At 45.4% G+C, this 60,948-nt stretch overlaps 1 protein-coding gene across 1 annotated transcript; it reads left to right on the forward strand.

Moving 5' to 3' along the window:
• The first annotated feature begins 13,678 nt into the window (after nt 1-13,678).
• Nucleotides 13,679-49,825, forward strand: RNF32 (ring finger protein 32). Its single transcript, XM_040432828.1, has 9 exons — nt 13,679-13,700; nt 15,449-15,544; nt 21,332-21,599; nt 32,514-32,656; nt 34,931-34,963; nt 35,266-35,390; nt 37,684-37,792; nt 48,867-49,034; nt 49,596-49,825. The coding sequence occupies exons 2-9, from the start codon at nt 15,473-15,475 to the stop codon at nt 49,815-49,817; spliced, it is 1,140 nt and encodes a 379-aa protein (XP_040288762.1). The 5' UTR covers nt 13,679-13,700; nt 15,449-15,472; the 3' UTR covers nt 49,818-49,825.
• The last annotated feature ends 11,123 nt before the right edge of the window (nt 49,826-60,948 follow it).

A 60,948-nucleotide genomic window follows, 5' to 3' on the forward strand; every position in this document is an offset into this window, starting at 1 on the left:
CGCAGTCATACACGCACTCTCCACATACATGGACGCAGTCATACACGCACTCTCCACATACATGGACGCAGTCATACACGCACTCTCCACATACATGGACGCAGTCATACACGCACTCTCCACATACATGGACGCAGTCATACACACACTCTCCACATACATGGACGCAGTCATACACGCACTCTCCACATACATGGACGCAGTCATACACGCACTCTCCACATACATGGATGCAGTCATACACGCACTCTCCACATACATGGACGCAGTCATACACACACTCTCCACATACATGGACGCAGTCATACACACACTCTCCACATACATGGACGCAGTCATACACGCACTCTCCACATACATGGACGCAGTCATACACGCACTCTCCACATACATGGACGCAGTCATACACGCACTCTCCACATACATGGACGCAGTCATACACGCACTCTCCACATACATGGACGCAGTCATACACGCACTCTCCACATACATGGATGCAGTCATACACGCACTCTCCACATACATGGACGCAGTCACACACACACTCTCCACATACATGGACGCAGTCATACACACACTCTCCACATACATGGACGCAGTCATACACGCACTCTCCACATACATGGACGCAGTCATACACGCACTCTCCACATACATGGATGCAGTCATACACGCACTCTCCACATACATGGACGCAGTCAAACACGCACTCTCCACATACATGGACGCACTCACACACACACTCTCCACATACATGGACGCACTCACACACACACACACTCTCCACATACATGGACGCAGTCATACACGCACTCTCCACATACATGGACGCAGTCAAACACGCACTCTCCACATACATGGACGCAGTCAAACACACACTCTCCACATACATGGACGCAGTCAAACACGCACTCTCCACATACATGGACGCAGTCATACACGCACTCTCCACATACATGGACGCAGTCAAACACGCACTCTCCAGATACATGGACGCAGTCATACACGCACTCTCCACATACATGGACGCAGTCAAACACGCACTCTCCACATACATGGACGCACTCACACACACACTCTCCACATACATGGACGCAGTCATACACGCACTCTCCACATACATGGACGCAGTCAAACACGCACTCTCCACATACATGGACGCACTCACACACACACTCTCCACATACATGGACGCAGTCATACACGCACTCTCCACATACATGGACGCAGTCAAACACGCACTCTCCACATACATGGACGCAGTCAAACACGCACTCTCCACATACATGGACGCAGTCATACACGCACTCTCCACATACATGGACGCACTCACACACACACTCTCCACATACATGGACGCAGTCATACACGCACTCTCCACATACATGGACGCAGTCAAACACACACTCTCCACATACATGGACGCAGTCAAACACGCACTCTCCACATACATGGACGCACTCACACACACACTCTCCACATACATGGACGCAGTCATACACGCACTCTCCACATACATGGACGCAGTCAAACACGCACTCTCCACATACATGGACGCACTCACACACACACTCTCCACATACATGGACGCAGTCATACACGCACTCTCCACATACATGGACGCAGTCAAACACGCACTCTCCACATACATGGACGCAGTCAAACACGCACTCTCCACATACATGGACGCAGTCATACACGCACTCTCCACATACATGGACGCACTCACACACACACTCTCCACATACATGGACGCAGTCATACACGCACTCTCCACATACATGGACGCAGTCAAACACACACTCTCCACATACATGGACGCAGTCAAACACGCACTCTCCACATACATGGACGCACTCACACACACACTCTCCACATACATGGACGCAGTCATACACGCACTCTCCACATACATGGACGCAGTCAAACACGCACTCTCCACATACATGGACGCACTCACACACACACTCTCCACATACATGGACGCAGTCATACACGCACTCTCCACATACATGGACGCAGTCAAACACGCACTCTCCACATACATGGACGCAGTCATACACGCACTCTCCACATACATGGACGCAGTCAAACACGCAGTCTCCACATACATGGACGCAGTCATACACGCACTCTCCACATACAGGGGGGCACTCACACACACACTCTCCACATACATGGACGCAGTCATACACGCACTCTCCACATACATGGATGCAGTCATACACGCACTCTCCACATACATGGACGCAGTCAAACACGCACTCTCCACATACATGGACGCACTCACACACGCACTCTCCACATACATGGACGCAGTCATACATGCACTCTCCACATACATGGACGCACTCACACACACACTCTCCACATACATGGACGCAGTCATACACGCACTCTCCACATACATGGACGCAGTCATACACGCACTCTCCACATACATGGATGCAGTCATACACGCACTCTCCACATACATGGACGCAGTCATACACGCACTCTCCACATACATGGACGCAGTCATACACGCACTCTCCACATACATGGACGCAGTCATACACGCACTCTCCACATACATGGACGCAGTCATACACGCACTCTCCACATACATGGATGCAGTCATACACGCACTCTCCACATACATGGACGCAGTCAAACACGCACTCTCCACATACATGGACGCACTCACACACGCACTCTCCACATACATGGACGCACTCACACACGCACTCTCCACATACATGGACGCAGTCAAACACGCACTCTCCACATACATGGACGCACTCACACACACACTCTCCACATACATGGACGCACTCACACACACACTCTCCACATACATGGACGCAGTCATACACGCACTCTCCACATACATGGACGCAGTCAAACACACACTCTCCACATACATGGACGCAGTCAAACACGCACTCTCCACATACATGGACGCAGTCATACACGCACTCTCCACATACATGGACGCAGTCAAACACGCACTCTCCACATACATGGACGCAGTCAAACACGCACTCTCCACATACATGGACGCAGTCATACACGCACTCTCCACATACATGGACGCACTCACACACACACTCTCCACATACATGGACGCAGTCATACACGCACTCTCCACATACATGGACGCAGTCAAACACGCACTCTCCACATACATGGACGCACTCACACACACACTCTCCACATACATGGACGCAGTCATACACGCACTCTCCACATACATGGACGCAGTCATACACGCACTCTCCACATACATGGATGCAGTCATACACGCACTCTCCACATACATGGACGCAGTCATACACGCACTCTCCACATACATGGACGCAGTCATACACGCACTCTCCACATACCTGGAAGCAGTCATACATGCACTCTCCACATACATGGACACAGTCATACACGCACTCTCCACATACATGGACGCAGTCATACACACACTCTCCACATACATGGACACAGTCATACACGCACTCTCCACATACATGGACGCAGTTATAAACGCACTCTCCACATACATGGATGCAGTCATACACACACTCTCCACATACATGGACGCACTCATACACACACTCTTCACATACAGGGGCGCAGTCATACACACACTCTTCACATACAGGGGTGCACTCATACACACAGTCACCACATACATGGACGCACACATATACAATACACATATATAGACACCCAGCTTTCCTGCTGTGCCTCTCCCCCATACTCTAATGCCTCTGCACTTGTGCCATGCAGGATAGCAGGGAAGCTGCATGACATTTCATGATATAATTCACCCAGCTTTCCTACTGTACTGCAGGTCACATGTGCACAGTCTGGGAAAGCTGAATATAACCGCAGTAGTTCCCCTGCTACTCACATCACTGGTGCAGTTGTGGCAATCCAACTGATGTTCAGCTTGCTGGGCATGGAAGGTTCAGGCTGCAGGAATCGCGGGTAGAAAAGGGGGCGGGGCTATTATAGCCCTGCCCACATCGGGCCGTCCTGTTGCTGGTCACTGTCCATCATAAGAACTGAGGAGGGGGAGAGGCGGAACAATGCCACTGATGTCAGGTCAGTGACAGAGGTGCAAGTGCAGGACTCTGGACCCGGTGCAGGAGCAACACGTCCCACAGGCAAGATTCCCAAATGCGTCCCACAGGCAAGATTCCTCTGTAGTGCAGGATGGGTTGGTTTCGCCGTGGGAGCCCGCACCAAAGAGCCGCATTGAAGGGTCTAAAGAGCCGCTTGTGGCTCGCGAGCCGCACTTTACCGACCACTGGTTTAGGGGGAATATAATTATATTGTGGTCACTATTACTTAGTGTTTTTCGAACAGTAACATTTCCAATAACATTTCAGATCACTTACTAGCTTATCTGTCCGGCGCTCTCCGTTCCCCCGCTGTGCCCCCCTTTTACTTTTCCCGCCTGGTATGGAAATGAATATCATTGGTACAGGGAGGAGGAGACTGCCCTGTTTCTCAATGGGCGTCTCCTTCTCCCTGGCTGTAGCGCGGTCCAATCACAGTGGAGAGTGTCACAGCCAGGGAGAAGGTGAGCTTTTTTTTTTTCCATGGAGGTACAAAAATACCAAACTTCAAAAACGCTAAATTTGACCATCTAAGAGAGACCATTGGCCTAACTAACTAGGACAATGTCCTCAAAAATAACAATGTAGCCACAAAATGGGATATTTTTAGAAGCATCCTAAACTCTCATTGTGAGAGGTACATACCTGATGGGAATAAAACGGTAAGGAAAAAGAAAAAAACAATGTGGATAAACAGAAATCTCTCCCATCATCTATTTATCCCCAGGACTGTGACTGTGACGAGGGGACATCCTCTGTGTCTGGAGGAAAGAAGGTTTGTACACAAACATAGAAGAGGATTCTTTACGGTAAGAGCAGTGAGACTATGGAACTCTCTGCCTGAGGAGGTGGTGATGGTGAGTACAATAAAGGAATTCAAGAGGAGCCTGGATGTATTTCTGGAGCATAATAATATTACAGGCTATAGCTACTAGAGATGGGTTGGTGTTCCACGGACGTGTGCTCTACGTGTTCTCCACGGACAGCACACGTCCCCATTCATTTTAATGTGTGTATTCAGACATCAGTGTTTTAGCATGGTCCGTGGGTCCGTGTTTTCAGCACGGATGCTTGCTCTATTTTGTCAGTGTTCACGGATCCATCACGTCCATTATAGTCTAGGGGTCCGTGAAAGCCACGGATGCAACCCGTGTTGCATCCGTGTTTCATGGATCATTAGGAAGACATGCTTTGAAAATTATTTTTCAGCTGTCAATGAAACAAAGATGCAACACAGACAGCAAAAAACGGACACACGGACCCAACACGGATCTTTCACGGACAGCTTCACGGATGCATCACTGACCACCTGCTCACGGATTTGAGCACGGACGTGTGAATGAGGCTTTATTCTGATTGCCTGATTGGAGTCGGGAAGGAATTTTCCCCCCTAAAGTGAGTAAAATTGCCTTCCTCTTGATCAACCTGCAGGATAACAGGCTGGACTGGATGGACAGAGGGCTTTTTTCAGCCTTACAAACTATGTTACCATGTTACTATGATATGTATATTGTTTGAATCTGATTAAGGCATGACAGTACAGAAATTGTATTACCATTGGAACCAGGGGCCAACAACAGAGTCCCCCTGAGCAAGAACAGTACATTGACTTATAATGTCACAGGAGTCTGTCTGATGGAAACACCCTTGTGATGTTACAAAGCCTTGAAGAGGAGCTGTCACCTCTCCTGACATGTCTGTTTTAGTGACTGCTTGCATTCCCCATGTAATAACAGTTCTAGAGCATCTATTCTTATGACTCCATGTTGTGCCATTTACATTATTCCTTCTAGAAGGTATGAATTAATTGATGGACCTTTATTGCAGACCGCTGGCAATGCACCCATACCTTCTAGAAGTAATGGCACAACATGGAGTCATAAGAATAGATGCTCCAGAATTGTTCTCACATGAGGAATGCAAGTAGTCACTAAAACGGACATGTCAGGAGAGGTGACAGCTCCTGTCTAACAATGATTTTCTTATAACATAGTAACATAGAAACACAGTTTATTACGCTGAAAAAATAAATCTGTCCATCGAGTTCGCCCTGTCATCCTGCAAAGCTGAGATAGAGGAAGGCAAAAATAAACCATGAAGTAGAAGCCAATTTTCCTCATTTTAGGGGGAAAAATTCCTTCCCGACTCCAATCAGGCAATCAGAATAACTCCCTGGATCTACGACCCCTCTCTAGTAGCTATAGCCTGTAATATTATTACACTCCAGAAATACATCCAGGCCCCTCTTGAACTCTTTTAGTGTACTCACCATCACCACCTCCTCAGGCAGAGAGTTCCATAGTCTCACTGCTCTTAGGGTACTTTCACACTAGCGTTAGTGTGATCCGGAAGGCAGTTCCGTCGTCGGAGCTGCCTGCCGGATCCGCTGATCAGTGTGACAACTGACAGCATTTGTAGACAGATCCGGGTGCATTGCAAGAACAGATCCGTCTCTCCGCTTGTCATGCGGATGGACGGATCCGTCTTGCAGTCTTTTTTACAGTTTTCCCGGTCTGCACATGCACAGACCGGAAGGACGGATCCGTCCTTCAGTTGTTTTGCAATGCCAGATCCAGCACTAATGCAAGTCAATGGGAATTCCGGCGACTGATCAGGCATTTTGGACGGACATAATACGACAGCATGCTGCGGTATTATGTCCGGCCAAAACGACTGACAGTGACTGAACGGAAGGCATACTGATGCAAACTGAACGGATTTCTATCCATTCAGAATGCATTGGGATAAATTATTTTCCAGCATAGAGCCCTTTTAACGGAACTCTATGCCGGAAAAGAATAACGCTAGTGTGAAAGTACCCTTACCGTAAAGAATCCTCTTCTATGTTTGTGTACAAACCTTCTTTCCGCCAGACGCAGAGGATGTCCCCTCGTCACAGTCACAGTCCTGGGGATAAATAGATGATGGGAGAGATCTCTGTACTGACCCCTGATACATTTATACATAGGTATTACATCTCCCCTCAGTCATCTTTGTTCTAAACTGAATAAACCTAATTTTGATAATCTTTCAGGGTACTGTAGTTGCCCCATTCCAGTCATTACTTTAGTTGCCCTCCTCTGAACCCTCTCCAGCTCTGCTATGTCTGCCTTGTTCACAGGAGCCCAGAACTGTACACAGTACTCTATGTGTGGTCTGACTAGTGATTTGTAAAGTGGTAGGACTATGTTCTCATCACGGGCATCTATGCCCCTTTTGATGCAACCCATTATCTTATTGGCCTTGGCAGCAGCTGCCTGGCACTGGTTTCTGCAGCTTAGTTTGCTGTTTATTAAAATTCCTAGATCCTTTTCCATGTCAGTGTTACCCAGTCTTTTATCATTTAGTATGTACAGGTGACTTGCATTATTCCTTCCCATGTGCCTAACTTTACATTTGTCAGTGTTAAACCTCATCTGCCACTTATCTGCCCAAGCCTCCAATCTATCCAGATCCCTCTGTAGTAGTATACTGTCCGCTTCAATGTTAATTACTTTACACAGTTTAGTGTCATCTGAAAAAATGTATATTTGACTGTGCAAGCCTTCTACAAGATCATTAATAAATATATTGAAGAGGATAGGGTCCAATACTGACCCCTGAGGTACTCCACTAGTGACAGTGACCCAATCTGAATGTGTACCGTTAATAACCACCCTCTGTTTTCTATCATTGAGCCAGTTACTTATCCACATACAGACGTTTTCTCCCAGTCCGAGCATTCTCATTTTATATACTAACCTTTTATGTGGTACAGTGTCAAATGCTTTGGAGAAGGGAAGATATATGACATCCATTGACTCACCACTCTCAAGTCTAGAACTTACCTCCTCATAGCAACTAAATAGATTAGTTAGACATGGCCGATCTCTAATAAACCTATGCTTGTTATATCAGAACTATTTACCTGACTAAAAGACATTAGTGATGTCACAACAACTTATGTGCCAGAAACACTTGTGATGTCACTGTAGCTTACTTGATGGAAACATACTTATGATGTCATAGCAGCTCACCTGACTGAAATCCAGTTATGATGTCACAGTAGCTTAACTGATGGGAACCCACCTGTGATACCACAGTAGCTTACCTGACTGAAGCTCACCTGTGATGTCATAATAGTGTACTTCACAGAAATCTAATTGTGATGTCACAGCAGCTCAACTGACTAAAAGCTACTCATGATGTCACAGTAGCTTAACTGATAAAAATCCATTTGTGTTGTCACAGTAGCTGAACGTCACAGCCAGGGAGGTGAGTTTTTTTTTCTCCCTGGCTGTGACGTTCGGCGCTGCGATTGGACACTACAGGGAGAAGGAACGCCCAGAGAGAAAAGCTGATGTCTCCTCCCTGGTGCTCCGATACTGTTACTTAGCATACAGCGCGGGAGAATGTAACGGGGACCACAGCGGCGCAACGGAGCGCACTCAGAAATAATAGTAAGTGCAGGGACATCCCCCATGTATGCCCTACATGTCCTGCTACTTAGTTAATAAAGTATGGACCCTTGAATGCAGCAGCGGCACTTGTGTTCTCCCTCTTGCCCAGGGTACAATCAATATTAAAGACGGCCCTGCCATCAACACCTTGTATCTTCATTAGTGTGCAGGACACATCTGCATTGAGAACAAGTACAGTATACAGGCTCCTTGATTTCCAACTCCTAGTGATGGCTCCCCCAAGACAGAGAGGACTGCTCCAGAGCAAAGGGGTCTACAGCCAAGTGCCCAGGACACTTCAACGCCTGCTGGACTCTTAGCATCTCATTATCATATCAAGTTTAACATATTAAAACTTTGTTTCCTGAGTTATGCTGCTACTTGACAACCTGGGAATGTTTAATCTACTTACCTAGTCACCTACATGGTTGTAATAACAGTATAAGGGAGGTAAGTGGGTAGGGGGAGGGTTTCACAGGGGATGACAAATTTTCTTTAAGTGGCTATGTGACCAGGAATAATATATAGCAACACATTAATAGGCGACTTTTGCATTTCACCGAGTCAATCAAACAAATGCCTCTTTGGTTAAAATCTCCAATTGTTGGGTGGTAAAAGTTGGTACGATTTTATTAAAGGCTGGACAAAGCACTGTTGTAGCGCGGAACGGCTGTTGCCTTTCTTTCTGCTTTATGTGACCCGCACCCGCTATGTTTGAAACCGAATAAAGCCACGATTTAACGAAGATTCGGTGAGTGCCGCCTTGTTTTTCTCTTTTTCTTCTACCGTTGATGACATTCAGCTATTTATCTAGGCAGAGCACCACTCGATTTTTTGCATGGACGCTGAGAGATAGTCATCTACACCATACCGCATAGTAGTGCCGACCGTGTTTTTTCTCTTTTGGGATTTTATTAAAGGGGTTGTTCCAAAACGTAAACCCATTCACAGCATAAGGGGAAAGTGTCCTTTTGGTGGACGATCAACCACTAGGATCCTCACCCATATGAGAATAGGGGTTGGGTCCTCCCTAACCCCTGGAGTGGCAGTCAAGCATGCACTGTGCCCCCCTGTATGGGACTGCCAGGGTAGTCAAGCACTGTAGTCAGGGGTGCACGGCCAATGAGGCCACTTAAGGCGATCGCCTCAGGCAGAACCTGGTAGGGGCAAGAGGGGGGCAGCCGAAGGGCCATGTGCTGAAGGGAAGGGGTTAGGTTAAGAAATTGGCATTGGGGAGGGGGGGGGGGGGGGCGTCCTTTCAGTTTTCGCCTCAGGCAGCAGAAAGGGTAGGTGCACCCCTGACTGTAGTCATCTTCTCATCGGCAGTCCCACAGAGATGGAGGGAGCGGCAGTGGTCCTGCTCAACGTCTACTTCATAGATATGTTCTGATACCACCACCAATCACAGTCATCCCCCATGGGAGTTAGGGCTGCAGTAAACAATTTTAGAAATCGAGTATTCTATTGATTATTTTTTACGATTAATCGAGTAATCTAATAAGAAAACATGAATTAATAGGCTGTTTTCCTTTATAAAAACTCATCAGACCCCAACACCCTTTGTTCCCCCCAGTGCCTTCAGCTCTTCCTCACCCCAGTGCCATCAGCTGCCCCCCAGTGCCACCAGCTTGCGCCCCCAACTGCTCCCCAGTGCCACCAGCTTGCTCCCAGGTGCCACCACCTCGCCCCCCAGTGCCATCAACCGCCCCCCAGTGCCACAAGCATGCGCCATTAACTGCCCCCCAGTGCCACCATCTCCCCCTCCTAGCCATGTCCCCAGCGACAGTACTTACCTTTCCTGTATGGGGGCCGCTCCACCTTCTTCTCTGTGCGCTGCACTGATGTCCTGACGTCACACAGCGTCGGGGCATAGCGCGCGCTTACGTGCACTATGACCTGACAAAGTGTCAGGAAGAAAGTGCAGCGCGGTGCAGGCCGGCGGGTGAGTTAATAGCAAGCGCTTCACTCCCGCTCCGTGGTCACATGACACAAACGAATCCTCAATGCAAAAAAATTGCATGGAGCATTTTTTTGTGTCTAATTAGTAATCGTTTCAGCCCTAATGGGAGTTATGGAAGCTGCGGGAGTTATCTGTGGATTTCACCCTTTTCCATTGAAGGGTGAGATCTGCGGCAAAACCATATCTGATCCACACCAAAATCTGCAATATTTGCAGATATGGTGCAGAAACGCACATAAATCTGCACTGAAATCGGATCTTATGTGCGTGGGTCTCGTGTGTAGGCGGCCTAAGGGTACGGCTACACGGCGACGTGTGCGAAGCGACATTTCATGTAATGTTTGTCAATGGTGATACCAAAATGATATCAGTAAAAACTACAGATCATCCTGCAACACATGAGCCCCTACACAGCTCGGTATGGCAATGAAAAATTACTTTTTTTTTTTTTTTTAAAGTATATATTTTTTTTTTCAGTATTAAAGCACAAGAAAAAGTGTATAAGTATGTTATTGTTGTAATTGTACTAAAAGGTCACAGGTAAGTTTTACAATATAGGGATCGCCGACAAAAGTTATAAAACTGGAGGAATTGCATTATTTTTTTTCCCCAATTCCACCCCATTTGGAATTTTTTCCAGCTTCCCACTACATTGTATGCAACAGCAAATGGAGCCATTAGAAAGTACAACTTGTCCCGCAAAAAAAAGGAGCTTTCATACGGCTATGTGAACAGAAAAATAAAAAAAGTTATGGCTTTGGGAAGGCAGGTAGTAAAAAAAGAAAAACGCAAAGATAGAAAATGAATGGGTTAATGGAAGTTGTGCATGATACGTCAGTTCATAAATTGGGCTTCAGTCTTGGAAATTTATTTTCAGAAATAATGAGAATTTAGAAAACAAGATTTATTCACATATGTTAAGTAAATGCAGAAAGCAGGATAAAGCCGAGGAACAGCAGCACAGAGGAATGTGACACAGCAGCTGAGCCTGAGGTAGAGCCCATGCAGCAGCTATGTGCCCGTGCCGCCGGACAGAACAGAAAAGGCGGGAACAGGCAGTGAGGAGAGCAGGCTCGGTTATGGGCGGGGCTACCGAGGTTTAGCCAATGTCAATGTTTGGAGCCCGCCTTTTCCTGCTGGGGGTCGGTTGCTTAGCAATCAGTGTTTGGAGCCCGCCTTTTCCGTTTCGGTTGCCTAGCGACGGCGACGCGACGCTGCCTGGAAAAGAGGTGGGTTTTGGGAAAAACCGCTTAGTGTGTCCTTTCCCGTCATAGTCAGTGTAGTGTACCGAAATATCAGCTGTAAGCTCCGCGGCTCTCGGCGCCGTCCATACTCCCCCTCCAGCTGCTGTCTTCCAGTCTCTATGATAATTATGCATAGAGTGCGCTGAAGCTACAACTCTCCCAAAAGGCAGGTAGAATTTGAGGTGATGTCCACTTCTGAAGTAGGGCGAGTCTGATCCTGAGCGGCACTCATTATCCTGCTGGCTTCAGAGCTGGAATCTCCCATTTCTTAGTGTCTGCGCAGATTATTCAGTACATTTGTCATTTACATGTAAAATCTCCGACCTCCCCCCAAATGGTTCCTGCTCATGTCAGTCCAACAGTATATATTACTTAGGAGAGAGGGGGATAAGCAGCCGCCAGATCTCTTCCTGACAGCCGCTTATCTCCGGAAAGAACAGAAGATCCAACATGCCTGCTCCCCATTTCTGGCAGATATCCCCCACAGGGGGTAGTCGGGAGGCCCCCACATATCGTACAATATGTACAAACATCTTATCGCTACAAGGGGATCCCGCGTCCTGTGTCACATTTGACCTGGAAGGACTAGAATATATCATGAAGGTGAAGCGACACCCAGCATTCCCGGCGTGAAATGCGTCATCTACACAAAATAAGGTTCCGTTCACCCCACCGTGTGGATCACATTCCATATGTCATCCGTTTTTTTTTTTTGTGTGGATCCATTGTAACCATGCCTGTCCTTGTCAGCAAAACGGACAAGAATAGGACATGTTCTATCTTTTTTGGCGGGGCTACGGAACGGACATACGGATGCGGACAGCACACGGCGTGCAGTCCGCATTTTTTGCAGACCTATTGAAAAGAATGGGTCCGCATCCTATCCGCAAAAAAAACGGAACTGACACGGAAACAAAATACGTTCATGTGAATGTAGCCTAAGGCTAGGTCTACACGACATTTGTCGCGCGACAATTTTTATAATAATAGTCTGTGGTGTCGCGACATACTGCGACGCGACAGTCGCAAAAAATCTATTCGAGATGGATTTTTCTGCGACGGTCGCGTCGCAGTCACAGCATGTCGCATGTTGCGGTGCGACACCACAGACTATCATTATAAAAATTGTCGCACGACATTGGTGCGACAAATGTTGCCGTGTAGTTGTGCCCTATCTGTAGACCTAGCCTAACAGCAAGAGGGGTTTTAACCCCTTTATGGGACTGTGTCACAAAACATATTCTACATTTTTCCAAACCAGCACCTGGATCGGAATACTGTTGTAGTTGCATGTAGTACAGCCGCTGAGCTATTCACTACAATCTATCTGTACAGCGCCACCTGCTGTTGGTTCTTTTCCTTAGTTTTTTTTAGGTTACTTTCACACTGGCGTTTTGTTTTCCGTTTGTGAGATCCGTTTCAAGGATCTCACAAGCGGCCCAAAACGGATCAGTTCAGCCCCAATGCATTCTGAATGGATGCGGATCCGCTCAGAATGCATCAGTTTGGCTCTGTTCAGCCTCTATTCCGCTCTGGAGGCGGACACCAAAACGCTGCCAAACGGATCCGTCCTGACTTACAATGTAAGTCAATGGGGGCGGATCCGTTTTCATTGACACAATATGGTGCAATTGAAAACGGATCCGTCCCCCATTGACTTTTAATGTAAGTCAGGACGGATCCGTTTTGACTTTGTTCTTCATAATGCAAACGGATCCGTTCTTAACGGATCCCATCGTTTGCATTATAGGTGCGGATCCGTCTGTGCAGATACCAGACGGATCCGCTCCGAACGCAGGTGTGAAAGTAGCCTAATCTGTCTTGAGCGTGCTCAGTTTAAATCGTCCACTGCCTCCAGCCATATGTTCTGCTAGAAGCTGTGGCAGTTAGGGCTCATGCACACGACCGTTGAAAATTGCGGATCCGCAAAAAACGGATGCCTTCAGGTGTGGATACCTAATACGTAAGTGTCGTTGTTTTTTGTTTTTTTTCACATTTATGTCATGTATGTGCAATAAAAGGTATGAAAATGTAACTTTTTTTTAATTTTTTGCGCTTTTTTTCCATCTAAACTGTTTTTATGACTTTTTTTTTTATCCCATTAAGGAATTCCTGTCTTACAGAATTGATGTATTAGCATACCCCTGCATCTCTATGGCCCAGGCTTTGGTTAGGACGACACCAGTGTGCTCTAACAGCAGGATTACCGAATTTACAGTCTAGGTCCCCAGGGCTTACCCAGCCTCCGATCAGATCACTGGGACCCAATCAGAGGGGGAAATCCTCTTTGATCATGTGGTATTCAAAGAGTTAACGGTTGGGATTGGAGCTACCTCCGATGCTGGCTGTAGAAGACCCATCTGCAGGTAGTAAGTAGGGCAGAAGATAAATGGGGATAAAGTAAGGCGGGTGGAGGAGGGTTTAATGTCCGCAGGTTCTTACCGTACTGGGATGGAGAGAGTGATTGGACTACACTGGACCCTTTTTATATGTACAGGGGCTGTCAGCAGCTCTCTGGTTCCGGTGCCATGCTCCCTTCTCCACCACTTCCAGTCCCCGCTGGACTGGAAAAGCGACATGCCGGCCAGTCAGAGGCCTCAGAGGTGGCATGTGCAGGCATGGTACGTGACCACTGCCACCGCTGAGGCCACTTTGGATCCAGTGGAGTCTGGAAGCAGAGGAGAAGAGACTGGAAACACTGGTGAATTTGTTTTTTAAACCCCTGCACCTATGAAAAGGGGTTCCAGCAGAACCCTTTAATATTATGGAGCAGGGCCAAACATTTTGGAGGTGTTGCAGGTCATGGAGCACGAGCTGCTCTCCCAAATTACTATTCGAGATGGCCAAGAAGACATGTCCGTTTCCTTTTTTGCTAGATCTCATTGCCTGGATAGAGGATCCGCTTAGAATAAGTGACGTTTGTACTGATTTCATTAAGGCCCTTACTGTTTGATCGGTGAGGGTCTGATTGGACCACCTAATGATCAGAAGAACAAGTGCCACTGTTCATATATTGGTGGTCTATCCTAAGGGTACGACCACACATTCGGCTTTCCTGATGCAGTTTTGGAAGGCAAAACCAGGAGTGAATAAAAAAAAAAAGGAGGAAGTCGTATCTGTCCTTTATACGTTCTCTCCTTTAATGATCCACTCCTAATTTTGGCTTCCAAATCTGCGTTCAGAAACCGTTTGGCCGTACCCTAAGGATAATCCAGGATTTGAAAATCCCTAATGACAGGTTATTTAGGAAATTACTGCCTTAACCATCCCCTAATATATCCTTTCAACGGCATATCTGTATCAATGTTTTGCCACAGCCTGTTCTGTATCTTGCAATGGCATATCTACTATAGTGGCATGACATGCGACTACTGTGGGGGCCAGCACTGAACTGCTTTCCTAACACTGTCCTAGTCCTGCATCCACTGCTGCTTACATACAGTGAGGACAATACAAGCTGGATAAATCCATATGTAGTTAGCTCCCCCTAGTGGTGGCTGCATGTAGCCAGAATTATGTAACTTATAGCAGAATTCCCAGTAGTCAGCAGGGCTCGTTTTCTGCTGGGCCCTATGAGTTCTTTGGCCAAGCCTGTCATCTTGTTTTATGTATTTTAGCGCTCTCGGGTTTTATAGCATGGGAAACATATTGTTAATGATTGACTGCAGTACAAAAGAAGTTTGCATTGGGTAATGTTGTCTTTTGCTGCAGGTCTTCTTCTCCTTTGGACACAGAATGGCTCATCATTTAAGTTCAAGGCCGAGCAGAGCATCTGTTTCAGTTTCCAATGTAACAAAAGCTTCAAAGGTATATTCCACAATAAAATCGCTCCCACACACGTCACTATTCATTTACAACGATGACACTGCGCGCCGCTTTCTGTCTGCTAGTTTTTTTTACAAGGGTTGAAGAGTTTCTGACTTCTTCTTTAGAGATAATAATCAGTATGATGCTATTTGACCTCCATACTCGACTTTATTTGAATAACGTGTCCAGATCCCGGGGCCTCCCAGCAAATCGTTCCTTAAAGGGGTGATCTACTTTTAGTTATTTTCTTAAGTTTGATACTGTGTCAGCTTTTAAAGAAGAACTATCAAAATATGAAATATGAAAAAATAAAATAAATATCCCATATTTTCCCCTTCATCCTCCATGACGGCATACCATGAGAGATGACCTGCCTCCAACCAGGTAGGGACAGGAAGATAAATTTGACCCTCCGCCGGCTCCTCCTCAGTGTCTTCCTGTCCCTCCAGGTGGAGACAGATTATCCTCATGGCGCTTGCAGTGAGGCCGCGCTCTGTTTAAAGCAGGGCACAGGCGGATAAGAAGGAAAAAATGCCTTCCACATGAGGGAAGCAGGCAGCACCCATGCCCTAGTTGGGTATTTGAGGTGCTGATAACCATGGACATCCCTGCTCCTTACCTTCCGCTCTGCGCGTCGGGCGTGGAGGTCCATGTGTGGATCGGACACTCAAGGAGTCCCTCCGGTCATGTTCAAGCTCCGCATCGCAGCCCGATAGCTTCGGCGCTTGCGATGATGTCACCAGAAGTCGGGTGCACTCCACGTGCGTTCCAAGAGGTACTTCCAGTCTGTGGAACGCATGCTGAGGGGGCGGAGCTAGAATTGGCGCGCAGGATCATGGCGGATGTCACCCTCTAATCTGAGGTCTGCAGGTAAGATTATTTAAAGGGGTCAGAGGTAGAAAAACGACAAACATGTCTGAGCCAGGTATAGTCCAAATGGAGACCTCACGGGGCCAACTATTGTAAGTTCATGAAAGTCTCTTGGGGAGAATGCTGTATATTTTTACTTTTGCTTGTACCTCCTTCTCTTCCTGTATGCGTGCAGAGTGATAAGGATGGGGCTCAGAGAGCTAAGCCTAGTAAAAAAAAACAAAAAAATGTGTTATATGTTCAGTAAAATTACCTGATTCATATACTAAAAAACTCTGCAAGGAAATGTACTTCAAATATGGCAAAAGATTTGGTTCCGTCTATTAGAGAGAAATTAAGAGACGTAATCAGGGAAGAAATGCGGGCAGCCCTGTCTGAAAATCCTATGCCTACCCCTGGTGCATCCACCTCAAAACATAGGGAACCAAAAATAAGTTACTCTAGTTTATCATCTTCAGAGTCAGATCAGGAATCGGATTCAGAAGGTCTTGTTTCCTCTGATTCTTCTGGGTCTGATTCAGAATTTAAAAGGTTTTTGTTCTCCTCTGAGGATACTAAGGAGTTAATTAAGGCCGTCAGGGCGACCATGGATCTCTCAGACAAAAATATCCAGAGGTCTGTGCAAGATCAAATGTTTAGTGGACTAGAACAAAAGAAAAGGAGAGTTTTTCCAGTCCACAAAAATATGCAGTAGCTAATAAACAGAGAATGGAAGGCTCCAGATAGAAAGTTATTTGTTCCAAAAATGATGAGACGTCGCCTTCCAGCCAGGAGGATGAGGCGTTGTTTTCATCTTGTCCAAAGGTAGATGTTTTCCTATCAAAATTAGTCAAAGAGGCAAATGCCCTTCCTTTTGAGGACATGGGGTCCCTTAAAGATCCCATGGACAAAAAAAACGATTCAAGTTTAAAGAAAACCTGGGAGGCCTCAACAGCTTTATTCAAACCAAATTTAGCTGTCAAAACAAAAAGTAGAGTCCAGCTCAATCTTGTAACAAAGAGAAATACTTTATTGAAGCGATAAAAACTTCCTGTACAGGACAGTCTCGTCTACGCGTTTCAGACCTTTAGTTTTCGGTCCTTACTCATGACACCCATGGTCATGTACAGGAAGTTTTTATCGCTTTAATAAAGTATTCCTCTTTGCTACAAGATTGAGCTGGACTCTACTTTTTATTTTGGAATATAAAAGTCAGCCGTGTCCAGGAGCTGGTTCCGTGCTCATGGCAAAGGGGAGTAAGTGAGAGCTGCCTGTTCTCTTCTATGTGAAATTTATCTGCCACATCCGTTTCTAGATCCCTAAAAAGATGGTTATCACAGTTGGAGTCACTTCTGAAAGAAGGGGCAACTTATGACTCCCTAAAAGATTCCTTTACCCTCTTACTAAAAGCGGTGGACTTTCTGTCTGATTCCACAGCAGAATCGGTCAGAATAGCAGCAAGAACCTCGGTTCTAGCAGTAGTGGCCAGTTGGTTGAAATCGAGTGACATCAGCTCCAAGATGAAACTATGTAGTTTGCCCTTTCACGGGAAATTTATGTTTGGCCAGGATTTAGAAAATATTTTAGAGAAGGCTTCGGACTTCCTAATGATACAAATAAAAGAAAATTTCCCTTTCGGAGGGTCAAAAAAGGTAGTTCCTTCCAGTCCAAAAGATCCAATAGAGAAGGACAGTGGTCCATATGCAAATTAGGCTGTGAAGGTGCCCAGGGGCGGCGTTACAATGGCCGCTGCCCAGGCCCCTGGGTCATTTTCATACGAATCCAGTCCCCCTCTGCCGCGTCTGCCCGCCCTTAGTCTCTGCTCTAACCTCCCTCCTCCTGTCCGTAATCCCGAGCATGCGGCGATAACCGCGATATCGGCGTGTGCGCATTGAATGACCACAGTCTGGCCGGGGCATCACAGTTTACCGTGCGCATGTGCCAGCCCCGGCCTAACTTACGTTCTTGCCGTGATGCGCTGTGATCACGGCAAGAACGTAAGTTAGGCCGGCGCATGCGCACGGTAAACTGTGATGCCCCGGCCAGACTGTGGTCATTCAGTGCGCACATGCCGATATCGCGGTTATCGGCGCATGCTCGGGATTACGGACGGGAGGAGGGAGGTTAGAGCAGAGACCAAGGGCGGGCAGACGCGGCAGAGGGGGACTGGATTCGTATGAAAATGACCCAGGGGCCTGGGCAGCGGCCATTGTAACGCCGCCCCTGGGCACCTTCACAGCCTAATTTGCATATGGATTAAAAGTGTTTTTCGGCAGAACGATGATAGCAAGCAACATACGGTAAGCACAGTTTTAATAGGGGGGATGCCGTGGACATAAGTCTGTTATTAGGTTAATACAGTGAATCGGCGTGAAAGACTCCCTTTAAGCAGAAATTATCTAAGGTCAACAGAATGGAGCCTAAAAAAGGAAGTGTTTTTCCAGATAACAGAATTATGGGGTACTCCCCTAGTGGATCTGTTTGCTTCAGCAGAAAACACAAAACTAACAAAATAATTTTCCCTAAATTCCTCAGATGGGAATATAGGAGTAGACGCGCTGTCGCAAAAATGGGACTTTCAGCTGGCGTACGCCTTTCCTCTCTTCAGTTGATTTCCAAGGTGCTAAAAAAGATCCGCATAGACAAGGCACATGTGAATTTAATAGCTCCTCTGTGGCCAAAAAAGCTGTGGTTCCCTCTGCTGAAGCTCTTGTCAATCCAGAGCCCGTGGGTTCTTCCATGGAGTCAAGATCTGTTGTCACAGGGTCCAGTCTATCATCCCAAAGCGGAAAGACTACATCTTGCAGCTTGGAACCTGAGAGGGTAACATTGAGGTCCAAAGGCTTATCGGACGCCATAATTGACACCATGTCAGCCAGCAGGAAGGAAGTTACTTCCAAGATTTATTCCAAAATCTGGAAAAGATTCTGTGGTTGGTGTAATCAGTCGGGGAACTCCTCTCAGAGATTCTCCATTCAGGCAATTTTTGGATTCTTGCAAACAGGATTTGAAAAAGGGTTGCGTCCAAATACCCTAAAGGTACATGTGTAGGCATTGAGTTCAGTGTTTGATGAAAATATTGCGGACCATCCATGGGTTATCCGTTTTTTGAAAGGGGCAGATAGATTAAGGCCCTTCTTAAGACCTACTGTTCCTCCCTGGGATCTTAATTCAGTTCTGTCAGGCCTGACGAATTTCCCCTTTGAACCCTTTTCAGAGACCTCACTAAAATATGTTGTCCTAAAAACCCTATTTTTAGTAGCAATTACCTCAGCACGTAGAGTAAGTGAGATCCAGGCTCTCAAAATAGTGGAACCATTTTCCATGGTCTTTCCAGACACGATTGTTTTTAGAATGGACAATTCTTTCCTTCCTAAGGTGGTATCTAATTTTCACAGACAGGAGGAGATTGTTGTTCCATCTTATTGTCCAGATCCAAAATCAGATGGAGAGGAGAAATTTCACAGATTGGATGTACGTAGAGCTATCTTGTACTACTTAGAGACCATGAAGTCCTTTAGGAAAACTGATTACTTGTTTGTGCAGTTCAGTGGGGCACACAAAGCCACAAAGAATTCTTTGTCCAGATGGATAAAAATGGCCATATTGGAATCCTATAAGCCTTTAGGGGTATCTCCTCCATAGTCGTTCACAGCTCACTCTACAAAATCTGTCGCAACATCCTAGGCCGAAAGAGCAAGCGCTTCGTTAGAGCAGATCTGTAGGGCAGTGACATGGTCAAGCCCTTATACGTTTACTAAACACTACTAGGGCTAGTCAGGAGCTTTCCTTTGGTTGGAAGGTATTGTAGGCCATAGTCCCTCCCTGAACAAGATTAATCTGTTATATCTCATGGTATGCCGTCATGGAGGATGAAAGGGAAAAACCATATTACTTACAGTACCGGTAATTTACTTTTCATGCATCCTCCATGACGGCATAGGTCCCCCTTCCCCAAAAAAAAAATTATATATTTTTTTTATAGATATATAAGTGTAGGATAGTATATAGGTGGAGGTATGTGTTGGTGTGAATGAAAAAAAGAAAAGACACTGAGGAGGAGCCGGAGGAGGGTCAAATTTATCTTCCTGTCCGTACCTGGTTGGAGGCAGGTCATCTCTCATGGTATGCCGTCATGGAGGATTCATGAAAAGGAAATTACGGGTAAGTAATATGGTTTTGTTTCAAGTAATCAAAGATTGAAGTTACTGGACTCGTGTAAGGAAGAGCATCTATGTCTGTATGACAATGACAACGCTTCCTAGCTCTTGTTATCATAGGGCTACTGAGCCAGGTGGCACTGGAAAAATATGGAGCACCATAGAAACATAGAATGTGTCGGCAGATAAGAACCATTTGGCCCATCTAACCTGTCCATGGGCTGTGTCTGGTACTGCAGCTCAACTACATTGAAGGGTATGGCGCTGAGCTGCAATACTATTCAGAAGCTGTGTTGTGTCTGGCATCGGCACCGTTTTTAAAAAAAAGCAGCCATGTCTTTAATAACCTTGTATATCCTCTTTAGGTCCCATTCACACAACCGTATTTTTGGTCTACATCCAATTTTTGCAGATAGGATGGGGATCCATTCATTTCAATGGGTCCGCCAAAAATGCGGACAGCACACCGTTTGCTCTCCTCATCCGTATGTCCGTTCCTCAGCCCTGCAAAAAAGATAGAACATGCAAAATTGTGCCAATGCCAGACACTACGTGGCCTTAAAATGCAACTTCTGGTACATTTTTACAAATCTCTATGGTAGTTCTGTGTAGGAAAAGTGGAGCACTCTTAGTCGTTGCTATGTGCTTGCGAGACTCGACATTTAGGACAATCTTTTACTATCTGTTATGCAGAGCCACTCTCAAGGAGAGGATTTTACCGTTAGGGCTACTCTTGTCTTCTTATATTAATTTATCACATTAAATTTTTTTCTTTTAGAATCAAGATAGTGGACAGCCTATCATTCTGACTGCCGTAGCTTTACAAGATCACATTTTAAAAACTCTCCAACTTCAGCATCTCTCATTGGCTGATCCTTGTAAAGGAATCAAGAGTGCGAAGACGTCCGGGTTCCGAGGCGTGGACAGAAAAATGGTCAGACCTGTTGTTGATACTGGGATTAATAGGAAACAAAAAGAAAAAGTCACCGTCAGTCCTACAGAGGAGGAATACGTTCTTGACCCACTTGGTCCAAAACTCACATTGGGTAAGTCACTGTTAACTGTTCTATATGGGTGTATAATATTACTTTAGGCCAGAAGTGCACAACCTTTTCTGGCCCATTGCAAGATTATAGTACTCAAATAAAGTGTTGTCCTATCTGGGACATTTATGTAAGCCATGTGTGTTTAAAACGTGCAGATTCAGGGGAATGCTTCCCCATTTAGCCCGCTAAAGAGGAGAAGTGGCAGTGAAATGTTTGTGGCTGTCTCCATTGTACTGTAGTATAACTACTTACAAACGTCTAGTGGGTCCGCATATAGCTCTGAATGTCCTTGCTCAGTACGCATCTGCAGGATTGGACAGCTGGTTGTAAGAGACAGATGGACGCCAGGTAGTAAAGGCAAGACGTCCCTCCCTTCCTGATTGTTGAACGTCATGTATACAGTCCAGGAAGAAGCTATAACGCTTCCTGCTCCTGTCCCGGCAATCACTTGATCCATAAGTAACTGGAGGAGCTGCTGGGTCTTAGCAGACCGGCTCTGCAGTGGCTGTAATTGGGGTGACCTATTAACTCCAGTTAGGCCACCTGCGCATGTTGCGGAATATGTGCGTTTTTCCCCCGCATAGGTTCTTGTGCAGAAAAACCGCAGGTAACACAGTACCAGTAAGTGTATGAGATAATACTAATCTCATGTACACTTAGATGCTTTTTTCTGTATAGAAATTGACCTGCATTGCAGTTTTCAAATTTAATAGCATGTCAATTATGTTTGTGGTTTTACCTGCGGATTTTACTCTTTTCAATGCAACATAGATAGATACAGATATGTATACAGATATATATATCTATTTTGTATAATTTTTCCTGTTAAAAAAGGGCAATAAAAAGATGCTAAAATAAAGCCCTCAAAAATAATTTGAATAACCAAACTAGGGTTGGGTGATTAATCAAATTAATATGATTAATTCGCCCTTTTAGAGTCTGCCAATTTTTTTTTCTTCCGGTGTGCTGTATCAGCACCCCCTCTATATACAGTGTACCCTCCTATACAAAGGATACCCCCTCTATATGCAGTGCACCCCTCTACATACAGTACACCCCTCTACATACAGTGCACCCCTCTATATACAGTGTACCCTCCTATACAAAGGATACCCCCTCTATATACAGTTCACCCCTCTATATACAGTACACCCCTCTACATACAGTGCACCCCTCTATATACAGTGCACCCCTCTATATACAGTGCACCCTCCTATACAAAGGATACCCCCTCTATATGCAGTACACCCCTCTATATACAGTGCACCCTCCTATACAAAGGATACCCCCTCTATATGCAGTACACCCCTCTATATACAGTGTACCCTCCTATACACAGGATACCCCCTCTATATGCAGTACACCCCTCTATATACAGTGTACCCTCCTATACACAGGATACCCCCTCTATATGCAGTGCACCCCTCTATATACAGTGCACCCCTCTATATACAGTGCACCCCTCTATATACAGTGCACCCCTCTATATACAGTGCACCCCTCTATATACAGTGCACCATTCTATATACAGTGCACCCCTCTATATACAGTGCACCCCTCTATATACAGTGCACCATTTTATATACAGTGCACCATTCTATATACAGTGCACCCCTCTATATACAGTGCACCCCTCTATATACAGTGCACCCCTCTATATACAGTGCACCATTCTATATACAGTGCACCCCTCTATATGCAGTGCACCCCTCTATATGCAGTACACATCTCTATACGCAGTGCACCCCTCTATACGCAGTACACACCCCTCTATAGACAGTGCACCCCTCTATAGACAGTTCACCCCTCTACATACAGTGCACCCCTCTATATACAGTGCCCCCCCTATATATACAGTGTACCCTCCTATACAAAGGATACCCCCTCTATATGCAGTGCACCCCTCTATATGCAGTACACATCTCTATACGCAGTACACCCCCCTCTATACGCAGTACACCCCCCTCTATACGCAGTACACCCCTCTATAGACAGTACACCCCTCTATAGGCAGTGCACCCCTCTATAGGCAGTGCACCCCTCTATAGACAGTGCACCCCTCTATAGACAGTGCACCCCTCTATATGCAGTGCACCCCTCTATACGCAGTGCACCCCTCTATACGCAGTGCACCCCTCTATACGCAGTGCACCCCTCTATACGCAGTGCACCCCTCTATACGCAGTGCACCCCTCTATACGCAGTGCACCCCTCTATACGCAGTGCACCCCTCTATACGCAGTGCACCCCTCTATACGCAGTGCACCCCTCTATACGCAGTACACACCCCTCTATACACAGTGCACCCCTCTATATACAGTTCACCCCTCTACATACAGTGCACCCCTCTATATACAGTGCCCCCCCTATATATACAGTGTACCCTCCTATACACAGGATACCCCCTCTATACGCAGTACACCCCATCTATATACAGTGTACCCTCCTATACACAGGATACCCCCTCTATATGCAGTACACCCCTCTATATACAGTGTACCCTCCTATACACAGGATACCCCCTCTATATACAGTGCACCATTCTATATACAGTGCACCCCTCTATATACAGTGCACCCCTCTATATACAGTGCACCCCTCTATATACAGTGCACCATTCTATATACAGTGCACCATTCTATATACAGTGCACCATTCTATATACAGTGCACCCCTCTATATACAGTACACCCCTCTATATACAGTACACCCCTCTATATACAGTACACCCCTCTATATACAGTGCACCATTCTATATACAGTGCACCATTCTATATACAGTGCACCCCTCTATACGCAGTGCACCCCTCTATACGCAGTACACCCCCCTCTATACGCAGTACACCCCCCTCTATACGCAGTACACCCCCCTCTATACGCAGTACACCCCTCTATAGACAGTACACCCCTCTATATACAGTGCACCCCTCTATACGCAGTACACACCCCTCTATAGACAGTACACCCCTCTATAGACAGTACACCCCTCTATATACAGTGCACCCCTCTATACGCAGTGCACCCCTCTATACGCAGTACACACCCCTCTATACACAGTACACCCCTCTTTACAGTGCAACCTCCTATTGACAGAAAAAGAAAAAAGTTATTGCCAGAAAAAAATGAATCAAGAAAATTAGATAATTGTCTTTACAAAGGTTTTCCAAGACTTCAGAACTGATGAGTTATCTTCAAGATAGGTCACCAGTATCTGATCGGTGGGGGTCTGACATCCTGTGACTGCCGCAGCCTTCTCTCAGCTCACCGAGCACAGCACTGTACATAGTATAGCGGCAGTGCTTGGTATCCCGCTCAGTCCCATTCACATCAATGGGGCTGAGCTGCTCCTAGGCCATGTGACCGATGAATGTGACATCACTTGGCCTAGGAAAAGCGCCGCTGCCTTCTGGGACAGCTGATCTGCGGGGGTCCTGGATATTGGACCTCCACCGATCCGATACTGATGACCTATCCTGATGATAGGTCATCAGTTCTAAAATCTCAGAAAAACCCATTAAAATAAAAATTAAGTAAAATTGATCAGTATTGAAGTGTATAAACAGTTCAGCACCAGGGTCATTTTGGTATTCAGAACGAGAGACCGTTTAGCGGTTCACGCACATTCGTTTAATGGCTTTAACATTTTTTTTTTGGCGGGGGGGCTAGTGAGATGATGATTTTTTTCTGTGTTGTATCAGGAATAAGATTACTTTTTGGGTTCCTTCTCTTTTTTATACATGTAATTTTAATGAGGTTTTTTTTTTAGCATTTTTAGACCTAGCACCGAAGGTAATCTGCCGGGTTCCAGTCCAAGTCTCACTGTCAGGGCTGTGCTGGGTCTAGGTAGACCCAGCATCAGCATCCCAGAACCACAATTCTGGCAATCATGTTTCCAGCCCTAAATCCACTCAGAATATACAATGCCCAGGTTTTAAGGACTAGGACCACCCACCTCAACTTACAAGGAGAGCCGCAGGGATGCAAAGCTACAGCATCTTTTACTCCCTGCAGTGCTGGGATTAGAGGACCCAGAGGACCCCCATACTGGAATCTCAGAGATGAAACCTCAATCTATTAGACATTCATGGCATTAATATATGGGGATACTCATTAAAGTGGAGGCACTGTGTTATGTCTAGTGCCCCCATAACACTGAAAGTCACACAGTGCTCCCCTAGAGCAGTGTTTCCCAACAAGTGCGCCTCCAGCTGTTGCAAAACTCCAACTCCCAGCATGCCCGCACAGCCAAAGGCTGTCCGGGCATGCTGGGAGTTGTAGTTTTGCAACAGCTGGAGGCACATTGGTTGGGAAACACTGCTCTAGAGCATCGCCCTCGATTACTGCCAGCCATAATCTGTAAGTATATACTTGTCCTAGAGGGAGGATTTATCAGCTTTGCTATCAAATACTATCTTATGACAATCGGGTATTTCTGTATTATGACAGACAACCATGTCCGAGTCCTGAAGGCTGTAATAATAACTCACTGGGCATAATAAGTGCTAGTTCCATATAGCTTTGCGAGTGTCATGTCAAATGACAGCTCAGCATTTATGGCTTATCTACAGATCCTGTGGAATGTCAAGAACGGAATACCCCGTTAAGAAAGCCAAATCAGCAATAAAAAATGTATTTAAAAAAGAAAAAAGAAAGAAATTTCTCAGTTTAGATAGATAGATATATAGATAGAGATAGATATGAGATGGATATTACATAAATAGATATGAGATACATAGATAGCCTGGCAAAGGGGGAATGCTGGTATACTGTCAGCGTTTGTGATGTTCTTATGTCATTCCTCCAGACACTGATATACTCATCTTTACTCTTGTGTTCTGGATGATACACAAGAGCAAACATGAGTATATCAGTGTCTGGAGGAATGACATAAGAACATCACAAACACTGACAGTATACCAGAGCCTGCAGAAGGAGTACAAACTGGCCCCATATCTGGAGAAACTCCCCAACCCCAGAGACTGACAGATCCTGAGCCGATACAATGTGAGCGCCTACAGCCTGCTCATCGAATCCGGGCGGCACCGACAGAGGTACATGTCCAGCAGTGCGACCAGGAGGTCGTGGAGGATGAGGCTCACTTCCCGCTGTGGTGCCCCAAATACTCAGCAGTGAGGGATACTACTCCAGGAGACTGTCTGATCTCTGCCCAGAGAAAGAGAGACTCAACATACTGCTGGGGGAAGAGGAGAACACAGCGACCATAGAAGCACAATATATTACTGCCTGCCATAGACTGAGAGGAGCCTTATATGACATGGACTCTTATATCCCCCCCCCCCCCTGGATGTGTCCCCATCCCCCAACCCTACCCAATTATTTTCCACTTGCTTTGGCAATGCTAATATGTATTTAGTCCTGGTAATAAATCTGATTTGAATTTGATATGAGATAAAGATATATATGAGATAGATAATAGATAGATAGGCAGACAGATAGGCCAGGATTAGGACAGCACTGTCGGTGTAATCATCCACGGAGTGCCAGCAGTTAAGGCCTCTTTCACACTTGCGTTGTCCGGATCCGGCGTGTACTCCACTTGCCGGAATTACACGTCGGACCCGGAAAAACGCAAGTGAACTGAAAGCATTTGAAGACGCATCCGTCTTCAAAATGCTTTCAGTGTTACTATGGCAGCCAGGACGCTATTAAAGTCCTGGTTGCCTTAGTAGTAGTGGGGAGCGGGGGAGCAGTATACTTACCGTCCGTGCGGCTCCCGGGGCGCTCCAGAATGACGTCAGAGCGCCCCATGCGCATGGATGACGTGCCATGTGATCACATGATCCATGCGCTTGGGGCGCCCTGACGTCACTCTGGAGCGCCCCGGGAGCCGCACGGACGGTAAGTATACTGCTCCCCCGCTCCCCACTACACTTTACCATGGCTGCCAGGACTTTAGCGTCCCGGCAGCCATGGTAACCATTCAGAAAAAGCTAAACGTCGGATCCGGCAATGCGCCGAAACGACGTTTAGCTTAAGACCGGATCCGGATCAATGCCTTTCAATGGGCATTCATTCTGGATCCGGCCTTGCGGCAAGTGTTCCGGATTTTTGGCCGGAGCAAAAAGTGCAGCATGCTGCGGTATTTTCTCCGGCCAAAAAACGTTCCGTTCCGGAACTGAAGACATCCTGAAGCATCCTGAACGGATTTCTCTCCATTCAGAATGCATTAGGATAATCAGGATTCTTCCGGCATAGAGCCCCGACGACGGAACTCTATGCCGGAAGAAAAGAACGCAAGTGTGAAAGAGCCCTAAGATGTGACCAACCAAGATGTATATTCAGTTGCTTTAGAACAGTCCCAGCAAGAGGACTGAAACGTCGCTATATAGGTGAATAAAGGACACTTCTTTTTTCACTGAAGTTTGGAAGTGCTGCGGTCTTTTCCGTGTTGATAGACAGACAGATATATATAGATACATGCCATGTACATATACTTCCCCTCCATCCCTGTAGTTAGCTCCTGGTCAGTGTAGCAGACAGGTTTTTCTACCACAGACCTCTCTATTATTGCTATTGACGCTGGTAAATCCTCCATAGTGAGCGAGAGACAACCTCTTCCGTAATCGGGTGTTATTGTCGCTAATTACTTACAGATCCAATCATCCTTGACGTAAACGTCTCACTTGTCCCTCATAGAAATACTTTGTTAGTAAAGTTTCTCTTTCCTGTAACTTTCTGAATAATGATGACAACTTAATTACTTCTAACAAAAGAGAATCAGGCGCTGAACCCGTGCCTGCCGGGGCAGATGTGTGCGGGAAGTGGCGGCCGTGCCCAGGTTTTCCTCTATTGTAACTAGGTGAGCTCAGGAGATATTTTGAGGGGTTTGTTATCTCTACAGTTGGAAAGAAGGGACCTGAAGTCTTTTAGCGGTCATATGTATGGAACAAATAATATTGATACCAGACCAATATGAATAGTGCTTAAGATTTTCAGCAAATCCCTGTAAAAATAGCCATGATTTACAGACATTACAGGGGAAATTTATCTTAAAGGCATCTGTCGGCAGATTTGTACCTATGACCCTGGCTGACCTGTTACATGTGCACTTTCCAGCTGACGACATCTGTGTTGGTCCCATGTACATATGTGCCCGCATTGCTGAGAAAATTATGTTTTAATATATGCAAATGAGCCTCTAGGAGCAACGGGGGCGTTGCCATTACTCCTAGAGGCTCTGCTCTCTCTGCAACTGCTGCACCCTCTGCACTTTGATTGACAGGACCAGGCAGTGAAAATATCATCATGCCTTGTCCTGTGAATCAAAGTGCAGAGGACGCGGCAGTTTCAGAGAGAGCAGAGCCTCTAGGTGTAATGGCAACACCCCCATTGCACTAGAGCAGTGGTTCTCAACCTTTCTAAAGCCGTGACCCCTTAATACAGTTCCTCATGTTGTGGTGACCCCCAACCATTAAATTTTTTTCCTTGCTACGTCATAACTAATTTTGCTACTGTTATGAATTGTAATGTAAATATCTGATATGCAGGATGTATTTTTATTGCTACAAATTGAACATTATTAAAGCAGAGTAATTAATCACAAAGACATCCACAGATCCCCCCTAAACAGTGCCATCCACAGATCCCCCCCTAAACAGTGCCATCCACAGATCCCCCCCTAAACAGTGCCATCCACAGATCCGCCTACAGTGCCATCCACAGATCCCCCCTCCCCTAAACAGTGCCATGCACAGATCCCCCCCTAAACAGTGCCATCCACAGATCCCCCCCTAAACAGTGCCATCCACAGATCCCCCCTAAACAGTGCCATCCACAGATCCCCCCCCCCCTAAACAGTGCCATCCACAGATCCCCCCCCCTAAACAGTGCCATCCACAGATCCCCCCCTAAACAGTGCCATCCACAGATCCCCCCCCCTAAACAGTGCCATCCACAGATCCCCCCCTAAACAGTGCCATCCACAGATCCCCCCTCCCCTAAACAGTGCCATGATGGCACTGTTTAGGGGAGGGGGGATCTGTGGATGGCACTGTTTAGGGGGGATCTGTGGATGGCACTGTTTAGGGGGGAGATCTGTGGATGGCACTGTTTAGGGGGGGGATCTGTGGATGGCACTGTTTAGGGGGGATCTGTGGATGGCACTGTTTAGGGGGGGATCTGTGGATGGCACTGTTTAGGGGAGGGGGGATCTGTGGATGGCACTGTAGGCGGGGGGGGATCTGTGGATGGCACTGTAGGCGGATCTGTGGATGGCACTGCCATCCACAGATCCCTCTACAGTGCCATCCACAGATCTCCCTCCCCGACGCTCACAGCAGTATATTTATAAAGTAATCAGTAACTACGGTACTTTAACTTTAATCATTGCTCATTGCTGAGCTCTTTACTTGGATTATAATTTATTTGGATATGGGATATCTTACTTTGTCTTAGCTCCGGTAATAGCAGGCAGTGCGGGGGGCGGCGCTCACTCACTGACGTCACGCGCCTGCGCCGCCTAGTGGGAGGAGCAGGCGCGTGACGTCAGTGAGTGAGCGCCGCCCCCACACTGCCTGCTGTTACCGGAGCTAAAACAGAGTAAGATATCCCATATCCAAATAAATTATAATCCAAGTAAAGAGCTCAGCAATGAGCAATGATTAAAGTTAAAGTAGTTACTGATTAGTTTATAAATATACTGCTGTGAGCGGCGTGGCCCTGTATATTCTAACCCCCAGGCAAGCTTCCCTGTCACCTTGGGAACGCCTGGGGGTTAGAATATACCATCGGATCTTCTGAGTTACTCAGCCGCAAAACAAGCACCGGCTCTGCTTGGCCCCGGGCCAGCTCGGGGCCCCAACCAGCTCGGGGCCCCAAGCAATTGCTTGTTTTGCCTGTCTGTTAGCGACGGGCCTGGACCCACAATAGGAAGCCTCAGGCGACCCCCCGGAAAGGGCCGATCGACCCCCAAAGGGGTCGCGACCCCTAGGTTGAGAACCGCTGCACTCGAGGCTCATGTGTATATATTAAAACCTCATTTTTCTCAGCTGCCAAGCGCACATGTAACAGGTCAGCCAGTGTCATAGGTACAAATCCGCTGACAGATTAAGATTAAAGATTTGCGGCAGATTTTGGTAAGAGCCAAAGTCAGAACTGGATCCAGCAGGATGGAGAACTATAAGTCTCTCCTTTATATTTCCCATCCCTTTTTGAATCCATTCCTGGCTTTGGCTCCAAATGCTGCATTATAAACTGCCTATGTGATTCCAGCTTATAGAAAAAGCCGAGGGCTGACATTACATCAATCTCTTGCTTTCTTGTCACATTGCCTTTTAACTTGTCTGCTTGCATTAAAGGGGTTGTGCACGTTTGGGAGGGGCAGGGAGTTTGGAAACCCTCTCCCCTCCTGAGCAGACCTGTATACGGTAATTACCTGCTTCCTGGCGCTGGTTCCCCGCTCTTCCGCTCTTCAACCTCGGCTGCTCCGTTGTGCCCCCTGGATTTAAACTTCCTGTTTAGTGCCGCTGCAGCCAATCACTGCTCCCCTTGTGTCACCTGATCATTTGTCATGACACAAGGGGAGCAGGTAACTGCTGTGACCAGCGATTGGCTGCAGTGGTGGTAAACAGGAACTTTAAATCCAGGGAGCCCGATCGGAGCTGCCAAGGCTGGGGAGCAGAGGAGTCAGCGCCAGGAAATAGGTATACTCCCTTGACAGGTCTGCCCAGGAGGGGTGCACAGTCCCTTTAAACCTTTAGTAAATGTTAGCTTCTCCATAATGATAGCATAGTTGTGCATGGTGAATATCATAGGGATGTGATCCCAATTTTCTGATTGTTGTTTATTTTTTATCTTATATCCTATATATGATTATGGCGGCTGCCATGTTGCCTGAGCTGTTGTTAAGCAGAATGGGGTTTGTAGACAAGCTGTGGCATCACCTATTGTCAATATAGGATCCAGTGTTAAATATGTATAGGTGACATCTGTTGCTGTAAACCTACCTGTGATGATAATGAGATGACTGCTGAAAAGTAATCTCTACAGGGCAGGAAGTGCTTACTGCTCATTGTGAAAACTGCAGGATTTTAGGATTTTCGAATAGAAACAGTGACCTAGAATATTTAAAGATAACATCCTTAACGATTCTAAAAATCACGTTTGACCTAAAACGTCATTGAAACAATAGGTCCTTTTGTCCATTTAAGGTGGACCTTTAAATGTAGGTAAATTGAGTCTTTCCTGTAATTGTTTTTGACACGCGGCTGAATGATGATAAAACCACGCTGGCTCAGCCATCACTCCGGGTCCTCCATATGAGACCCTTCTAATCCCCTAACATGGCAGAGCAGTGAGATAGAGCCTGCTGGTCTTCAGTCATCATCCGCGCGCTCTCGCTTTCATCTATATAATTCAGCACAGTAACAGGCAGCCTTTGACATTGATTAATGTCATACAGTGGCTTAAGTTAGTCCTCAGATTTGTTCGGAGCTCAAGGAGCAATGGTTTCTTTCCCTGAATGACTCAATTCATAACGCTCTCCATGTGACTGATTGATTACGGGTATGATGTCTCTCCCCATTGTAATGATTGACAGGACAAAAGAGGACTCGGGAGAATTGCCCTCTAGATGTATTCTCTACACCGTGTAGCTGTCATTACTAGTCAGTCACTAAAGGTGTCAGTGGTAAAGGCAGGAAAATAATTAGTACAATGTCGGCTCCACACGCGAGGTTAGCCAAGACAAATACAGTTCAGACTGCGATCAGATCACCAATTAGGCGTCGGGGCCATGTCTGAACACATTGGGGGTTATGGAAGGCAGGGCAACAAACAGTCAGAAGCTCTCTTTATAGGTTTTATTAGCGAGAGCATGTATTGGGGTAACGATGCTAATAAGCCCCAAAAGTTGCCTTCTCATCTCGCCAATCGTTTTGTCATTTATGGTTAAAGCACAGAGACTTGGGATTGTCGAGGCTCCTGCGACGGCCCTAACCAGCGATGAGTGGTCCAAAGTGAAACAGCGGTCCGTTCAGCAAGGCGACTCTGTGCAGCCGTGTGTCATCTGTAAGGAAGAGTTTAAACTTCACCCACAGGTACAGTAGGTAATCTGGGCTTTCAGCGCCACGTTTCAGGTCAGGTGTATGGATGTCGTAGAGGGGGTCCCTTGTTTGGAAGACCTTTTACATCGGTGGGTTACACAGGGGGAATGTGTGTCGGCCGTGGCTCTCCGCGGCAATAACAGCTGATTGTACATGAGTAGTGCTGCAGATATGGAGTAAAGATTGCTACTCTTTCTGTTCCTACTGCCCCCAGTTCCCCTGCTGTCACCTTTCATAACTGCCCTGAAAAACACTGTCTGCACTTCTGTGCCTTGGTAACATGATGGAGAGGACTCCTGTGTACGTGCACAGGAGTCCTGACAATGTATTGAAGAGCAGCTTTAAACCCTGACAGCGGAGTAATGGGGGGGATAGAGCTCCTTATCTATAGTACTTCTCGTGTATTACTGTAGATAATAGACCAATATCGTGGCAACAGATTTTCTTTAAGACCAGCCCTTCAAAGGTGTTTTCTGAGACTTATATACCGATGACCTATCCTCTAGATAGGTCATTGGTATTTGATCTGTGGTGGTCCGACACCTGGGACCCGCGCTAATCATCTGTTTGAGAAGACACCAGCACTTGCAGTAGAGTCACAGCCTTCTCTCAGCTTTCTCTAGACCAAGTGACGTCACGTGCAATGGTCACATGGCCTAGGGGGAGCTCAGCCCCACTGAAGTGAATGGGGCTGAACTGCCACACCAAGCACAGCGCTATAAAATGTACAGCACTGTTCTTGGGTAGCAGGGAGAAAGCTGCCGTAGCAGGTACCTTCTCATCGCGGTGTTCACCACAGCAGGTACCTTCTCACCGCGGTGCTCACCACAGCAGGTACCTTCTCACCGCGGTGCTCACCACAGCAGGTACCTTCTCACCGCGGTGCTCACCACAGCAGGTACCTTCTCACCGCGGTGCTCACCACAGCAGGTACCTTCTCACCGCGGTGCTCACCACAGCAGGTACCTTCTCACAGCGGTGCTCACCACAGCAGGTACCTTCTTACTTCAGAACGCACCGCAGCTGGAGCCTTCTCAAACAGCTGATCGGCGAGGGTCCCAGGTACAAGAGGATCGGTCATCAGTATTAGTGTTGAGCGAAGTGAGCTTTGGATGTTACATCCGAAGTAACTTCATTCAAAACTTCAGATTCATACGGTACAGATATCCGACTCCGTACAGTATTACAATTAGGGGTGAGCGAATCGAGCGTTACCTTGGAACCGAACCCGAGTTCGGGAAATGTTTTTTTTTACCATTCGGCTTCGGCTCATCGGAGCCAATACATTCTAGTACTGTACCGAGCTCCTGCTCCGTACAGTATTAGAACAAAGTTTTATGCGAATCGACTTCAGATGTTTCATCCGAAGTCGATTCGCTCATCCCTAATTACAATGTATGGGTTCCGATGAGCCAAAGTAAGTTATTTGTGAAGTCGCGTGTGATTTCTTTGAAAACTTTGGTAGTTAATTTTTAAAGTGTAAAACCACTTTAAAACTTGAAACCGAACCCTGCTTCTGTTTTGAGGCACCAGTTGGAACTGATCCCGAGTTCGGTTTCAAATTTTAAAGTGGTTTTAAACTTTGAAAATCAACTACCGAAGTTATTCAACAAAGTCACACGCGACTTTGCGAATAACTTGGGCTCCTCGGAGCCCATCCATTTTAATACTGTACAGTATGAATCCGAAGTTTTGAACAAAGCAACTTCGGATGTAACATCCAAAGCTCTCTTTGCTCAACACTAATACTGATGACCGATCCTCTTGGACCCGGGACCCCCGACCCTCAGCTGTTTAACTCCGATTGCGGTGAGCACCACGGTGAGAAGGTACCTGCTGGGGTGAGCACGGCAGCTTTCTCCCTGCTACCTAAGCACAGCGCTGCACATTTTATAATGGCTGTACCTTGCATGGGTAATTATCTTTTGGGTTCACACTGGGATAGTATGTGTCGGCATACTTTTTTTTTTTTTACTGTAACCCACCATATTGGAAAGCACAGTAGACTACACGTTTCTTATACAGTGGGTTTGAATGGGCACCATATGCCACTGTACACTTCTCATACGTCACAGCCTTTTGTCAGCGGTAGTCGATGGTGAATACTACAAAGGCATACCTTCGATAGAAGGAAAAAAGTGATATGTGAACAGAGACTAAGACACCGTTGAAATGCTGATAGTATTGTATCATTTTACTGTTTCACCGTTGCACATTTTTTTCCATGTAAATTTACATTGATAAGTGTCCGCCTCGCTTGTTTTACAGGTTCTGCTTTCATGTTCTCACGTATTTCACAGGGTAAGTGGAATATCTGCACATGATATATTGCATTTCGGATATTTCTGCCTGTGTAAACACCGCTGTACATTTAGCAGGGCAGTAATGACAGTCAAGTATTTTTATGGTCAGTCGGCTCATGACCTGTTATTTCCACATCTGAGTGCGTCATGAACCAGCTAGATTTCTGGACTGTCAGGGTACGGCCAGTCAAATTGGCCCCCGAGTGGTGTCCGATAAAGTACCTACCATACCTCGCCATAGGAATACGCTTTCATCTTTAGGCAGAAGAAAATGACATCAAAATCCTATTTCCCCTCCAGGTGTGTTTAGAAGCATATGAGAAATTCACTGGAAGAAAAGCCTGCCCAATGTGCAGAAGGAATCAGTATCAGACCAGAGTGATACACGACGCGGCTCAGCTGTTCAGAGCAAGATGTGCCACCAGGTGATGCTGCGTCCACATAAGTCTCATCACTTACTGTATGTTACATGGATTTAGTATAACTTTTTTTTTTGACAGATTCGTTAAAGAATGCCCTTGAGTTTAAAATTCACATTGGTCCTAATTTTTTTTCCAATTTTGCCTCTGATATCTACATTTTCTTGTAGGGGATATGGACAGTACTAATGGGGGCTTCTGTCCTGCATTTTAATTTCTTAAAGGGGAATTCCCATCTAGGACATTGGTGGCTTAATGCTAGGATATGCCATCAGTGTGAGATAGGTTCGGGTCCCAACTCTTGGGATAGTCCAGAATGGGGCCCCCAAAGAGAATGAGAGCACACAGTGTTCACTGCTATGGGACTCGCTCGGCTATTTTCAGAAGTCCCATAGTGGTGAATGGAGAGCAAGCTGTGGAAATAGGTGAGCCAGAAACTCACATAGCAGTGAATGGAGGGTGGCCACGCATGGACTACTGCCCTCCCTTTACTTCGGAGGTCCCATCCTGGCAATCAGAGCAGGTCCCAATGCATCAATGCACCTATCTGACATTGATGGCATATCCTGGATCGTATATTACATCTGTATATGTAAGCCAAAACCAGGAGTAGAATTTACACAGAAAAAGTATAACAGAAAGACTTCTGTGTTTTGGACTCACTCCTGGTTCCAGCTTACAAATACTGATGAAAAATACTGGTCAGATACTGACTGTGAAAAATAGATTTTTGGTGGCAATTTTCTGCACTTTTGTGCTTTCAGTGGCGTTTTTAAAAAAAAAAGAAGAAAAGAAACCATGATTTTTCAGGTTAGCTTCTTCTGTTTGGTTGCCGGTTCTTAGAACCTACCCAATGGTTTTCTAGGTTCTCAGGAAAAAAGAACAAAACTTATGGTGTTTGGAATATCAGATTTAGGCCTCATGCACACGGCTCGGTTCCGCGGCCGAGAGCGGTCCGTGGAAACCCGGCCGGGATTCCTGCTGACAGCAGGAGCGCACGGTGTCATTGGTTGTTATGACGCCGTGCGCTTCATGCCGCCGCTACACTATAGTAATACACTGGTATGATCTATACGAGTGTATTACTGTACAGCAGCGGCGGCATGAAGCGCACGGCGTCATAGCAACCAATGACACCGTGCGCTCCTGCTGTCAGCAGGAATCCCGGCCGGGTTTCCACGGACCGCTCTCGGCCATGGAACACGGCCGTGTGCATGAGGCTTTAGGCTGCATTCACATCACCGCTATTAATCTCCATTGTTCTGCTTCATTCTGGGAGCATAAAAAACAAAAATAACAAGATCTCCCCTCAGTCGTCTTTTTTCTAAAGTAAAATTACTTTAATTCAGCATTATTGGGGTCTGTAGGTTGCCAGATTATCAAATATTGTGGATTATTAGTCATAGAAAAGTACCTAAAATCTACTTGTAAGGTATGACGTTGCTTTTTAATCAGAGGGTTCTCTTTCCAAAAAGTCTCTTCTTAGTTTTCTGGAAGAAGAAGACGCCTTCACAAGTATCATATATTTCTCTGCTGAAAACCAATGGCAGATTATCAAACGTTCGGTATTATTGGATGCTGGATTAAAAGAATGTCTCCGTATCAGGCTACTTTCACACTTGCGTTCAGAGAGGAGCCGTCTGGTGTCTGCACAGACGGATCCGCTCCTATAATGCAGACGTTTGGATCCGTTCAGAACGGATCCGTCTGCATTATAGTTTAGAAAAAATTCTAAGTGTGAAAGTAGTTCAGACGGATCCGTCCAGACTTTACATTGAAAGTCAATGGGGGACGGATCTGTTTGAAAATTGAGCCATATTGTGTCAACTTCAAACGGATCCGTCCCCATTGACTTACATTGTAAGTCTGGACGGATCCGTTTGCCTCCGCACGGCCAGGCGGACACCCGAACGCTGCAAGCTGCGTTCGGGTGTCCGCCTGCTGAGCGGAGCGGAGGCTGAACGCTGCCAGACTGAGGCATTCTGAGCGGATCCGCGTCCACTCAGAATGCATTAGGGCTGGACGGATCCGTTCGGGGCCGCTTGTGAGCCCCTTCAAACGGAACTCACAAGCGGAGCCCCGAACGCTAGTGTGAAAGTAGCCTTAGTATAAAGGAGTGGGATGTTTTTTTCTGGCTCTTTGTTGTTTTTCCTTTGTGAGATTATAAAGATGCACAAAATGGCAATAATAGAAATATATGATAACATTTGGTAACATTGTATCTAGTAATAGTAATAGTAATGTGCCCCTTTGTAGAGAATCAGGCCTCGTCCTTCAGGTTTCTCCTTTTACTCCTCAGGATACAAGCTTGTTGGAGGGGATACAGAGTGCGGAAATGGTACAAACATTTACGACAAACAACACCTCCCAAAGACCCCAAGTTACGGAAGAAGTTCTTTGAGGAGAAGGTGCCTGTTCATTTTATGTTGTAAGGAATGATTGACTTGTAGTGTCACATTATTCTGGACCTTCTCATGGTGCATTCAGCAGCATGGCCGCATGGTACAGCACGGGGTGAGCTGAGCAGAGACATTCATGGAAAATGACCTGAAGCCACAGTGACATGTTAAATGCTTGTAAACGTCACCACTTGTTTGTAAAAGGTACAGATGTGATATACAGGAAATATGTATATATATTATAGATAGATGTGTGTAAAAAAACTCACCGCGTCCACATGGGTGAGTAAACTTTTTCTATTTTTTCAATTATTTTAGAGCGCTGCCTGTTTACATTATTTAAAAACACAGGCGTGCACCTTTTTATTTTTTTTGTTTTACTCTGGTGCTGCCATTTTACAGCTTTTTAAAAAAAAATTTTTTAGATGTGTATATAGATAGATAGAAAAAAGAAATGGAAGGAGAACAGCACTATGGTCCATAAATGATGGTTTGAAATAGTGCAAAAGAATTGCAATACTCCCAAGTCAAGGATTTTCTTTATTCACCCATACTGTACAATGGGGCAACTTTTCACCTCAATCAGTGGAGCTTTTCTTACTAGAGTAAAGCTCCATTCAGTAAGCTGAAACCTCGCTTTGATTAGGCTACTTTCACACTGCCGTTTCTGGGTCCGCCTGTGAGACTCTCACAAGCGGCCCCAAACGGATCAGTTCAGCCCCAATGCATTCTGAATGGATGCGGATCCGTTCAGAATGCATCAGTTTGGCTCCGTTCTGCCTCCATTCTGCTTGTAGTGTTTTGGTGTCCGCCTGGCGGTGCAGAGCCATACGGATCCGTCCTGATTTACAATGTAAGTCAATGGGGACGGATCCGTTTAAATTGACACAATATTGGTGCAATTGTAAACGGATCCGTCCCCCATTGACTGTCAATGTAAAGTCAGGACGGATCCGTTTGACTTACACTTAGACTTTTTTTGACTAAGTGTATGCAGACGGATCCGTACTGAACGGATACCATTGTTTGCATTTATAGGAGCGGATCCGTCTGTGCAGACACCAGACGGATCTGCACCTAACGCAGGTGTGAAAGTAGCCTTACATAGATATTAGATTTTAGATAGATAGTCAAAATATTCTTACTGAAAAGTATTTTTTCAAAGGCAGCACATATATCCCTTTGTGTATGCTGCCTGAAGGACGATAAGGAAAGATAGATAATAGATACATACAGTAGATATATAAATAGGTAGATATTAGATGGATAGATTGATAATAGGTAGATATTATGTAGATTACATGCATATTAGATAGAGATGAAGAAATAAATGATAGATAGATATAGATGGATAAATATATAGATATAGATGGATATAGATAGATAGATAGATAGATAGATAGATAGACAGATAGACAGATAGATAGATTGATAGATATAGAGATAGATAATAGATAGATAGATAATAGATAGATAGTAGATAGATAGATAGATATAGATGATAGATATAGAGAGATAGATAGAGAGATAGATAGATAGATATAGATGATAGATATAGAGAGATAGATAGAGAGATAGATAGATAATAGATAGATAGATAATAGATAGATAGATAGATAGATATTAGATAGATAGATAGATAATAGATAGATAGATAGAGAGATAGATAGATATAGATGATAGATATAGACAGAAAGATAGATATTAGACGGATAGATGAAGATGACAGTGAGGTCTCCAGCAAATGTAAGGACACTGATTACAGGATTTCTCAACTCCTTTAATTAAATGGCAGAGAACAATGTGCCGTAAAGCCATGTCATCCATCATGCGGATCCTAAAACATTCTGTCCTTTCTGGAGCTGGGGACACGGGAGGTGAATCCTGGTCCTGCCCTGGTTTCTGGGTTACCTCCATGTTCCTGTTGATTGTGTCCAGGACATGAACTGAGAATGAGAAGTTTATGACAGGTCTGACAGAGCCACAGTAGTTTTACTGAGATCTAAGAGCCCCTGAAAGGTCACGGCAACTATCTCATTTATGTCAGTATCCACAATCTGTGTGTACAGAAGGCAAACTGCTCCCCACAACGCAGCCGGCGCGCTCACAAGCCGCTTTGATCCTTACCTATAAACCCAGCTTGCATAAGCCACTTAATTGAAGCAGCTCATTTTACGGGGCCAGTAAATCTTTCTCATATGCATTACATTATCTGGAGCAGGATTTAATGCCAGCCCCGCTCTTTAGAAGGAACTCGTTGGGGCGTCTGTAGGATTTGTCTCTCCCGCTATGAGATTTCCCCAAATGTCTCACCAAACACTGGGCCGGTGGCGGGGTTCACTTGTTGGCTTGACCAGGACAGGACAAACATTCTGCTGTCAGCTAGCACCGGCGGCTCCGAGGTATTAACCCCGTAAAGTCTTATCACTGACTCATTGATGTGCAGTAAATTCCAGGCCTTTTCATTTTACTTTTCAAGATTGCAATAAGTCAACACATTAGTAAGCAATTTGCTGACATTAAGATGGATTACTTGGAAAGAAAAAATAAAAGCCTCCTGGGAGTGCAGAGTTCACCTGAGCATTCTTCTCAGACCCTTTTTTATCTTTGTATATACTTTTTCCAGACATTTGTATTCTCCTCGCTCTACATTAGCTAATTTCAGCATTGTGCATCTGTTAACACGTCTTTGTGGCCTCGTTGGTCGTGTGGGGAATAAAAAGCAGTTACAGGTGATTACTTCTTTGTTGCATTTTTGTGTAGACTGTGCTTTTTGAAGGGAGGGATTTAAACATTGGCACGGGAGCATTTAACCTTTCTGCTGCCGCTGGACTGGACATGCACTGACATCACTTCAGATGGAAGTGAAAATGACTTCGGAGAGAAAGTGCTTCTGATCAATCAAAGTAATGAGATCTATGCAGAGTAATGCTTTATACCCCCACAAGGCATTAGTGCCCCCTTTATACCTCCACACGGTAATAGTTCCCCCTTTATACCTCCACATGGTATTAGTGCCCCCTTTATACCTCTACACAGAATTAGTGCCCCCTTTATATCTCTACACGGAATTAGTGCCCACTTTTATACCTCTACACGGTATTAGTGCCCACTTTTATACCTCTACACGGTATTAGTGCCCCCTTTTATACCTCTACACGGTAGTGCCCCCTTTATACCTCCACATGGTATTAGTGCCCCCTTTATACCTCTACACGGTATTAGTGCCCCCTTTTATACCTCTACACGGTAGTGCCCCCTTTATACCTCCACATGGTATTAGTGCCCCCTTTATACCTCTACACAGTAGTGCCCCCTTTATACCTCCACATGGTATTAGTGCCCCCTTTATACCTCCACACAGTATTAGTGCCCCCTTTATACCTCTACACGGAATTAGTGCCCCCTTTATACCTCTACACGGAATTAGTGCCCCCTTTATACCTCTATACGGAATTAGTGTCCCCTTTATATCTGTACACGGAATTAGTGCCCCCTTTATACCTCTACACGGAATTAGTGCCCCCTTTATACCTCCACATGGTATTAGTGCCCCCTTTATACCTCCACATGGTATTAGTGCCCCCTTTATACCTCCACATGGTATTAGTGCCCCCTTTTATACCTCCACACGGTATTAGTGCCCCCTTTATACCTCCACATGGTATTAGTGCCCCCTTTATACCTCCACACAGTATTAGTGCCCCCTTTATACCTCTACACGGAATTAGTGCCCCCTTTATATCTGTACACGGAATTAGTGCCCCCTTTATACCTCTATACGGAATTAGTGTCCCCTTTATATCTGTACACGGAATTAGTGCCCCCTTTATACCTCTACACGGAATTAGTGCCCCCTTTATACCTCCACATGGTATTAGTGCCCCCTTTATACCTCCACATGGTATTAGTGCCCCCTTTTTACCTCCACATGGTATTAGTGCCCCCTTTTATACCTCCACACGGTATTAGTGCCCCCTTTATACCTCCACATGGTATTAGTGCCCCCTTTATACCTCTACACAGTAATGCCCCCTTTATACCTCCACATGGTATTAGTGCCCCCTTTATACCTCCACACAGTATTAGTGCCCCCTTTATACCTCTACACGAAATTAGTGCCCCCTTTATATCTGTACACGGAATTAGTGCCCCCTTTATACCTCTATACGGAATTAGTGCCCCCTTTATATCTGTACACGGAATTAGTGCCCCCTTTATACCTCTACACAGAATTAGTGCCCCCTTTATACCTCCACATGGTATTAGTGCCCCTTTATACCTCTACACGGTATTAGTGCCCCCTTTATACCTCTACACGGTATTAGTGCCCCCTTTTATACCTCCTCATGGTATTAGTGCCCCCTTTATACCTCTACACAGTAGTGCCCCCTTTATACCTCTACACGGTATTAGTGCCCCATTTATACCTCCACACGGTATTAGTGCCCCCTTTTATACCTCTACACGGAATTAGTGCCCCCTTTATACCTCCACATGGTATTAGTGCCCCTTTATACCTCTACACGGTATTAGTGCCCCCTTTATACCTCTACACGGTATTACTGCCCCCTTTTATACCTCCACATGGTATTAGTGCCCCCTTTATACCTCTACACAGTAGTGCCCCCTTTATACCTCCACATGGTATTAGTGCCCCCTTTATACCTCCACACGGTATTAGTGCCCCCTTTATACCTCTACATGGTATTAGTGCCCCCTTTTATACCTCTATACGGTATTAGTGCCCCCTTTATACCTCCACACGGTATTAGTGCCCCCTTTATACCTCCACACGGTATTAGTGCCCCCTTTTATACCTCTACACGGTATTAGTGCCCCCTTTTATACCTCCATACAGTAATAGTGCCCCCTTTATACCTCTACACGGTATTAGTGCCCCCTTTATACCTCCACACGGTATTAGTGCCCCCTTTGAACCTCCACACGGTATTAGTGCCCCCTTTATACCTCCACACGGTATTAGTGCCCCCTTTATACCTCCACACGGTATTAGTGCCCCCTTTATACCTCTACACGGAATTAGTGCCCCCTTTATACCTCCACACAGTAATACTGCCCCCTTTATACCTCCACACGGTAATACTGCCCCCTTTATACCACCACACAGTAATACTGCCCCCTTTATACCTCCACACGGTAATAGTGCCCCTTTATACCCCCACGTGGTAATAGTGCCCCCTTTATACCCCTACGTGGTAATAGTGCCCCCTTTATACCCCTACGTGGTAATAGTGCCCCCTTTATACCCCTACGTGGTAATAGTGCCCCCTTTATACCCCTACGCGGTAATAGTGCCCCCTTTACACCACTACGCGGTAATAGTGCCCCCTTTACACCACTACGCGGTAATAGTGCCCCCTTTACACCACTACGCGGTAATAGGGCGCCCTTTATACCCCTACGCGGTAATAGTGCCCCATTTATACCTCCACACGGTAATAGTGCCCCTTTATACCTCCGCACTGGAATACTGCCCCCTTGGGTGAGTGGGCTTATTGCCTTTTGATCAAAATGTACACAAATTGCCTCATTTAGCATGTAGCATGGAGGTAGTACACATGCGCTATTCAGTGCTGTCTCCTGCAGAAATGCAGGGATGAGATCATAGCATTAGCAGTGGATGTGCGATTCATTTCTTCTTCTCTCATTATTTTATACTGCCCCCTTTATACCTCCACACGTTAATAGGTTCCCCTTTATACCACCACAAGTTAGTAGTGCCCCCATTATACCTCCACACTGTAATACTGCCCCTTTATACCGACACACGGTAATAGTGCCGTCTTTGAGCTTCATATGCAGCAGTGCCTCTCTTTGTATTTGTGGCTTTTACACAGTAGTGATGCCCCCATTGTGCCCCTTACAATGACATTGCCCCTTTGTAAAATGCATCAGAAAATACCATGAAAATACACTGACCAATAGCGCAAGAGAAAGCTGATAAATGAAATAGCGGATAACTAGGTAAAAAGCGGGAGTGCACTTCTGCAGCTAGACAGACATAATGATCTGACAGTAATATTGCACCAGTTGCTCAAATACTTTTAATCCCTTTCCCATTATTTTTAGAAAATACAGAAGTTACTCCGTGTGCATTCCGTTTCCGTTTGTCCACATGGCCATTCCGCAAAAAAGTAGTGCATGTCCTATTATTGTCTGCAAATCACAGTCCTAGGCCCCATTCAAGTAAATGGGTCCGCAAAAAATACGGAACGCACACGGAACACATCCGCATGTCAACCGTATTTCATCCGTATTTTGCGGATCCATACTGTAGAAATGCTATGCCCAGCCCATATTGCTCATGTGTTTGGTGATTAATAAGTTACTGTTTCTGTATACGATCCGCAAAAAACGGATCAAATACGGAAACCATACAGATAGGTTTTGTGCAGTAATGGAAAGGAAGAGGACTAAAATCAGAGAGAAAAAAACCTCAGATACGGAACAACGGATCAGTGAAAAACGGACTGCAAAACAACAACGGTCGTGTGCATGAGCCCTAAGTGTGATGTCTGCACACATATCCCTTGTTACGGTAAAAGGGATGATTATTGGCTTTCGGGCCAAGGGTGGCAGTATTTCTGAAACTGTGCAGCTTGTGAACTGTTCGCCTGCTGTTGTGGGGATAGTATATCGTGTGTGGAGAAATGACAACATTGTGAATAAGCAGCGTGGAAACTGCGGAGCGCTACATGCCATTGATGTGAGAGGTGAAGGTTGACTATGAAGGTGTGGATTGACACGCTTCAGTGGAGCAGCTCACTGCCAAAATACCAGGAGTCTTCCAGACATGGGTCGAAGATAACAGTTCAGCGAACCCTACTGCATGTGAGGCTCCAAAGCAGACGGATGGTCACTGCACCTCTGATAACGAAGCTGCATCGGCAGAAAAGCGATGAGTTTTCAGTTTTATTGAACAGATGGAGAACAAAACATCAAAGAACAAACACCCTGGAACCATTGCTGGAAGAACACAAGCTGGTGGTGGCAGCGTTACGGTCTGGGGAATGTTTTCGTGGCATTCTGTGGGCCCACTCATCCATGTAGAAGGCACTCTCAACTGATTTCTGTATGAATCCATCCTTGCAGATCACATACACCCAAACATCTTCCAGCAAGACAATGCAACATGTCCAAGCCACACAGCTAGAAATGTCTGACATTGGTTGGAAGACCATCACCAAGACTTCCATTACTGCCGTGGCCCCATAACTCCCCATGCTTGTACTCAATTGAGTGTGGGACCCCCTAAGTTGTCTCGTTCGCCCTATGGATCCTCCCCCACACACCCTCCAGCAGCTGTGGGATGCAGTGCAGTCAGCATGGCTCCAGATACCTGTGATAACCTACCAGGATCTTATGGAGTCACTCCAAGCCGTCTAGCTTCTGTCCATGCTGCACACGGTGGTTACTCTGATACTATCTAGTGGTCAGAATAACGGGACTCCACTGTGTATTTCCTAAACCAGCCATGATGACAGATCCTCTTCAGCAATGATCCTTTCAGCAAGAAGTGATTATGGAAATGAGGAGGAATTAAAACACAAGGTATATAATAAAGTTGCTATTCCGTTTCTTTAGCAAATACTGACTAAGCCAGGAGTGGACAGTCCGTTTAGGTTGGTAGAGGACTTTGGGCACTATTAACCAGAGGTATCAGGCCTTAAATTGGCACAAAAGCTAAAATATTGGTGGCGGATATCTGGTATCAGATATCGTCCATCAATATTTAAAGGACTGTCTCACTTTAGTAAGTGGCATTGATCATGTAGAGAAAGTTAATACAAGGCACTTACTAATGTGTTGTGATTGTCCATATTGTCTCCTTTGCTGGCTGGATTCATTTTTCCATCACATTATACACTGCTCGTTTCCATGGTTACGACCACCCAGCAATCTATCAATGGTGGTCGTGCTTGCACAATATAGAAAAAAAAAACACTAGCCTAAATGCGCTCCCACGGTCCCGGCCACCAGAAAGGCCAGCGTTTTTTCCTATATTGTGCAAGCACAACCACCACTGATGGATTGCAGGGTGGTCTGTAACCATGGAAACGAGCCACGTATAATGTGATGGAAAAATGAATCCAGCCAGCAAAGGAGGCAATATGGATAATCACAATACATTAGTAAGTGCCTTGTATTAACTTTCTCTACATGATAAATGCCATTTACTGAGACAACCCCTTTAAGCTTTTCGGACCTGTAATCCTAATGTGACGTATTGTCCTGGGGTCAGTTATATAGAGCCCCTTTAAGAACAAAATTGTATCTATAACTAGAGGAACTGCACTGACCTATTATGACCCATTATCTGACTGGTTCTCCGCTTTAATGAGATCTGTACATAAATCTATATGATTGACATTGAGTACAGTTCACATGTATATAACATTTCATCACCAGTTACATTTTTAAGAGCCCTGTGGAGCCCCCGTCCCGGTGTATTTTGGTTAATCTGTGAGGGGACACGCCCTTCTCCCCATTCATCTGGATGACATACACTACAAGTCTAGGGTCGTGTATGTGCTCAGCCCCAGTCACAAAGGGACTTTTAGCAGAGATAAATTAGAGGCTGGATATGAAAGGCATACGTGACTGCCTAATTGGTTTACATTACTACGTCAATTTATAAAAGCTGTCCACATGTCTTCTTTCTTCATAGGCAGACAATACCAGCGCTTTAGGCCGCCCGCTGTAATGAGCACAGCAATTCTCTGCTAAGCAAACACTTCTCTAAGCCCTACGACCGCTCACTGCAGCTAATGGAAAATTTCTATCATTGCTATCCTGACTTTGCTGAAGTTTCGCCTCTTTTCAAGCTAAAAATATTTTGTGACGTTGAGGCCCGAATGTCAGGTTAATTAATTGGCTGTAGGGAAAATGTTTTCTGCGTGATGAAAAATGTATATTCAGAAAAAAGTAAGGTTTGAAGTTGCTCTCAGAGGTTGTAAGAATGATTTATGTGTTGTCTGCCCGGATTATATTGTCGCCTCTTTGTAGTAGGAGGAGTCCGCGGAGCAGCAAGTCCTTTGTGTTCATGATGTATGGTGCTCAGCGGGTCTATAGCTTCCATGCGTCACTTTCATTTTTTGCACAGCTTCACGCCATACAACATGTGACAGAGGAACAGATGGACAGCTTCAAAGACTAAGTCACTGCGTGTGCCATGTGGACACATTTCCCCGCCCCAGGCCAGTACCAGCACCTCCCAGGGTGTCCGCTACGTAGATAGTGCCTCTGATGGCCTCCTAGAATGCCTGCCTCATATATACCCAGAGAGTACTTTACATACCAGCTACAAACATTCACAGCCTTGTGGTTCCAGGTTCTCTCCATGGTTCGATGACTTTGGTGTGGAGGAACTTCCATGCCATGAACAGAGCCGTGCCCTCGGCATCATGAGAACCTTTGAAATGAATTGGAACACTTATGACGAGCCAGGCTTTGTCATCCAACATCAGCGTCTAACCTCAGAATTGCCCCTTTGGCAAAAATTCCCAAAAGCACTCTCCAAAACCTTCGCCTTCTCAGAAGGAGGCAGTTACAGCAAAAAAAGGAGGCTTTCTGTGTGTGTATGTGTTTTTTTTTTTGGGGGTCATCTTGTGCAAAAAAAGGGAAATATATCTTTAGCATTCGTATTAGTGATAATAAATAGCTTTTTTTGCCTTTAGCCCCTTTTTTGTCCAGTTGGATGAGGGCTGGTATCAGAAAAATGTTCACTGCTGTTTTTAAAAACAGATCTGGTATATGTCTCCATCCCAAAGTCTATCCGTCATTTCATAGAATTTCTGACATGGCGTAGTTGTGATGGGTGGGGAGTCAAGTGCTCTGAGAGAGTGGAGCAAGCAGGGTATGGACGCCGCTACACCTCTTCCTCCACTCTCCGGTAAGAGCCCAGAATAGGCAAAGGGGCAAAGTGCTCAGCTGCCCGCTTCCAATCTTTAATTTTTGTGATTGGTGGGGTTTTGGCACCCGGAGCCCCCACCGCCTAAAAACTCTGATAAGTCTCTATTATATGTCAGAAGTCTTAAGAAATGATTTGAAGCAATGACCATTTTCTCTGTGCTGCACAGATGGTCTGTGCTAAAGTCAACATTGACAATCCTAATAACCGAAGTTGATAAAATGGCTGTGTAGGACAACTGGACGAGGATGAAACGGTCTGGTAAAATCCATGGAGGCTGGCTGCCGATTTCACCCATTTTAAAACAATGGGGTAGATTTACTCATTCTGTACATGGCAGAAATTTAAGCCGCATTTACACCGCCCATGTTTAGGCAAATTATCTGGAACAAGCGTCCCAGCGAATGCTTATTCCTGATAATTGACCTGCGTGAAGGTGCCACATACTGTATCACCCAATGAATTAGAGAAGTGCTCGTTCATCAAGTGACGTGCGGACACCTCAATCATTGTTCCCGGGCAGTAGATCGTGCTATCTAAACAGCACTCTGCTGCCTAGGAACAATGATTTGATATGAGGATGAGCGATAGCAGCAGCAATTGCTCGTCCTCGTACTGTGGAGGTGATCGCTGCATGTAAATGCAAAGCTTCACCTCCACTTAAAAAGCAGCCGATTGTCGGGAAGGAGCGCTTCCTTCCCAACAATCAGCTTCTCCTTTCAGCGTCTAAATGCAGCTTTAGGCCTCATGTACACGAACGTGTGCCAGCCGTTCTGTAGATTAGGGACCACAATTTGCGTTCCCCAATACACGGGCACCCTCCGTGCGGTTGCCGCAGACGGATGCAGACCCATTCAACTTGAATGGGTCTATGATCCATCTGCACTGTAAAAAAATAGAACATGATCCATCATGGTTAAAACATTGGTGTGGAGGAAGGGATGTGACAACTGCTTTGGGCACTAAAAACGGTGCTTACAACTCTGTGAAGATCAATTATGCTCCCCTAGTCCCACATCTGTCCCTTACTTCTTACATGCATACATTCGGTAGGGGAGAGGACGATATATGCTTGCAAAGAGCTTTAGACACTAAATGAAGATTTGGCGTCTTTTTCCAATTTGTTAACCATTTATTTTGATATCTTAGTTCTCAGAAATCTCAGACCGACTGGTAATATGCTGCAACCCAGACATTGATGGCCTGTTCAGTGAGATTGATCAGTCCGTTGCCATAAGTCACAATGTTTTCCATCAGTTGGAACAAAAGTGTAACCCAGAAATTGGCGAAGCAGATTGGGAAAAAATACAACTTCAGGTGAGAGCTACATACAGTATATACGTACCATCTTCCTACCCTTTACAATCACAGTTATATAATGTAATTCACTATACTGTTATATAGAGGACACTGAGAAGTCATGTACGATGTAACACCATGTGAGCTCACTCATTAAAGGGGTTGCATGAAGTTAGAATAGGTCTGCGTTTTTACCCCCGGAAACAGTCACTTTAGTGCAGGTGTCTGGTATTGCAGCACTCAGCACAAAAATTATGTTTTAATATATGCAAATGAGTCTTTAGGAGCAACGGGGGCGTTGCAGTTACACCTAGAGGCTCAGCTTTATATGCAACTATAGCCCCCTCTGCACTTTAAATGACAGGACCAGGCAGTGAAAATGTCATAATGCCCTGTCAAAGTGGAGCGGGTGCGGCAGTTGCAGAGAGAGCACAGACTCTAGGTGTAACAGCAACGCCCTCGCATATATTTTTCTCAGCAATGCGAGCACATATGAACATTGGACCAACACCGATGCCTTCAGCCAGTCAGTTATATGTGACAATATTCGTTAAATCACTTACATATGTTTGCATCTAGGCTGTTCGACTGGAGATATTGGACTGCCCCATATGTATTATGCCACTGTGCGCCAATGATGAAGAACACAGAAGCCCGTCTATCCGCCCTACTGTCCTTCTGTCTTGCTCCCATGTGTTCCACCATGCTTGTCTTCAGGCATTTGAAGAATTTTCCTTGGGAGAATGTCTTGTTTGCCCTTTGTGCCGCTCTCCGTACCAAAAGAAATGTTTCTCCTGCTAATCCTTCACATGGACCTAACCCAATAATCTACTCTACTCTTCTACATTGGTGAAATGTAAATTATGACAATTTTATTGAATAACCCAATTAAAAAATGTAATACAAACAATGGGGGTTTTATTTTTTTTAATCCACCAGTCTTACAACTGAATGTATGCATTGCTCCATACATATCTTTGATGGGTTTGTTCAGGATAAAAAAAGAGAGTCGTCGTCGTGCCCCCCCCCCCCCCCCCCCCCCCCCTCACCATTATGTGTGTCCAGTACTGCAGGTCATCCCCAGTCACTTTTTATTTATCTTTTACACTCCCTTTAAAACACTGCTCACTGGCCTAAAAGATGTAGAACAGGGTGGCATTAAAAAAGTCGCACTGGGGGTGTGGCTTGGCCACCAATCAAGATGGTCGCGTGAAGCAGCAGCTCCTCAGCAACACAGCTCCGTTCTCATTCCTTTTGCCTGCCAGCGACATAATGAGCTCCAATTCGGAACCTCCGAGCAGCAGACAGGGCAGGAAAAGAACCCTAAGGGGTTTTAAGCCCTCAAATAGAAGATATCTCGCTTTATTTGAACAAGAATCTTCAATCCAAGATGGCGACGAAACACTCTCAGACGCATCCTCCAGCTCCGGCAGCCAGGCCTCCATGGCTTCATACAAACGAGCTCCGACTGCTATTCCTGTCAAAGTAAGAGAAACAGCTCCCCAACTACCTCCCAAACCTCATGTGAAGTCAAGAGCTCCTGGTAGGAATGCAGAGAACTTGCCGCCATGTAAGGCTGATGAAATACAGAAAGCTACACCCAAGATGGCGGATGTTTTTCTCTCCATTAGTGCACCTAAAATGGCGGCTGCTCTGGAGCACAAAGCTCATCATCCAGCTTTAACAACTCCCCGAACATCATGCCACCACGCAGAAGGGGGTAAGCAGAACCCTGAAGATCCAGATCTGTCTGCAGCAACCATAAAAGCTGGAAGAAGCTTTTCTCTAATTACAAGGATATTAAGACAAAACAACATTGCCTATCGTTGGGGTTTCCCTGTAAAGATCCTGGTAACCAAAGATAGAATTATACATGCCTCAACAACTCCTGAAACTCCTAACCATATCTAATGGTTTCAGTTTTTGTTGTTCTGGTTCTGTTTTTCTTCCTTTTATGTACTCTCATTGCAGGTCTCTTTTCTCTTCAACATCAACCAACCAATATCCAACACATTGGGTGCAATCTAGAACTTATGAGATATGAACCTACCTATGTTGAATGTCCACTGGTTAGCGGTCTGAGGGTAAACTGGTACTTAGCTCTGATATTATATGTAACATGGCTATAAACATAATATCACTGAACGTTAAGGGACTACATTTCCCTTTCAAAAGAAAACAGATGTGGAGAGAAGCTTTGACTCAAAAATGTGATATTTTATTTGCATAGGAAAGTCACGTTTCCAAAGACCATCCACCTCAACTACAAAACCAAAAATTCACAAGAATCATATACTCCACATTCTCAAAAAAGAAAAGGGGAGTATTTATGGCTTTCGGGGACTCAATCTCTGTAGACATCCAGGACCAATTTATTGACCCTGAAAGTCGATATACAGTGTATAATTGTTGTTGCCATAGTGGAAAACAGATTACTCACATTAGTCAATCTGTATGCACCAAATTCAGGACAAACGAGATTTCTAAAAAAGATTATGACAAAAGTGCACTCAATGCGAAAGGAGAACTGTTAATTGGGGGAGATTTTAATGCTATACTCAACTTAAAGTTGGACACCAAACATATTGCCAGAAACAAAGATCTAGCCTTTCAGAAGCTGGTGGAATCTGAAGGCCTATATGATATTTGGAGGCTGAAACATGCCTCAGAAAGAGACTATACTTATCTCTCACAGACATGCTTCTTATTTCTGCATTGATTTTTTTCCTGATTGAACGATCATTGATAGATTCGATGACCGAAACGAACATTGGTAACATCATCTGGTCAGACCACGCACCAATAACTTTAGCCCTTTCTACTTCTTATCCAAAAATTAATGACTATATTTGGAGAGCAAACTCCTACATACTATAAGATAATAAACTAGGGAACAAAAATAGAGGACGACCTTAGAGAATACTTTAAGTTAAATGACTCCCCCAATATGGACCCCTTTACAATATGGAGGGCTCATGAAGCTAAAATAAGGGGCACATTTATGTCAATTGGAACTTTCATTTAAAAGAAAGAGAAAAGGACATAAATGAAACAAAACCTACATATTCCAAAATAATAGAGTTACAAAAGCTATGTTTTCTTATGAATAATCTATTACTACACAGATATGAAAAAATGCAGAGGAAAACTAAGATAAAATTGTATTCACACGACAATAAGGCAGGTGCTTTACTTGCTCAGAGATTGAAGGTTGGGATACAGAAGTCCAAAATAAAGAGAATCATTCACCCAATTACTAAGCTAACCAAGTTAGCCCCAAGGGACATAAATACCTATAGGGACTACTATGAAGGCCTGTATAATCTTTCTTAAGACTGTCACGGATGTTGTAGGGGAGAACACCAAAGGGCAACAAGAAGGAAGGGAAAAGACACTAGGCCTCACCGCTAGGGAAGGAAAAGGGTCACCACCTATAAAACCCTGCTCCTGGCCCTAACTCTTATCCGTATGGGCACCTCTCGATGGTAGAAATGCCCATCCACAGGAACCTAGAAAACCCTGGTGGCCCCCAGTTGCCCTAATAGTAATGACTGGGCAGAGACAACCTGCTCCTTTCCTGGTGAAGGAACCAGCATCTCGCTGAGGCCTAGTAAACAACAAAGGTGGGGGGGAATACAAAACACAACAAGCGGAACACTTAACTTCTGAGGCTGATGGATGATGGACGAACAGGACTTCACCATGAACCACACTCCAGCTCTTCCAAAAACCAAATGAAGCTATCCAGAGCAAGGAGTGATGGGTAAAGTCAGACTAAATAGGGGGAGGTGAAGGTCACACGATCCACACCTGAACAGGGGGTGTGGACATACCAGCAACACACAGACAAAGGGAAACCAAAAGAGGCTGTCAGATAACTAATGTGCAGATATTCTTTCAGACCTTCTCAAACCTGTCACCGGCGTGACAGTACCTCCCCTTCTACGGGTGACCTCCGGGCACCCAGGACCAACCTTATCAGGATGAGCTCTGTGGAATGCTCTCACCAGACGGCTAGCATTAACATCGGTCACTGGAACCCACATCCTCTCCTCTGGTCCGTACCCTCTCCAATGAACAAGATACTGGAGGGATCTCCGGAGAACTCGGGAGTCCACAATCCTGCTTATCTGAAATTTTAAATTGCCGTCCACCATGACAGGAGCGGGAGGCAAGGAGGACGGTTCAACAGGTTCAACACATTTCTTTAACAACGATTTATGAAATACGTTATGGATTTTCAATGCCTTTTCCAGGTTATTTTGGATTTTCCGACAAATAGAAGACAAAGAAGAGGAAAATCGTTCCTCCTCGGGAATGCCAAAATTATGAGCACCAGAAAATGTACCAAACTGTGGATGGAACCCATATGCCCCCAAAAATGGCGACTTATCAGTGGATTCCTGTCTACGGTTATTTATAGCAAACTCAGCTAATGACAAAAATGAAGACCACTGTTCCTGATGCTCTGAAACAAAACATCTCAAGTAAGTCTCCAGATTCTGATTAGTGTGCTCCGTCTGTCCATTCGACTGAGGATGAAAAGCCGAAGAGAAGGACAATTGTACACCCAGACGAGTACAGAACGCTCTCCAGAATCTGGAAACAAACTGAGTCCCTCTATCGGACACCACATCAGAGGGAATGCCATGTAGTTTCACGATGTTGTCGACAAACACCTGCGCAAGAGTTTTAGCATTGGGTAGACTAGGTAATGCAATAAAGTGTGCCATTTTACTAAAACGATCGACAACCACCAGAATCACAGTCTTTCCCAAAGAATTCGGTAAATCCGGGATAAAATCCATGGACAAATGGGTTCACGGTCTGGACGGGATGGGCAATAAAAGCAGAAATCCGGAAGGCCGAGTGTGTGTCATCTTAGCATGTGCACAGGTACCACAGGCTGACACATAGTCCTCAATACACTTACGCAACCCCAGCAACCAGAATTTGTGAGAGAGGAGATCGATAGTCGATCTGCTACCATGGTGCCCAGCAAGCACCGTACAGTGATGTTTCTCGAACACCTTGTGACGTAATTCGGAGGGAACAAACAATTTTCCCTGAGGACAAGAGTCTGGAGCATCCTCCTGTGCCTCCAACACCCTGGCCTCGAGATCAGGATAAATAGCGGATATAACCACCCCTTCAGATAAAATGGGACTAGGTCATTAGACTCATCCCCCCCCCCCAGGAAAGCTACGTGACAAAGCATCCGCCTTGACGTTCTTAACCCCAGGGCGATAAGTGACGATAAAGTTAAATCTGGTGAAAAACAATGACCATCTGGCCTGCCTTGGGTTCAGTTGCTTAGCTGACTCCAAGTAGGCCAGATTCTTGTGATCCGTAATTACTGTAATAGGATGAATTGCTCCTTCCAACCAATGCTGCCACTCCTCGAACGCCAACTTAATGGCCAGCAATTCCCTATTCCCCACATCATAATTTCTTTCAGCAGTCGAGAGTTTTTTAGAAACATGGGCGACATATACTGGGTGAAGGACCCTGCAACAATATTGCTCCTACCCCAACCTCAGACGCGTCAACCTCAACAATAAATGGCTGAGACACGTCCAGTTGCACCAGAATAGGGGCCGAAGCAAAACATTCTTTCACAGCAGAAAAGGCCTGTAATGCCGCATCAGACCAGATAGAAATATCAGCACCCTTCGTAGTCATGTCTGTTAAAGGTTTAACCACCAATGAATAGTTCAAGATAAGTTTATGGTAGTAGTTGGTAAACCCCAAAAATAGCATAAGCGCTTTCAGATTTTCAGGTCGAACCCAGTCCAACACGGCACGGACCTTCTCGGGATCCATACGAAAACCTGAGGATGAGAGCAGGTAACCCAGAAATTGCACTTCCTGTACAGCAAATACACACTTTTCCATCTTAGCATACAACTTATTCTCTCTTAGGATCTGTAACACCTGTCTCACATGATCCTGATGAGTCTCCATATTAGGTGAATAAATTAGTATGTCATCAAGGTATACAACGACAAACCTCCCCACCAGATGATGAAAGATGTCATTGACAAAGTGTTGAAAAACTGCAGGAGCATTGGTTAACCCAAAGGGCAAGACCAGGTTTTCAAAATGACCCTCAGGGGTATTAAATGTGGTCTTCCACTCATCCCCCTCCTTGATCCTTACCAGATTATATACCCCCCTCAGATCCAATTTAGAGAACACTTGGCACCGACAATCTGACTAAACAAATCCGGAATCAAAGGGGGCAAGGATCACAGACGGTAATACGATTGAGCTCACGGAAGTCCAGACATGGTCTCAGGGTACCATCCTTTTTCTTTACAAAGAAAAATCCAGCAGCCACTGGGGACTTGGATGGTCTAATATGTCCCTTTGCCAAACTCTCGGTGATATATTCTCGCATAGCCTTTCTTTCGGGTTCCGAAGGATTATACAACCGAGATTTGGGCAATTTAGCTCTGGGAATAAGATTGACGGGACAGTCATACTCCCGGTGTGGAGGCAACTCCTGATTACCACTCTCAGAAAAAACATCAGAAAATTCTGAAATGAACGAGGGTACAGTTTTAGTGGTAACCATAGAGAACGATGCATTAAGACAGTTGTCCATGCAAAAATCACTCCAATCGAGAATCTGTCTCGCTTGCCAATCGATGTTAGGGTTATGTTTGCTTAAACATGGTAAGCCCAACACCAATGGAGCAGGCAGACCCTCCAACACATAACAGGAGATAGATTTCTGATGCAAATCACCCACTCTTAAATGAATGTCATTCACTACCTGCGACAGGCATTTTTGGGCGAGAGGTGCTGAGTCAATTCCAAAGACAGAAATACTATTCTCTAATGCATTAGTAGTCAACCCGTGAATGTGTACAAACTGTCCATCAAACAAGTTAACTCCTGCCCCACTGTCGATAAATGCTTTGATTTTCACAGTTTTGGACTCTAGCGCCACCTCGGCAGACAGGAGAAAACGGGTACTACCAGTAAAAGACAAACCTAGATTTTCTTGCTCCCCACCCATACTACCAATAGTAATTTGGGGATTAAACGTTTTTTTCTTTTTGTTTACACCTTGATGCTGCAAGTACGGACAAATATTCACCAAATGTTGTTCTTGCCACAACAAAAGCAGACTCCTTTCACATGACCCAAGCTTTTGCCAATAGTTCCAGGAGTAGCTCCTCCTAACTGCATAGGCTCATCACAAGGCATAACCACCCGTGTCTCTCCACCATAAGTGTCAAAGGAAGCAGTACCCTTATTGGACAGTACGTCCTGAATGTGAGGACCCCTAGATCTCTCCCTCAGGCGTCTATCAAGACGTACAGCAAGAGACATAGCTGCTTCCAATGACTCAGGATTTTCATGAAAAGCCAATGCGTCCTGCAGTCTCTCAGAGAGACCCTGGCAGAATTGGCTTCGGAGAGCAGAATCGTTCCACTCTGTATCCGTAGCCAATCTCCTAAATTCTGAGCAATAGGTCTCTGCAGAACGTTCTCCCTGCCGCAAACCCCGTAACTTGGTCTCGGCCTGAGAGATCCGATCTGGGTCATCATAGATAAGACCCAAGGCTCTAAAGAATTCATCTACCGACCGGAGGGACGGTGATCCGATCGGCAGAGAAAAAGCCCAAGATTGGGCATCCTCTTTTAGCAATGATATAATCATACCCACCCGTTGACACTCATCCCCAGAAGAGTATGGACGCAGCCTAAAGTATAATTTACATGACTCCCTGAACCGGATGAAATTGTCACTACCCCCAGAAGACCTGTCCGTGAGAGCTACCTTTGGTTCAGGGCAGGCCTGGAACCCACCACCGGAACCAGCAGCCTGAGGACTCTGAATCTGCAAAACCATCGCACGGAGGTCTGCTACCTCCAAAGTCAAATTTTGCAGCTGTTTGACCAGTGCAGTCATAGCATCCATAGCTGCACAGATCAGAACAAAAAATGGCGGTATAATGTCACAGATGTTGTAGGGGAGAACACCAAAGAGCAACAAGAAGGAAGGGAAAAGACACTAGGCCTCACCGCTAGGGAAGGAAAAGGGTCACCACCTATAAAACCCTGCTCCTGGTCCTAACTCCTATCCGTATGGGCACCTCTCGATGGTAGAAATGCCCATACACAGGAACCTAGAAAACCCTGGTGGTCCTCAGTTGCCCAAATAGTAATGACCGGGCAGAGACAACCCGCTCCTTCCCTGGTGAAGGAACCAGCGTTTCGCTGAGGCCTAGTAAACAACAAAGGTGGGGGGGAATACAAAACACAACAAGCGGAACACTTAACTTCTGAGGCTGATGGATGATGGACGAACAGGACTTCATCACGAACCACACTCCAGCTCTTCCAAAAACCAAATTAAGCTATCCAGAGCAAGGAGTGATGGGTAAAGTCAGACTAAATAGGGGGAGGTGAAGGTCACATGATCCACACCTGAACTGGGGGTGTGGACATACCAGCAACACACAAAGTGAAACCAAAAGAGGCTGTCAGATAACTAATGTGCAGATATTCTTTCAGACCTTCTCAAACCTGTCACCGGCGTGACAGAGACCCGATCCTCTCCCCTCCGACCCAGACACAAATGTCAGACTTTTTTGGGAAACTAAATCTACCTAAGGTGAATGAGAATCAACTCGAGTGAAATAATTAAAGCTATTATGACATCCCCTAACAACAAAGCTCCAGGACCAGACGGATTCACTACAGAATATTACAGAACATTCTCTCAGATATTGCTCCCATATTTATATCAAATATATAATATAGCTTTTATCTCCAGAGAATTCCCTAAAGACATGCTAAGAGCGATGATGGTGACTATACCCCAACCAGGCAAATCTGAAACAGAAGTCAAAAATTACAGACCCATATGACTATTAAACGTAGATATCAAAATATACTCAAAAATAATGGCTACTAGATTCCAATCTCTATTACCACAACTTATAGAAAGAGATCAGGTAGGCTTTCTGAGGGGTCAACAGGGCCCAGATAACACCAGAAGGATTATTTCCTTCAACATTGTGAATCTTCCAATATCCCATCTGTCTTCTTGACAATCGACGCTGAAAAAGCGTTTGATCGAAAAAAATTGGAAATATGCATTTTTAGTCTTGGAGGAATTTGGGATATTGGGAAATCAGGGCACTATATAGTAACCCTTCAGGAAACGTATATATGTCATTAGTTCCCTGTCAGATAACTTCTCTATAACAAATGGCACCCATTAAGGATGTCCCTTCTCACCATTACTTTTCATACTATCTATAGAAACCCTAGCGAACATGATCCGCCAACAACAAAAAATTAAAGGAATACAGGTTGGAACCCATGAATATAAATTGTCACTCTTTGCTGACGACATTATTCTCACCCTTACTGATCCCCAAAACTCTCTCAGGTCGTTCTTTGAAACAGTGTCGGCTTTTGTCCGTCTATCCTATTACAAAGTCAACTAGGAAAAATCTCAGTCATTACCGATTTGTATTACACATACACAATGAACAAACTTTAGACTGGCAACAAACAGAAATAACATATTTACTGTAGGTATACAAGTAGCGTATCCTTCTTCTAAACTATATAAGTCAAACTTTACTAAACTAGCTATAGAAATAGCTAAAGAAAGCTGAAGTATCTAAAAGATGATATCTAGAATCGGCAGGATTGCGGCATATAAAATGTTGCTCTTGCCGAAACTACTGTACCTCTTTAGATCACTACCAGTAAAAATACTGAATACGTTCTTTGCGATCATCAACTCAAATCTCAGATTCTGAGTATGGTAAGAAACTCAGAACAGCATTTAGGGTGACAACTAAACATAGCAAGGAGGGGGGTCTGGGAGTACCAAATGTGCAAGAATATTACATGTCAGCTATACTTGACCAGATGTCACATTGGTGGTTTGACAACCCCAATAAGCTTTAGGTTCAAAAAGAAAGAAACCTCTGTGGGCAATTATCTATGCGCTTGAAAATGCTTTCTAGCATTTGGGGCATCCCATACCCTCCTCCCCACATAGACACAGTGAAAATATCTGATGATACCTGGAAGACCTTTCTCAGGAAGAAAAAAGAGAAAATAATGTGCCCATTAACCGAGACCCCTTTAGAATTTGCACAGGATTATGTCCCAGATATATCGATAATGCACTGCAAAAACTTGGGAATTGCTACTTTCCAAGACCTTTTTGAGGGAATGCATATGACTTCATTCACCAACCTTCAAAACAATAATCAATCATCAGAAGACTTCTATAAATTCTTACAAGTTAGGGAATTTGTATCTCATAATAATACACTGCTCAAAAAAATAAAGGGAACACTTAAACAACACAATGTAACTCCAAGTCAATCACACTTCTGTGAAATCAAACTGTCCACTTAGGAAGCAACACTGAGTGACAATCAATTTCATATGCTGTTGTGAAAATGGGATAGACAACAGGTGGAAATTATAGGCAATTAGCAAGACACCCCCAATAAAGAAGTGGTTCTGCAGGTAGTGATCACAGACCACTTTTCAGTTCCTATGCTTCCTGGCTGATGTTTTGGTCACTTTTGAATGCTGGCGGTGCTTTCACTCTAGTGGTAGCATGAGACGGAGTCTACAACCCACACAAGTGGCTCAGATAGTGCAGCTTATCCAGGATGGCACATCAATGCGAGCTGTGGCAAGAAGGTTTGCTGTGTCTGTCAGCGTAGTGTCCAGAGCATGGAGGCGCTACCAGGAGACAGGCCAGTACATCAGGAGACGTGGAGGAGGCCATCGGAGGGCAACAACCCAGCAGCAGGACCGCTACCTCCGCCTTTGTGCAAGGAGGAAAAGGAGGAGCACTGCCAGAGCCCTGCAAAATGACCTCCAGCAGGCCACAAATGTGCATGTGTCTGCTCAAACGGTCAGAAACAGACTCCATGAGGGTGATATGAGGGCCCGACGTCCACAGGTGGGGGTTGTGCTTACAGCCCAACACCGTGCAGGACGTTTGGCATTTGCCAGAGAACACCAAGATTGGCAAATTCGCCACTGGCGCCCTGTGCTCTTCACAGATGAAAGCAGGTTCACACTGAGCACATGTGACAGACGTGACAGAGTCTGGAGACGCCATGGAGAACGTTCTGCTGCCTGCAACATCCTCCAGCATGACCGGTTTGGCATTAGGTCAGTAATGGTGTGTTGTGGCATTTCTTTGGAGGGCCGCACAGCCCTCCATGTGCTCGCCAGAGGTAGCCTGACTGCCATTAGGTACCGAGAAGAGATCCTCAGACCCCTTGTGAGACCATATGCTGGTGCGGTTGGCCCTGGGTTCCTCCTAATGCAAGACAATGCTAGACCTCATGTGGCTGAAGTGTGTCAGCAGTTCCTGCAAGACGAAGGCATTGATGCTATGGACTGGCCCGCCCGTTCCCCAGACCTGAATCCAATTGAGCACATCTGGGACACCATGTCTCGCTCTATCCACCAACGTCACGTTGCACCACAGACTGTCCAGGAGTTGGCAGATGCTTTAGTCCAGGTCTGGGAGGAGATCCCTCAGGAGACCGTCCGCCACCTCATCAGGAGCATGCACAGGCGTTGTAGGGAGGTCATACAGGCAAGTGAAGGCCACACACACTACTGAGCCTCATTTTGACTTGTTTTAAGGACATTACATCAAAGTTGGATCAGCCTGTAGTGTGTTTTTCCACTTTAATTTTGAGTGTGACTCCAAATCCAGACCTCCATGGGTTGAAAAGTTTGATTTCCATTTTTTATTTTTGTGTGATTTTGTTGTCAGCACATTCAACTATGTAAAGAACAAAGTATTTCAGAAGAATATTTAATTAATTCAGATCTAGGATGTGTTATTTTTGTGTTCCCTTTATTTTTTTGAGCAGTGTATATCCAATAGAGATGCCTCAAGTGACATGCTTTCTACT

Source organism: Bufo bufo, chromosome 5 (genome assembly GCF_905171765.1).
Source record: "Bufo bufo chromosome 5, aBufBuf1.1, whole genome shotgun sequence".
NCBI classification, from domain to species: domain Eukaryota; kingdom Metazoa; phylum Chordata; class Amphibia; order Anura; family Bufonidae; genus Bufo; species Bufo bufo.

Coding starts and splice junctions, on each gene's coding strand:
- RNF32 (XM_040432828.1), top strand. CDS start 15,473: ATGGCTCATCATTTAAGTTCAAGGCCGAGCAGAGCATCTGTTTCAGTT. Junction 15,545..21,331: donor ATGTAACAAAAGCTTCAAAG/GTATATTCCACA, acceptor TTTTTCTTTTAG/AATCAAGATAGTGGACAGCC. Junction 49,035..49,595: donor GGGAAAAAATACAACTTCAG/GTGAGAGCTACA, acceptor GTTTGCATCTAG/GCTGTTCGACTGGAGATATT.